This window comes from Rutidosis leptorrhynchoides, chromosome 10 (assembly GCF_046630445.1).
Source record: "Rutidosis leptorrhynchoides isolate AG116_Rl617_1_P2 chromosome 10, CSIRO_AGI_Rlap_v1, whole genome shotgun sequence".
NCBI classification, from domain to species: Eukaryota; Viridiplantae; Streptophyta; class Magnoliopsida; order Asterales; family Asteraceae; genus Rutidosis; species Rutidosis leptorrhynchoides.
In genome coordinates this window covers 118,626,858-118,698,946 of record NC_092342.1, presented here as the reverse complement: position 1 = coordinate 118,698,946, position 72,089 = coordinate 118,626,858, and positions in this window count along the sequence as shown.

The window sequence follows — 72,089 nt, the reverse complement described above, 5'->3', positions numbered from 1 at the left end:
CCTCTAAGTTCTGTCTTGAGCTTATTGACCTCGGTTCTGGGACGGTACTTCTCATTCATCAAGTGCTTGAATGCTGACCACGGTAGTGCGTACGCATCATCTTGTCCCACTTGCTCTAGATAGGTATTCCACCATGTTAACGCAGAACCTGTGAAGGTATGCGTAGCGTACTTCACTTTGTCCTCTTCAGTACACTTACTTATGGCAAACACCGATTCAACCTTCTCGGTCCACCGTTTCAATCCGATCGGTCCTTCGGTTCCATCAAATTCCAAAGGTTTGCAGGCAGTGAATTCTTTGTAGGTGCATCCTACACGATTTCCTGTACTGCCAGATCCAAGGTTATTGTTGGTATATAGCGCAGCCTGTACTGCGGCTATGTTTGAAGCTAGAAAAGTACGGAATTCCTCTTCATTCATATTCACGGTGTGTCGAGTAGTCGGTGCCATTTCCTTCAAAATAGTCAAATGGAACAAGTTAATCATACAGAATATTAAGAGTAGTTAATAGTATTTCGTAGCATAATATGAACTCATTTATAAAAGCTTTTTCTTCATATTAGCATTTTATAAGTTTAAATTCGGGTAGTACCTACCCGTTAAGTTCATACTTAGTAGCTAATATACAATTCAACTACTACAATTCTATATGAAAAACTGATTATAATAATATTTCGCGTTCAAACTTTTATACAATATTTTACAAACTTACAATACCGCTTATTTTACATAAAGCATGAAATATAGCACACAATAACTTTGATACAAGATAGTTGTGAAGATAATTCTAGCTAGTACACAAGTCGTTCAGCAAAGGCAATAAAGACACGTAATTCATACGTCCAGAAACAAGTCATGCATTCTGGTTTTACTAGGACTACTTCCCATCCTTGGTCTTGTGGAACATAACCGTTATGGCCGTTGATAAGACAGCGTGTTGTAACATCGTCAAAGGGACGAGGGTTACGTAATGACCAACAGTCTCGTAATAACCTAAAAACCTCATTTCTTACCCCAATTACCGACTCCGTCACTTGAGGGAACGTTTTGTTTAATAGTTGTAGCCCGATGTTCTTGTTCTCACTTTGGTGAGAAGCGAACATTACTAACCCGTAAGCATAACATGCTTCTTTATGTTGCATGTTAGCCGCTTTTTCTAAATCACGAAGTCCTATATTTGGATATACTGAGTCAAAATAATTTCTTAACCCGTTGCGTAAAATAGCATTTGGGTTCCCCGCAATATATGCGTCAAAGTAAACACATCGTAACTTATGGATTTCCCAATGTGATATCCCCCATCTTCCGAACGAAAGCCTTTTATAAACCAAATCATTCTTGGAACGTTCTTCAAATGTCTTACAAACTGATCTCGCCTTAAATAGTTGTGCCGAGGAATTCTGACCGACTCTAGACAAGATTTCATCAATCATGTCTCCGGGTAGGTCTCTTAAAATATTGGGTTGTCTATCCATTTTGTGTTTTTATACTGTAAAATAGACAAGAGTTAGATTCATAAAAAAAAAAAATACTTATTAATACAAGCAATTTTTACATATATCATAAAGCATAAGCACACTATATTACATATATTACACCACACGAATACAACTATCTTATTCCGACTCGCTTGTTTCTTCTTCTTCGGTTTTGATTCGTTTTGCCAAGTTTCTAGGGATATATGATGTTCCCCTAATACGAGCCGTAATTTTCCACATTGGTTTAGAAAAACCTGGTGGTTTAGAGGTTCCCGGGTCATTGTTACAACTTAAGGACTTCGGGGGTTGACGATACATATAAAGTTCATCGGGGTTGGAATTAGATTTCTCTATTTTTATGCCCTTTCCCTTATTATTTTCTTTTGCCTTTTTAAATTCAGTTGGGGTAATTTCTATAACATCATCGGAATTCTCGTCGGAATCCGATTCATCGGAGAATTGGTAATCCTCCCAATATTTTGCTTCCTTGGCGGAAACACCATTGACCATAATTAACCTTGGTCGGTTGGTTGAGGATTCTCTTTTACTTAACCGTTTTATTATTTCCCCCACCGGTTCCGATTCTTCTTCCGGTTCCGATTCTTCTTCCGGTTCTGATTCTTCTTCCGGTTCCGACTCTTCTTCCGGTTCCTCTTCGAGAACTTGTGAATCAGTCCACGAATCATTCCAATTTACATTTGACTCTTCATTATTATTAGGTGAGTCAATGGGACTTGTTCTAGAGGTAGACATCTATCACATAATATCAAACACGTTAAGAGATTAATATATCACATAATATTCATATGTTAAAAATATATAGTTTCCAACAAAAATGTTAAGCAATCATTTTTAAAGAAAACACGGTCGAAGTCCAGAATCACTAATGCATCCTAACAAACTCGATAAGACACACTAATGCAAATTTTCTGGTTCTCTAAGACCAACGCTCGGATACCAACTGAAATGTCCCGTTCTTATTGATTAAAAACGTTCCATATTAATTGATTTCGTTGCGAGGTTTTGACCTCTATATGAGACGTTTTTCAAAGACTGCATTCATTTTAAAACAAACCATAACCTTTATTTCATCAATAAAGGTTTAAAAAGCTTTACGTAGATTATCAAATAATGATAATCTAAAATATCCTGTTTACACACGACCATTACATAATGGTTTACAATACAAATATGTTACAACAAAATAAGTTTCTTGAATGCAGTTTTTACACAATATCATACAAGCATGGACTCCAAATCTCGTCCTTATTTAAGTATGCGACAGCGGAAGCTCTTAATAATCACCTGAGAATAAACATGCTTAAAATGTCAACAAAAATGTTGGTGAGTTATAGGTTTAACCTATATATACCAAATCATAATAATAGACCACAAGATTTCATATTTCAATACACATCCCATACATAGAGATAAAAATCATTCATATGGTGAACACCTGGTAACCGACAATAACAAGATGCATATATAAGAATATCCCCATCATTCCGGGACACCCTTCGGATATGATATAATTTCGAAGTACTAAAGCATCCGGTACTTTGGATGGGGTTTGTTAGGCCCAATAGATCTATCTTTAGGATTCGCGTCAATTAGGGTGTCTGTTCCCTAATTCTTAGATTACCAGACTTAATAAAAAGGGGCATATTCGATTTCGATAATTCAACCATAGAATGTAGTTTCACGTACTTGTGTCTATTTTGTAAATCATTTATAAAACCTGCATGTATTCTCATCCCAAAAATATTAGATTTTAAAAGTGGGACTATAACTCACTTTCACAGATTTTTACTTCGTCGAAAAGTAAGACTTGGCCACTGTTGATTCACGAACCTATAACAATATATACATATATATTAAAGTATGTTCAAAATATATTTACAACACTTTTAATATATTTTGATGTTTTAAGTTTATTAAGTCAGCTGTCCTCGTTAGTAACCTACAACTAGTTGTCCACAGTTAGATGTACAGAAATAAATCAATAAATATTATCTTGAATCAATCCACGACCCAGTGTATACGTATCTCAGTATTGATCACAACTCAAACTATATATATTTTGGAATCAACCTCAACCCTGTATAGCTAACTCCAACATTCACATATAGAGTGTCTATGGTTGTTCCGAAATATATATAGATGTGTCGACATGATAGGTCGAAACATTGTATACGTGTCTATGGTATCTCAAGATTACATAATATACAATACAAGTTGATTAAGTTATGGTTGGAATAGATTTGTTACCAATTTTCACGTAGCTAAAATGATAAAAATTATCCAATCTTGTTTTACCCATAACTTCTTCATTTTAAATCCGTTTTGAATGAATCAAATTGCTATGGTTTCATATTGAACTTTATTTTATGAATCTACACAGAAAAAGTATAGGTTTATAGTCGGAAAAATAAGTTACAAGTCGTTTTTGTAAAGGTAGTCATTTCAGTCGAAAGAACGACGTCTAGATGACCATTTTAGAAAACATACTTCCACTTTGAGTTTAACCATAATTTTTGGATATAGTTTCATGTTCATAATAAAAATCATTTTCTCATAATAACAACTTTTAAATCAAAGTTTATCATAGTTTTTAATTAACTAACCCAAAACAGCCCGCGGTGTTACTACGACGGCGTAAATCCGGTTTTACGGTGTTTTTCGTGTTTCCAGGTTTTAAATCATTAAGTTAGCATATCATATAGATATAGAACATGTGTTTAGTTAATTTTAAAAGTCAAGTTAGAAGGATTAACTTTTGTTTGCGAACAAGTTTAGAATTAACTAAACTATGTTCTAGTGATTACGAGTTTAAACCTTCGAATAAGATAGTTTTATATATATGAATCGAATGATGTTATGAACATCATTACTACCTCAAGTTTAGTAGGTAAACCTACTGGAAGTGACAAGAAATGATCTAGCTTCAAAGGATCTTGGATGACTTGAAAGTTCTTGAAGTAGGATCATGACACAAAAACAAGTTCAAGTAAGATTTTTGCTCGAATTAAGATAGTTTATAGTTATAGAAATTGAATCAAAGTTTGAATATGAATATTACCTTGAATAAGAAAGATAACCTACTGTATATAACAAAGGTTTCTTGATCTTAGATGATTACTTGGAATGGATTAGAAAGCTTGGAAGTAAATTAGTAAACTTGAAGGGATTTTTGAAGTATTCTTGAAGTGTTCTTCCTATGATGATTATAGCTTGATTCTTGAAGTGATTTTTGATGAAGATGATGATTAACTACTGGAAAAATACGTTCATAATAGTGTGGGTGTGTTGAGAGAGAATTAGAAAGAGATTTGGAAGTGAAATGGAGTGAATGATGAGTGTTAATTGGTGAGTGGTGAGTGGGGTTAAAAGGAGTTCTAGTTAGTTGACTAGCTCATGGTAGAAGTTAAAATTGATTAGTCATACATGACATAATCAAGAGTGGAATCCCATGCTAGTTCCTATTGGTATATACCCATAGTAAGTACGTTTTGAAGCTGTGTATAATACGGGTAAGAATACGACTAGAATTCTTGATGAAAGAAAAGAATGGGAAAGTAACTGTAACCATTTTTGTTAAGTATGAGTGTTTCGATATATGTCTTGAAGTCTTCCAAAAGTATTTTAATACATCTAAATACACTACATGTATATACATTTTAACAGAGTCGTTAAGTCATCGTTAGTCGTTACATGTAAGTGTTGTTTTGAAACCTTTAAGTTAACGATCTCAATTAATGTTGTTAACCCATTGTTTATTATATCTAATGAGATGTTAAATTATTATATTATCATGATATTATGATATATTAATATATCTTAATATGATATATATACATTTAAATGTCGTTACAACGATAATCGTTACATATATGTCTCGTTTAAAAATCATTAAGTTAGTAGTCTTGTTTTTACATATGTAGTTCATTGTTAATATACTTAATGATATGTTTACTTATCATAATATCATGTTAACTATATATATAACCATATATATGTCATCATATAGTTTTTACAAGTTTTAACGTTCGTGAATCACCGGTCAACTTGGGTAGTCAATTGTCTATATGAAACCTATTTCAATTAATCAAGTCTTAACAAGTTTGATTGCTTAACATGTTGGAAACGTTTAATCATGTAAATATCAATCTCAATTAATATATATAAACATGGAAAAGTTCGGGTCACTACACTTTCTAGGTTTTTCGTCAACCTACAGCTGGTCTGGATGACAACTTCATGACCTAAATCAAGAAGCGCGTTTCTTTTTCGGAAGACTTTACTTCCTTTTAATGATGGAATTGATTCATCGTGTAGATCCATCTCTTCTTTTCTTTCATCGGGTAAAATAGTTTAGTTTAGTCCAAAGCAAAAGTATTTTCAGTTATTTGTTACAGAAATATGTGACATATGTTTAAGATAACTTGGTAATTTTTCCCACACTTGGCTTTTATTTTCCTTTTTATTGTCCTCTATTCCATTTTAAATGAATTTTAACATTTTGGTTTGTTTCTCAATTTATGTCCTTTCTGAGGTAACAATAATTTCGGTGTTAACACCTAGTTTTATCGTTCATAAATATGTATAAACATGATTTTGAGTTCATTTAATTGAAAATTTTGAAATTTTTTTTACTAGAATTGGGTAGTCAGTATATAAGACTAGGGCTGTTCTTTATCATCAGAGAGCACTAGATTCTAATACAACTACTACGTTACTAGTATTTTTAATGGTAACCAAGTGTTTAAGATAAAAATTTTTAAAATCCGAAAGAATTTAACCCCTTCCCACACTTAAGATCTTGCAATGCCCTCATTTGCAAGAAATCAGTAACAATCTAAATTATTGAGGGTGATTTGTGTGAAAATGATTAAATTTTACCAAAGTTTTCAAACATATTTGTGTTTGTGTTGAATGATAAATGGTGCACATCATTTGTTCATTCCGTCTTGTTGTTATATCACATTTATTTTGCATCTTGTCGTCAAAATTAGTTGCTTTTGCTGAACTTAATGCCAGTCTTTGAAAATGCGTTGTTTTACCCTGTTGTGTACATAAGATAAACTACAAACATATATACATATTTTTGAAGTTTGGTATATTAACCCACATTCAAAAATTATTAAAATCTAATAATAAAAGTTAGAAAATAATAAAAACTATTACAATATTAACATAAGTATTAAATGTATCAACATTACAAATTACAAAATAAATAAAACTAAGTAGACTAGGGATGATACTGATACCAGTAGGGGTTCCATGCATAACCATAGGTGCTATAAAATGCTTCGGCTGGGTTATACGTAGGATACGGTGGTTGAATCTCTATAGACCAGGGAGGGAATATGGGCGATGGAGTAGGAATATAGTTTCTACCTATATGTTGGCAATAAGCTATGATTTGGTTTTGATGAACTTGCCAATCTTCAAATGCTCTATGTCTAGCATTTTCATACTCTTGGGAAGCTATAAACCTTTGCATTTCTGCCATTTCATTTCTCCCTCCTACATTACCTTGCTGTTGGTTTCTCTCAACCTGTGGATCTCTACCAGGGTATTATACTGCGGCGTTATTTTGCCTCTTCAAAACCTTCACACCATGGTATACATTTAAGCCTATTGTATCGCGGGGTTCTGGTTCTTCGACTAATAATCCCCCCGGACTTATATCCACACCGAGATATTCAGCAATCAAAGTAATAAATATACCACCTCCTATTATGCTATGCGGTCTCATCCCCCTAACCATAGCTGATAAATAATAACCCACACAATAAGGTATACTTACAGCGCTTTGTGGGTCTCGAATACACATATGGTAAAACAAATCCTGTTCATTTACCTTTTCCTTATTCTTACCTCTTTGTGTAATCGAATTAGCTAAAAACCTATGAATTACTCTTAACTCTGCTCTATCTATATCCAAATAAGAGTAATTTCCCCCTTAAATCGGTGATGGCTAGTCATTTGACTCCATACACCATGCGTATCAAAATTTTCGTCTATCTTTCTACCATTTAGTATCAACCCTCTACAATCGGCAGATGCTAACTCCTCAGGCGTATATATACGTAAAGCCTGAGCCATGTCTAGTAAAGACATGTGGCGCATCGAACCTCCTAACAAAAATCTAATAAAAGATCGATTGGTTAAACTAGCTATCCGATCATTTAATTCTATACTACACAACAATTCTTCACACCATACTTTATATACAGGTCTACGCATGTTGAATAACCGTACCCAATCGTTAAAAGTAGAATTACCATACCTCTGTGTAAGTAATTCCCTAATTGGCCCCGCCAATTCTACAGCTTCTAATGATCCCCATTCTATGACCCTAGGTACTTCAACAGCTTTAGAATGAAGAATATGCAAACCCCTTTGGTATTTTAGATAATCTATCCAAAGTCTGTCAAATCTCAGGTTCGGGTGCAAATCTTCCAAGTGCATATCAGAAAATGTCATGACTGAATGAGGTATATCTTGTTTGTAGTAGTTATCCACCTCCTGTTGTTCCGCATTCTCAGTAGGAGCATTGCGAGCTTGGGATGAAGATTCACCCTTTTCAGTCTGCAAAACACATCAAACACAATTTTTGTGCATCCAAATATGCATTAGTGTCAACAAAATCATCAATCAAAATAATTACAATGACATGATCAATTTATATCAAACTTAAGCTCATTTTCATATTTTCATCAAATCTACACTTTTTCAAATAAGCATATACGAAAATGTTCGCCAAGTTCATAAGCATTCAACTCAAATAACATGTCAAAATAATCATTACTAGCAATTAAACAAGTTTCAAATGGCATTATCTCTCAAAAATCAAGTTCATGAATTTTAGACTTGAAAAAGTCCACTTTAATTCTCAAAATAATGTTTAGGCTCAAAGTTTGGATCATTTAACTACCTAAACATGTTACACTACTTAATTTAGCAACAATTCATGACAAAAATCGACCATAACCTGTTTATATCAAAAAGCCCCAAATTTGCTCAAGAACACAAACCCTAGATTACTCAAAATTTGAAGTTTAAGGCTTCTAATCATGTTAAATAGCATCAATCTAGGTTATACAAGCATAATACATAAACAATTTAAGCATAATTACACTAAAAAGCATCAAAATCAAATTGGGTATAAAATTGCTCAAGAACACTAATTTTCGGATTAAATGGTGTTTAGGTGTAGAAATTTACCGTTTTTCTTGAGTAATTCCTTGATAGCATCCTTCTTAACATGATTTTAGTAAAAGATTTGATGATTAACGGTCAAAAATTGTGAATTTGGGAGTGTTTTTTCGGGTTTTTTTGGGGTTATTTTCGCAGTATTTTTGTGTTGTGGTGTGAGGATACTGATCTGATTACGTTTTTATTTTTTTTTATGGGTTTTGGTCCCTCCGCGAGTCGCGGTGTTTGACCCTTCAAACTCCGCGAGTCGCGGAGTTTGTATTTTTTTTTTATATATATATCTTATACTAATTAAAACAATTAAGTAATTAATTTTAAAATTTTGTTTCCCTTATTATTTAGGACGAGGTCGTTTCGGATCGATGTCCTAGTCCGTCCTTCAACAAAATTTTAAAATTTGTCTTTTTGTAGCGATTGTTTTAAAAGCTTGGATTTTTTTAGTTTTTTAATGTTTTTGTCATACTTTAATTCAATAAGATTAAAAATAATGATAATAAAAGTTCTCGTCCCTCCCTCGGGTAAAGCAATTTCGGTTCAAAGACCTAGTCTTCAACTTACGACGAATTTTAAAAATCATATTTTTAACTTAATGAGATAAAGTAAATTTTTGTTTTTAAATTCACACAACTTAAATATAAAATTCAAAATTAATATTAAAAATTCACACCAAACTTAAAATTTAAAATGCATAAAAATAAAATTCATATTTTAAAAATTAAAAATTCACACCAAACTTAATTTAAAAATTCATATTATAAATTCACATCAAACTTATATTAATTTTTCAAATATTTACAATTTTAAATATATTGATTTTACAAAGTTTACAATATTAATTTAAGATTTATATATTAATTTTAAAAACATGGTAAAAATAAAATTAAAAATCTTTTTGGCTTTTTATCCCACTTTAATAAATCAAATATTATCAAAAATATGCGCCCCTCTTTTCGGTAAAGTAATTTCGGTTACAAGACCTAATTTAACTCATGACGAATTTTTGAAATATTTTGAGTTGATTGATTAAAGATATTTATACCTTAAGAATAAACGTTAAATTTCGCAGTGATGTAATAAATTTTTGAATGATATCAATAATTTCGGTCGCCAAACCTAATTTTATTCAATACCAATTTAATACTTTATAGCGAACAAATTAGCGTTTATTATCAAAAGGTTAAAAATAAAAATAAAAACTGTACAGACTTACCTGTGAGATAGTATTCTTAGTTATATGATCTATCCCATTCATAAGATAGTCGGTTTAATTGGTTTTCCATAGCTACATAGGCGTAACCTCGAGCATTCAGTGTCTTTTCTTCTAAACATATGAACGGTCCGTCTCTGCATAAAGTAACAAATTCGGTATTTGAATAGGTTTGATTATTTTAACATTTACCTCCATGTGACCATTTTCCGCATTTGTGACATCTTTCTAGGTGTCGTGCTCTTCTTTTCGCTGCGGATTTTGATTTTCCTTTACCAAATTGTAACTTATTATCTTCGCATCTGGATTCTTTTCTTACTCCGTCCAATCTTTCTCTGATTACTGATACTATTTCACTCGGAAGTGTGTCATTATTACGTTTAGTGATCAAAGCGTGTAGCATTAGACCATGGTTTAGTTCACAGGCAGTCTTCATTTCGTAAAAACCTAAAAAAAATAAAAAATCAGAATGGGGGAGAAGACTAGTTCTTTAGGGTCTGCTAGGGAAAGACCATTCGGGTTCCATTTTCGAGAACTACACGAAAATAGACAATCTAATTCTAACAGAAATACATATTATCCTTTAAAGACTTGATTCTCCCCACACTTAGTTAGCTGTGGTATCGAAATTGTGATTAACTTCATTGTCAACTTCCATTGGACTATCTATGTAGTGTTTAACTCTGTGACCATTAACTTTAAATTCAATCCCATTTGAATTTATTAATTCTATCGTTCCGTATGGGAAAACTCTTTTGACTATGAATGGTCCAGACCATCTTGATTTCAATTTTCCAGGAAATCGCTTGAATCGTGAATTGAAAAGAAGAACTCTGTCTCCTTCTTTAAATTCTTTTGAACTTCCGATTCTTTTATCATGCCATTTCTTCGTTCTTTCTTTATAGATTAACGAATTTTCGTATGCTTCATGTCTTAATTCTTCTAATTCGTTTAGTTGACTTAACCGTAGACGTCCAGCTTCATGTAAATCAAGATTACATGTCTTCAAAGCCCAAAATGCTTTGTGTTCAATTTCTACTGGAAGATGACATGCTTTTCCATAAACAAGTCTAAAAGGTGTGGTTCCAATTGGAGTTTTGTAGGCTGTTCTAAAAGCCCAGAGTGCATCCTCCAATTTAATGGACCATTCCTTCGGATTTGATCCTACGGTTTTTTCTAGAATACGTTTTAAAGCTCGGTTGGTATTTTCAACTTGTCCACTTGTTTGTAGATGATATGCGGTGGAGATTTTATGAGTTACTCCATATCTTTTAAGAATTTTCTCAAGTTGATTATTACAGAAATGAGTACTCCGATCACTTATTAAAGCTTTCGGTGTTCCAAACCTTGCAAAAAGACGTTTTAAAAAGTTGACTACAACTCGTGCATTGTTAGTTGGGAGAGCTTGTGCTTCCGCCCATTTAGATACATAATCAATGGCTACGAGAATATATAGATTATTATGAGATTTTGGAAATGGACCCATAAAGTCAATACCCCAAATGTCAAATACTTCACATACTTGGATGACATTTTGTGGCATTTCATCACGTTGACTTATTTTTCCGGCCCTTTGACAAGCATCACAGGATTTGCAAAGAAGGTGTGCGTCTTTGTAAATTGTAGGCCAATAGAATCCAGCATCGTAAACTTTCCTTACTATTAGTTGAGGCCCATAATGCCCTCCTGTTGGTCCTGTGTGACAATGGTTTAAAATTTTACTAGCTTCATCTCCGAATACACATCGGCGTATTATTCCATCGGGACAACTTTTAAACAGATGTGGATCTTCCCAGAAATAGTGTTTTATATCACTGAAGAATTTCTTTCGTTTTTGGTACGATAATCCTTTTTCAAGGAATCCACATACTAAATAATTTGCATAGTCTGCAAACCATGGAATTTCATTATAATCTATCTTCAATAGATATTCATCAGGAAAGTTGTCTTGTATGGCCGATTTATTTAGAACTTCTAATTCGGGATTTTCAAGACGAGAAAGATGATCAGCGGCGAGATTTTCTGCTCCTCTTTTATCTCGGATTTCAATATCAAACTCTTGTAAGAGTAAGATCCAACGGATTAATCTTGGTTTGACATCTTGTTTCGAAAATAGGTATCTAAGAGCAGAATGGTCGGTATAGACCACCGTTTTTGCTAGAACGAGATATGAACGAAATTTGTCAAAAGCAAAGACAATAGCAAGGAGTTCTTTTTCAGTAGTTGTGTAATTTGTTTGTGCTCCTTGTAACGTCTTACTAGCATAATATATAGGTTGAAATCGTTTTTCAATCCTTTGTCCTAAAACGGCTCCCATTGCAAAATCACTTGCATCGCACATTAGTTCAAATGGTAGATTCCAATTCGGTGTTATCATGATCGGCGCATTAGTGAGTTTCTCTTTAAGAATATTAAAAGATTTGATACATTCATCTGAAAAGATGAATGGAGCATCCTTTTCTAGGAGTTTATTCATAGGAGTAGCAATTTTAGAAAAATCTTTTATGAAACGTCGGTAAAAACCGGCATGCCCTAGAAAACTCCTAACTCCTCTAACATTGGTGGGATGTGGAAGTTTAGCAATTACATCTACTTTAGCTCTATCCACTTCAATTCCTTCTTTTGAGATTTTATGTCCAAGAACGATGCCTTCTTTAACCATGAAATGGCATTTCTCCCAATTAAGTACTAGATTTGATTGTTCGCATCTAATAAGCATTCGTTCCAGATTAACTAGACATGATTCAAATGTATCACCGAAGACTGAAAAGTCATCCATGAAAACTTCCATGCATTCTTCTATCATGTCATGAAAAATCGCCATCATACACCTTTGAAAGGTTGCAGGGGCGTTGCAAAGTCCAAATGGCATGCGTTTGTAAGCAAAAGTACCATAAGGGCACGTGAACGTGGTTTTCTCTTGGTCCTCGGGTGCTATTGGAATTTGAAAATATCCGGAAAATCCATCTAGAAAACAATAGTAACTATTTCCGGCTAATCTTTCCAACATTTGATCAATGAAAGGTAAGGAAAAGTGATCTTTTCTGGTGGCGTCATTTAATTTTCTATAATCAATACATACACGCCATCCTGTTACAGTCCTAGTAGGAATAAGCTCATTTTTTCATTTGTAATGACAGTCATGCCACCCTTCTTAGGCACGCATTGAACTGGGCTTACCCATGGACTATCAGAAATTGGATATATCAAACCTGCATCTAGCAGTTTAATAATTTCTTTTTTAACTACATCTTGCATATTAGGATTTAGTCTTCATTGGCGTTGCACATACGTTTTATGACCTTCTTCCATAAGGATTTTATGTGTGCAATACGAAGGACTTATTCCTTTAATATCATGAATCTTCCATGCAATGGCTGGTTTATGAGCTTTCAACACAGAAATGAGTTGTGATTTCTCATTTTCAGTAAGAGAAGACGATATTATTACAGGTAATTCAGATTCACCATGTAAATAAGCGTATTCCAAATGGTTTGGAAGTGGCTTTAACTCTAATTTCGGAGGTTCTTCTATCGATGATTTGTATCGATATCTGTCTTCTTCTTTTAACATTTGAATTTCTTCTGCTGTTGGTTCATATCCATTAGTTATAAGTGTAGCTAACATTTCAACTTCATCAATTGGTTCAGTTCCTTCTCCTAAAGAACATTCTCCTGTTCCTTGTCATTCTGGAAATTCTTCTAGTAATTCTGCATGTGAATCTATAGTTTGAATATAATAACATGTATCATCTGCAGATTGTGGTTGTTGCATTGCTCTATCAACTGAAAAGGTAACACTCTCGTCCTCTATACTTAGGGTTAGTTTCTTACCAAACACGTCTATCATTGCTTTAGCCGTGTTTAAGAATGGTCTTCCTAATATGAGAGGAACTTGAGAATCTTCTTCCATGTCTAGAACAACAAAATCTACTGGAAATACTAAAGTACCAACTTTAACTAGCATATTCTCCATTATCCCTCTAGGATATTTTATTGATCTATCGGCTAGTTGTATGCTTATTCTTGTTGGTTTCAATTCTCCAAGGTCTAGTTTAGCGTATAGTGAATACGACATTAGATTTATACTAGCACCTAAGTCTGTCAATGCTTCTATTGAACTAAGACTACCTAGAAAACATGGAATTGTGAAACTTCCTGGATCAGATAGTTTTTCTGGTATCTTATTCAACAGCACTGCTGAACAATTAGCATTCATAGTAACAGCCGAGAGTTCTTCCATTTTCTTTCTATTTAAGATTAGATCTTTCAAGAATTTAGCATATCTAGGCATTCCTGAAATCACATCAATGAAAGGAAGATTTACATTTATCTGTTTAAACATATCCAAGAATTTGAATTGCTCGGCTTCAAGTTTCTCTTTCTTCATTTTACTCGGGTAAGGAAGTGGTGGTTGGTATGGTTTAACATAAGGTTTAGCCTTAACTATGTTATCTTCATTAACCTTTTCAACTACCGGTTCTTTTTCCTTATCTTGATCAGGTTGTGGTTCTTGTGGAGTAGGAATAGCTTCATCAGAAGTTATAGGTATTTCAGGTGGTTTAAGTGTTGTACCACTTCTTGTGGTAATGGCTTTAGCTGTTTCATTCCGGGGGTTAGCATTTGTATCACTAGGTAGACTTCCCGGTTTTCTTTCACCTATTAATCTTGCTAGGTTACTTACTTCTTGTTCCAGATTTTGAATAGAAGCTTGTTGATTTCTAAATGCTTGAGCATTTTGTTCATTGGTTTGTTTTTGAGATGTGAAAAACTGCGTTTGAGTTTCAACTAGCTTCGTCATCATATCTTCTAAATTCGGCTTTTTATCATCGGTTTGTTGTGGTGGTTTGTTTTGAAAATTAGGTCTTTGCTGGTTGTAAGTATTATTGGATACTTGTTGATTGCTAGGACCTTGTTGGTTGTTGTATGGAATATTTCGGTTATAGTTTTGGTTTTGATTGTAAATCGGTCTTGGCGGTTGATAATTATTCTGATAATTATTTCCAGGCCTTTGGTTTATGTATGAAATATTCTCTCTTTGTTCCATTGTTAATTCAATACTGAGACAATCTTTTGTCAAATGCGGTCCTCCACACTGCTAACAACTAATTCGTATTGAGTAAATATCCTTAGTCATCTTTTCCATTCGTCTCTCGACAGCATCTATCTTTGCGGAAATGGAATCTAAGTCATGGCTAAAATCGGCTCTAGCTGCTTTAGATGATCTAACTATATCTTTTTGTTGGTGCCACTCATGTGAGTGGGAAGCAGTGTTATCAATAATTTTGTAAGCATCAGCTTCGGTTTTCTTCATAATGGAACCACCAGCTGCTATATCGATGTCTTTTCTTGTAGTGATGTCGCATCCTTGGTAGAATATTTGTACTATTTGACAGGTGTCTAAACCATGTTGCGGACATCCTCTTAATAACTTTTCAAATCTTGTCCACGCCTCATATAGAGTTTCATTCGGCTTCTGTGTGAACGTAACAATTTCTCCTTGAAGTCTTATGGCTTTAGATACAGGAAAGAATTGTTTAAGAAAATTTTCAACTAAAACGTCCCATGTATCAATCGCCCCTTCAGGTAACGATTCCAACCAATCTTTGGCTTCTCCCTTTAAAGTCCAGGGAAATAACATGAGATATATCTGTTCATCCTCAACTTCTCTTATTTTAAATAGTGTGCAGATCCTATTAAAGGTACGTAGATGTTCATTTGGATCTTCCTTCGGCGCACCACTAAATTGGCATTGATTAATCACCATGTGTAGAATTTGTCCTTTGATTTCATAATCTGGCGCATTAATGTCTGGATGAGTAATTGCGTGACCTTGGCCAGTGCGTTTAGCTCTCATTCGGTCTTCCATACTTAAAGGTTCCAGATTCTCCATAATTGAATTTGTTGAATCGGAATCACTAGAGGATTCTGATTTAATGGTTCGTTCCTCAACAATCTCTGTTTGAATGATTGGGGGTTCCGGAGGAAAATTTAATGGTTCAGGATCTATGAATTGTCCCTGAATATTCTCCGTATTCTCAATTGTGAGGTCGGGTTCAAAAAATGGATTATCAGAAATTTGAACTGGAGTACTTGGTCGACTGGATGACGATTCTAAAGAAAAATCAACGGATGTAATATTTGCTAAATGTCTTGATCTAGTTACAGGTGGTGAACGTACAAAAGATGGTGAACGTCTTGCTCGGTGCATTCACTGAATATTCTATTAGTTTTTTAAAAGGAAAGAAAAATTATGTAAGTTATCCAATTAATAGACTTTTCTGATTTTACCCACGTTTCGAATAGCCAAAAGATGCAGCAGAGGGGCAGGATTCGTTTGGTCTCAATATAATTGAGGACTGTTTGGCTCCAATAACCCGGTCCACGTACAAATCCAACTATTACTACGAACCAGAAAATTTTGATGTCTATCAATTTAACCACTTAAAATAAATTTTCGTAATTTTAAAAAATTTAGATAAGAAGTAGAATAAAAATCTATGTCCTAAAAACTAGAATAGCGAGAAATAAGAAAGAAAAAGAGCGTGTCGGAAAAAGATCAAAAAATAAAAATAAGGAAGAAAAAGAGTGACTTATAGAACTTAAAAACACTAGACTAACCCAACCTTATTACTATCACTAACTTAAAATTATAATCGCAAATTGAGATTACTGATTGGAATGATAATTGATACATAGGTAAAAGGTGTCTAAAAATATTAAAGCTTACAAGAAAAACTATATCCCAAATGGCAATAACTTAAAAAGAAACTAAAACTTAAAAAAGCGTCGCAAAATTCTAAAGTACCTAAATCTTAGTCTAAAGAAAAGCACTTAAGGAATTTTACGGCAAAGCCTAAAAATCTAGAAGTAAAAAAATAACTATGGCAAAAACTAAGTTTAAAACTAAAAACTAGCGAAAAATACAAATATTACGCTAAAACAATTAAAAAGGGAAAAATATAAAAATATACTAAAAGTTGTAAAAAGTACAATTTTTATAAAAAGTACAATTTTTATATTATTTATTTTATAAAACTATTACTTTTATATATATAAATAAAACTAATTAAAAATAATTATTACAAATTAATTAAATCTTAAACTAAATAATAAATTAATTAACCCTAAATACTAATTAATTAATAATAATAATTAAAACTCCGTAATAAATGCCAAATTAGGGTTGCTGTGTGCCCGTGTCAGACGGCTCCGCGAGTCGCGGTATTTTCTTCTTCAAACTCCGCGAGTCGCGGGATATGAAAATTCAGATGACAGGCTGGTTTCGACAGGTTTCGTTTTTCTTTTCTTTTTTTTATATTTTCTGTTTAAATATTTAAATAAAATATTTATAAAAACTAAATAAAAACTTATGTTTTAAAAACTAAAATAAAAATAAAAATACTTTATAATAAAAATCTTAAAACTAGATTTATATATTTATTTATTTTTTTTTCGGTTTTTAATTTTATGTTCTAAATAAACATAAAATATTTAAATAAAACTTATGTTTTTATAAAATAAAAATAAAGAAACTTTATAAAACTTAAATATTTAACAAACTCTTAAAAATATTTATATTTTTGTTTTCTTTTTATGTTTTCGAATAATTAACACGTATTTTTACAAAAGTGTATTTTTTTTAATATTTAGCGTTGCGCTTTCGGCGTTTAAGATTCCCCGGCAGCGGCGCCAAAAATACTTGGTGTCAAAGCTAAGGGGTATAAAATACTATTAAATTTTACAAGGAAATACTATTAAATACGATACAATTTTACACAAGATATTTATTTATTTATAGAATGGATATACATAAACCTTGCTACAACACTTATAGGCAGTGTACCTAATCGTACAGTAGTGTAGTTTTTAGTAAGTCCGGTTCGTTCCACAGGGAAAATCTTTAAACAAAGCTTAACGCTATATTAGTTTACTTTTATAAAAATACAAATATATATATAAGTAATATTATTATTATAAAGGGGGATTTTTACCGTTTAATGACCGGTTTGTCGATTTTAAAACTTTAGTCGCAGTTAAAACAAAATGTAAAATATTAAATAAATAAAAGACTTAATTTAAAGCGTAAAGTAAATAACGATAATGAAATTGCGATAAATAAAAGTGCGATAAAATAAACTTGCGATAATTAAAAAGTACGATAATTAAAAGTGCAATTAAATACAATAACAATAAATAAAAGTGTTATAATTAGAAGTGCAATTAAATATAAAATAAAGAGAATTAAATATGAAATAAAAGAATTATGCTTATTTAAACTTCCGTAATCATGATGTTTGACGTGTTGATTTTAGTTTTATGCCCATGGGTTAATTGTCCTTCGTCCTGGATTATTTAATATGTCCGTCTGGTTTTTGTCCATAATAGTCCATCAGTCATAAATATAAAGTACGAGTGTCCTCGTCAAATTATCCTTATACCCGAAGTTAAATATTCCAACTAATTGGGGATTCGAATTGTAACAAGGTTTTAATACTTTGTTTAATGAATACACCAGGTTATCGACTGCGTGTAAACCAAGGTTTTACTACTTTGTTAACAATTACACCAATTACCCTTGAATGTAATTCACCCCTGTTTCAACAAGTCTATTAACTATTAATCCAGTTCCGTGTCCGGTAAAATGAATACTTATTGGTATTTATAGATATCCCGCCCACCGTACCCAGTCAAGCGTATGTGGTTATATATAAATACATCGAATTATAAGTTTGTATATTAAATTAACAAGGTATTGTTTAGTTAATATAAAACCCATTAATAGCCCATAGTCTAATTTCCACAAGTGTCGTTCTTTTATCCAAACCCCAATTATGGTACAAAGCCCAATTACCCAATTTTAGTAATTAGCCCAACATCATGATTACTTCGTTTTAAATAATCATAATAATAACTTAGCTACGAGACATTAAATTAAAAAGGTTGAACATAACTTACAATGATTAAAAATAGCGTAGCGTTACACGGACAGAATTTCGACTTACACCCTTACAACATTCGCAAACATACCCTTATTATTAGGATTAAAATTAAAATTAAAATTAAAATATAAATTATAAATATAAATATTACGTATATAGATAGAGAGATTGATATATCTTATTTTTAAAATGATCAGAATTCGTTTGCTTTTATAGAGAGTTTCAGTTTTTGGGGCTCCGCGACTTGCGGCCCTTTCCTTCTTCAAACTCCGCGAGTCACGGAGTTTGTTTTTACAGCTCACCCACCTTTGGCTCTTTGTTTGCCGACGATTTATTTTATAAATATAATATATATAATTAATATAATTAATTATATATTATATTATATTTATATACATAGTTAACTTGTAATTTTTAGTCCATTGCGTCGAGCGTTGAGAGTTGACTCTGGTCCCAGTTCCGGATTTTTGAACGTCCTTGCGTACTATTTTATATCTTGTACTTTGCGTTTTGAATCTTGTACTCTTGTAATTTCGAGACGTTTCTTATCAATAATTGGAACCTCTTTAATTGTATTTTGTATTTTTGAGCTTTTTGGTCGTTTGCGTCTTCAGTTCGTCGAATCTGTCTTTTGTCTTCACCTTTTATTATTTAAACGAATATCACTTGTAAATAGAACAATTGCAACTAAAAGCTTGTCTTTCTTGAGGAATAATACTATGAAATATATGTTCGTTTTTAGCATTATCAATATTCTTGGAACGTTCTTCGAATGTCTTACAAACTGATTTTGCCGTAAATAGTTGTGCCGAAGAATTCTGACCGACTCTAGACAAGATTTCATCAATCATGTCTCCGGGTAGGTCTCTTAAAATATTGGGTTGTCTATCCATTTTTTGTTTTTATACTTTAAAATAGACAAGAGTTAGATTCATAAAAAAAAATACTTATTAATACAAGCAATTTTTACATATATCATAAAGCATAAGCACACTATATTACATATATTACACCACACGAATACAACTATCTTATTCCGACTCGCTCGTTTCTCCTTCTTCGGTTTTGGTTCGTTTTGCCAAGTTTCTAGGGATATATGATGTTCCCCTAATACGAGCTGTCGTTTTCCACAACGGTTTAGAAAAACCTGGTGGTTTAGAGGTTCCCGGGTCATTGTTACAACTTAAGGGCTTCGGGGGTTGACGATACATATAAAGTTCATCGGGGTTGGAATTAGATTTCTCTATTTTTATGCCCTTTCCCTTATTATTTTCTTTTGCCTTTTTAAATTCAGTTGTGGTAATTTCTATAACATCATCGGAATTCTCGTCGGAATCCGATTCATTGGAGAATTGGTAATCCTCCCAATATTTTGCTTCCTTGGCGGAAACACCATTGACCATAATTAACCTTGGTCGGTTGGTTGAGGATTTTCTTTTACTTAACCGTTTTATTATTTCCCCCACCGGTTCTATTTCCTCCTCCGGTTCCTCCTCTTCCGGTTCTGATTCTTCTTCCGGTTCTGATTCTTCTTCCGGTTCTTCTTCGGGAACTTGTGAATCAGTCCAATATATATTCAACTCTTCATTATTATTAGGTGAGTCAATGGGATTTGTGCTAGAGGTAGACATCTATCACACAATATCAAACATGTTAAGAGATTAATATATCACATAATATATACATGTTAATAATATATAGTTTCCAACAAAAATGTTAAGCAATCATTTTTAAAGAAAACACTGTCGAAGTCCAGACTCACTAATGAATCCTAACAAACTCGATAAGACACACTAATGCAAATTTTCTGGTTCTCTAAGACCAACGTTCGGATACCAACTGAAATGTCCCGTTCTTATTGATTAAAAACGTTCCATATTAATTGATTTCGTTGCGAGGTTTTGATCTCTATATGAGACGTTTTTTCAAAGACTGCATTCATTTTTAAAACAAACCATAACCTTTATTTCATAAATAAAGGTTTAAAAAGCTTTACGTAGATTATCAAATAATGATAATCTAAAATATCCTGTTTACACACGACCATTACATAATGGTTTACAATACAAATATGTTACATCGAAATCAGTTTCTTGAATGCAGTTTTTACACAATATCATACAAACATGGACTCTAAATCTTGTCCTTATTTTAGTATGCAACAGCGGAAGCTCTTAGTATTCACCTGAGAATAAACATGCTTTAAACGTCAACAAAAATGTTGGTGAGTTATAGGTTTAACCTATATATATCAAATCGTAACAATAGACCACAAGATTTCATATTTCAATACACATCCCATACATAGAGATAAAAATCATTCATATGGTGAACACCTGGTAACCGACATTAACAAGATGCATATATAAGAATATCCCCATCATTCCGGGACACCCTTCGGATATGATATAAATTTCGAAGTACTAAAGCATTCGGTACTTTGGATGGGGTTTGTTAGGCCCAATAGATCTATCTTTAGGATTCGCGTCAATTAGGGTGTCTGTTCCCTAATTCTTAGATTACCAGACTTAATAAAAAGGGGCATATTCGATTTCGATAATTCAACCATAGAATGTAGTTTCACGTACTTGTGTCTATTTTGTAAATCATTTATAAAACCTGCATGTATTCTCATTCCAAAAATATTAGATTTTAAAAGTGGGACTATAACTCACTTTCACAGATTTTTACTTCGTCGGGAAGTAAGACTTAGCCACTGGTTGATTCACGAACCTATAACAATATATACATATATATCAAAGTATGTTCAAAATATATTTACAACACTTTTAATATATTTTGATGTTTTAAGTTTATTAAGTCAGCTGTCCTCGTTAGTAACCTACAACTAGTTGTCCACAGTTAGATGTACAGAAATAAATCGATAAATATTATCTTGAATCAATCCACGACCCAGTGTATACGTATCTCAGTATTGATCACAACTCAAACTATATATATTTTGGAATCAACCTCAACCCTGTATAGCTAACTCCAACATTCACATATAGAGTGTCTATGGTTGTTCCGAAATATATATAGATGTGTCGACATGATAGGTCGAAACATTGTATATGTGTCTATGGTATCTCAAGATTACATAATATACAATACAAGTTGATTAAGTTATGGTTGGAATAGATTTGTTACCAATTTTCACGTAGCTAAAATGAGAAAAAATTATCCAATCTTGTTTTACCTATAACTTCTTCATTTTAAATCCGTTTTGAGTGAATCAAATTGCTATGGTTTCATATTGAACTCTATTTTATGAATCTAAACAGAAAAAGTATAGGTTTATAGTCGGAAAAATAAGTTACAAGTCGTTTTTGTAAAGGTAGTCATTTCAGTCGAAAGAACGACGTCTAGATGACCATTTTAGAAAACATACTTCCACTTTGAGTTTAACCATAATTTTTGGATATAGTTTCATGTTCATAATAAAAATTATTTTCCCATAATAACAACTTTTAAATCAAAGTTTATCATAGTTTTTAATTAACTAACCCAAAACAGCCCGCGGTGTTACTACGACGGCGTAAATCCGGTTTTACGGTGTTTTTCGTGTTTCCAGGTTTTAACTCATTAAGTTAGCATATCATATAGATATAGAACATGTGTTTAGTTGATTTTAAAAGTCAAGTTAGAAGGATTAACTTTTATTTGCGAACAAGTTTAGAATTAACTAAACTATGTTCTAGTGATTACAAGTTTAAACCTTCGAATAAGATAGCTTTATATGTATGAATCGAATGATGTTATGAACATCATTACTACCTCAAGTTCCTTGGATAAACCTACTGGAAATGAGAAAAATAGATCTAGCTTCAAAGGATCCTTGGATGGCTTGAAAGTTCTTGAAGCAGAATCATGACACGAAAACAATTTCAAGTAAGAGTTCCACTCGAAATAAGATTGTTATAGTTATAGAAATTGAATTAAAGTTTGAATATGATTATTACCTTGTATTAGAAAGATAACCTACTGTAAGTAACAAAGGTTTCTTGATCTTGGATTATTACTTGGAATGGATTTAGAAAACTTGGAAGTAAACTTGCAATCTTGGAAGTATTCTTGATTTTATGAAACTAGAACTTTTGGAATTTATGAAGAACACTTAGAACTTGAAGATAGAACTTGAGAGAGCCAATTAGATGAAGAAAATTGAAGAATAAAAGTGTTTGTAGGTGTTTTTGGTCGTTGGTGTATGGATTAGATATAAAGGATATGTAATTTTGTTTTCATGTAAATAAGTCATGAATGATTACTCATATTTTTGTAATTTTATGAGATATTTCATGCTAGTTGCCAAATGATGGTTCCTACATGTGTTAGGTGACTCACATGGGCTACTAAGAGCTGATCATTAAAGTGTATATACCAATAGTACATACATCTAAAAGCTGTGTATTGTACGAGTACGAATACGGGTGCATACGAGTAGAATTGTTGATGAAACTGAACGAGGATGTAATTGTAAGCATTTTTGTTAAGTAGAAGTATTTTGATAAGTTTCTTGAAGTCTTTCAAAAGTATATGAATACATATTAAAACACTACATGTATATACATTTTAACTGAGTCGTTAAGTCATCGTTAGTCGTTACATGTAAATGTTGTTTTGAAACCTTTAGGTTAACGATCTTGTTGAATGTTGTTAACTCATTGTTTATTATAACAAATGAGATGTTAAATTGTTATATTATCATGATATTATGATATATAATATATCTTAGTATGATATATATACAGTTAAATGACGTTACAACGATAATCGTTACATATATGTCTCGTTTCGAAATCATTAAGTTAGTAGTCTTATTTTTACATATGTATTTCATTGTTAATACACTTAATAATATATTTACTTATCATTTAACATAATTAACCAAGTGTATCAATATCTTAATATGATTCATATGTACCTAGTAAGACGTTGTTATAACGATAATCGTTATATATATTGTTTTCGAGTTTCTTAAATTAATAGTCTCATTTTTATGTATATAACTCATTGTTAAAATACCTAATGAGATACATACTTATAATAAAATCATGTTAACTATATATATAACCATATATATATCATCGTAGTGTTTTTACAAGTTTTAACGTTCGTGAATCACCGGTTAACTTGGGTGGTCAATTGTCTATATGAAACCTATTTCAATTAATCAAGTCTTAACAAGTTTGATTGCTTAACATGCTGGAAACACTTAATCATGTAAATAACAATTTCATTTAATATATATATAAACATGGAAAAGTTCGGGTCACTACATATATACCAATAGTACATACATCTAAAAGATGTGTATTGTACGAGTACGAATACGGGTGCATACGAGTAGAATTGTTGATGAAACTGAACGAGGATGTAATTGTAAGCATTTTTGTTAAGTAGAAGTATTTTGATAAGTGTCTTGAAGTCTTTCAAAAGTGTATAAATACATATCAAAACACTACATGTATATACATTTTAACTGAGTCGTTAAGTCATCGTTAGTCGTTACATGTAAGTGTTGTTTTGAAACCTTTAGGTTAACGATCATGTTAAATGTTATTAACCCATTGTTTATTATATCTAAAGAGATGTTAAATTATTACATTATCATGATATTATGATGTATTAATATATCTTAATATGATATATATACAATTAAATGTCGTTACAACGATAATCGGTACTTATATGCCTCGTTTCGAAATCATTAAGTTAGTAGTCTTGTTTTACATATGTAGTTCATTGTTAACATACTTAATGATATACTTAATTATCATTTTATCATGTTAAACATAGTGTATCAATATCTTAATATGATTCATATGTAATTAGTAAGACGTTGATATAACGATAATCGTTATATATATCGTTTTCGAGTTTCTTAATTCAATAGGCTCATTTTTATGTATATAACTCATTGTTAAAATACCTAATGAGATACATACTTATCATAATATCACGTTAACTATATATATATATATATATATATATATATATATCCATATATATGTCATCATATAGTTTTTACAAGTGTTAACGTTCGTGAATCACCGGTCAACTTGGGTGGTCAATTGTCTACATGAAACCTATTTCAATTAATCAAGTCTTAACAAGTTTGATTGCTTAACATGTTGGAAACACTTAATCATGTAAACATCAATTTCATTTAATATATATAAACATGGAAAAGTTCGGGTCACTACAGTACCTACCCGTTAAATAAATTTCGTCCCGAAATTTTAAGCAGTTGGAGGTGTTGACGTATCTTCTGGAAATAAGTGCGGGTATTTATTCTTCATCTGATCTTCTCGTTCCCAGGTGAACTCGGGTCCTCTACGGGCATTCCATCGAACCTTAACAATTGGTATCTTGTTTTGCTTAAGTCTTTTAACCTCACGATCCATTATTTCGACGGGTTCCTCGATGAATTGAAGTTTTTCGTTGATTTGGATTTCGTCTAACGGAATAGTGAGATCTTCTATAGCAAAACATTTCTTCAAATTCGAGACGTGGAAAGTGTTATGTACAGCCGCGAGTTGTTGAGGTAACTCAAGTCGGTAAGCTACTGGTCCGACACGATCAATAATCTTGAATGGTCCAATATACCTTGGATTTAATTTCTCTCGTTTACCAAATCGAACAATGTCTTTCCAAGGTGCAACTTTAAGCATGACCATCTCTTCAATTTCAAATTCTATATCTTTTCTTTTAATGTCGGCGTAGCTCTTTTGTCGACTTTGGGCGGTTTTCAACCGTTGTTGAATTTGGATGATCTTCTCGGTAGTTTCTTGTATTATCTCCGGACCCGTAATCTGTCTATCCCCCACTTCACTCCAACAAATCGGAGACCTGCACTTTCTACCATAAAGTGCTTCAAACGGCGCCATCTTAATGCTTGAATGGTAGCTGTTGTTGTAGGAAAATTCTGCTAACGGTAGATGTCGATCCCAACTGTTTTCGAAATCAATAACACAAGCTCGTAGCATGTCTTCAAGCGTTTGTATCGTCCTTTCGCTCTGCTCATCAGTTTGTGGATAATAGGCAGTACTCATGTCTAGACAAGTTCCTAATGCTTGCTGTAATGTCTGCCAGAATCTTGAAGTAAATCTGCCATCCCTATCAGAGATAATAGAGATTGGTATTCCATGTCTGGAGACGACTTCCTTCAAATACAGTCGTGCTAACTTCTCCATCTTATCATCTTCTCTTATTGGCAGGAAGTGTGCTGATTTGGTGAGACTATCAACTATTACCCAAATAGTATCAAAACCACTTGCAGTCCTAAGCAATTTAGTGATGAAATCCATGGTAATGTTTTCCCATTTCCATTCCGTGATTTCAGGTTGTTGAAGTAGACCTGATGGTTTCTGATGCTCCGCTTTGACCTTAGAATACGTCAAACATTCCCCTACGTATTTAGCAATATCGGCTTTCATATCTGGCCACCAAAAATGTTTCTTGAGATCCTTGTACATTTTCTCCATTTCAGGATGTATTGAGTATCTGGTTTTATGAGCTTCTCTAAGTACCATTTCTCTCATATCTCTAAATTTTGGTACCCAAATTCTTTCAGCCCTATACCGGGTTCTGTCTACTCGAATATTAAGATGCTTCTCCGATCCTTTGGGTATTTCATCCTTTAAGTTTCCCTCTTTTAAAACTCCTTGTTGCGCCTCCTTTATTTGAGTAGTAAGGTTAGTGTGAATCATTATATTCATAGATTTTACACGAATGGGTTCTCTGTCCTTTCTGCTCAAGGCGTCGGCTACCACATTTACCTTCCTTGGGTGGTAACGAATCTCAAAGTCGTAATCATTCAACAATTCAATCCATCTGCGCTGCCTCATGTTCAGTTGTTTCTGATTAAATATGTGTTGAAGACTTTTGTGGTCGGTATATATAATACTTTTGACCCCATATAAGTAGTGCCTCCAAGTCTTTAATACAAATTCAACCGCGCCTAATTCTAAATCATGCGTCGTATAATTCTGCTCGTGAATCTTCAATTGTCTAGACGCATAAGCAATTACTTTCGTACGTTGCATTAATACACAACCGAGACCTTGCTTTGAGGCGTCACAATATATCACAAAATCATCATTCCCTTCAGGTAATGACAATATAGGTACTGTAGTTAACTTTTTGTTCAACAATTGAAACGCTTTTTCTTGTTCATCCTTCCATTCAAATTTCCTCCCTTTATGCTTTAATGCAGTCAAGGGTTTTGCTATTTTAGAAAAATCTTGGATGAATCTCCTGTAATAACCAGCTAGCCCTAAAAATTAGCGTATGTGTTTCGGAGTTTTCGGGATTTCCCATTTTTCAACGGTTTCAATCTTTGCTGGATCCACCTGAATACCTTCTTTGTTCACTATATGACCGAGGAATTGAACTCCTTCCAACCAAAATGCACACTTTGAAAACTTAGCGTACAGTTTTTCTTTTCTCAGCAACTCTGGCACTTTTCTCAAATGTTCTTCGTACTCTTGATCATTCTTCGAGTAAATAAGTATGTTATCGATGAAAACAATGAAAAACTTGTCAAGATATGGCCCACACACTCGGTTCATGAGGTCCATGAACACAGCTGGTGCGTTAGTCAATCCAAACGGCATACCAATAAACTCGTAATGACCGTAACACGTCCTAAAAGCAGTCTTTGGAATATCATCCTCCTTCACCCGCATTTGATGATATCCAGAACGTAAATTGATCTTCGAATAAATAGACAAGCCTTGTAGTTGATCAAATAAGTCATCGATTCTCGGTAGTGGGTAGCAGTTCTTGATGGTAAGTTTGTTCAACTCTCGGTAGTCGATACACAACCTGAATGTACCATCTTTCTTCTTGACAAACAAAACAGGAGCTCCCCATGGTGATGTGCTTGGTCGAATGAAACCATGCTCTAAAAGTTCCTGTAACTGACTTTGTAATTCTTTCATTTCGCTGGGTGCGAGTCTGTATGGAGCACGAGCTATTGGTGCAGCTCCTGGTACAAGGTCTATTTGAAATTCAACGGATTGATGTGGGGGTAATCCCGGTAATTCTTTCAGAAATACATCGGGAAATTCTTTTGCGACGGGAACATCACTGATGTTCTTTTCTTCAGGTTTAACTTCCTCGATGTGTACTAGAATGATGTAACAACCTTTTCTTATTAGTTTTTACGCCTTCAAACTACTAATAGGATTTAATTTCGCGTTGCTCTTTTCTCCGTACACCATTAAAGGTTTTTCTTTTTCACACATAATGCGAATAGCATTTTTGTAACAAACGACCTCTGCTCTTACCTTCTTCAACCAGTCCATGCCAATTATTACATCAAAACTCCCTAACTCGACTGGTATTAAATCAATCTTAAACGTTTCATCACCCAGTTTAATTTCTCTATCCCGACATATATTATCTGCTGAAATTAATTTACCATTTGCTAATTCGAGTAAAAATTTATTATCCAAAGGCGTTAATGGGCAACTTAATTTAGCACAAAATTCTCTACTCATATAGCTTCTATCTGCACCCGAATCAAATAAAACATAAGTAGATTTATCGTCAATAAGAAACGTACCCGTAACAAGCTCCGGGTCTTCCTGTGCTTCTGCCGCATTAATATTGAAAACTCTTCCACGGCCTTGCCCATTAGTATTCCCCTGATTCGGGCAATTTCTAATAATGTGGCCCGATTTTCCACATTTATAACAAACAGCGTTGGTATTACTTGCTCCAACACTATTCGTTTCGGCATTACTTGTTCCGACATTATTTGTTCCTTTAGTTCTGTTAAACTTTGGTCCGTAGACCTCACACTTTATCGCGCTATGACCATTTCTTTTACACCTGTTGCAAAATGTCGTGCAAAACCCCTGATGATTTTCTTCACACCTATGACATGGCTGTTTTTGGTTTTTGTTGTCGTTGTTGTTATTAAGATTGTTGTTGGGATTGTTATTGTTGTTGAAACAGTTGTTGTTGTTGTTGCGATGTTTGTTGTAGTTATTGTTAGGATTGCGGTTATTGTTGCGATTGTTGTTGCGGTTGTGGTTGTAATTGTTGTTGTTGTTGTACTGGTGACTCTTGTCACCGTTTTCCTCACTTCCTCTTGAGTTGTTTCGTGTTGGCTTCTTCGGACGCCTGCTCTTTAATTCTTCCCTCAATCTGATTTATGAGTTTATGAGCCATTCGACTTGCCTTCTGTGTAGAAGCGGGCTCGTGTGAACTCACATCTTCTTGAATCCTTACTAGTAACCCTTTTACAAACGCGTCGATCTTCTCTTCTTCATCTTCGAATGCTCTCGGACACAATAGGCACAACTCTGTGAATCATCGTTCATATGTGGTAACGTTGAACCCTTGTGTTCGTAACTCTCTAAGTTCTGCCTTGAGTTTATTGACTTCGTTTCTAGGACGATACTGCTCGTTCATCAATTGCTTGAATGCCGACCACGGTAGTGCGTAAGCAGCATTTTGTCCTTCCTGTTCAAGATAGGTGTTCCACCACGTTAACGCAGTACCTGTGAAGGTATGCGTAGCGTACTTAACTTTGTCCTCTTCAGTACACTTACTTATGGCAAACACCGATTCGACTTTCTCGGTCCACCGTTTCAATCCAATTGGTCCTTCGGTTCCATCAAATTCCAAAGGTTTACAGGCAGTGAATTCTTTGTAGGAGCATCCTACACGATTTCTTGCGCCGTTAGCTGTAATGCTAGATTCAGAGTTATTGTTGGTATGTAGCGCAGCCTGTACTGCGGCTATGTTTGCAGCAAGAAAGGTACGAAATTCCTCTTCGCTCATATTCATGGTGTGTCGAGTAGTCGGTGCCATTTCCTTCAAAATAGCCAACTGAATCGAGTTAATCATACAGAATATTAAGAGTAGTCAATAGTATTTCGTAGCATAATATGAACTCAAAAGATTTTTCTTCATATTAGCGTTTTATAAGTTTAAATTCGGGTACTACCTACCCGTTAAGTTCATACTTAGTAGCTAATATACAATTCAACTACTACTATTCCATATGAAAAACTGATTATAATAATATATCACATACAAATATTCTTCAAACTTACAACTTCGCTATATTACATATAACATGAAATATAGTACACTTTGATACAGGACAGTTTTTGAAGATAAACCTAGTTAATACACAAGTTGTTCAGCAAAGGAAATAAAGACACGTAGTTCATAAGTCCAGAAACAAGTCATGCATTCTGGTTTTATTAAGACGAATTCCCATCCTTAGTCTTGTGGAAAATAACCGTTATGACCATTAGCTAGGCAGCATGTTGTAATGTTGTCAAAAGGACGAGGGTTTCGTAATGTCCAACAGCCCCGTAATAATCTAAAAACCTTGTTTCTCACCCCAACTACTGAATCCGTCACTTGTGGGAAGGTTTTATTTAAAAGTTGCAATCCGATATTCTTTTTCTCACTTTGGTAAGAAGCGAACATCACTAACCCGTAAGCATAACATGCTTCTTTATGTTGCATGTTAGAAGCTCTTTCTAATTCACGAAATCCTATGTTGGGATATGTTGAGTCAAAATAGGTTCTTAACCCGTAGCGTAAAATTGCATTTGGGTTCCCCGCATTTAACGCTTTAAAGAAAACACGGCGTAACTTACGGTCTCCCCAATGTGATATACCCCACCTATCAAAGGAAAGCCTTTTATAAACTAAGGCATTTCTGGAAAGTCTTTCAAATGTTTGACAAGTTAATTTTGCCATAATTAATTGTGCTGATGAATTCTGACCGACTCTAGACAAGATTTCCTCAATCATATCCTCTGGTAGATCTTCTAAAATATTCGGGTGTCTACCCTTAACGTCCATTTTGTTTTTATACTGTAAAATAGACAAGGATTAGTTTCGTAAAAGATAATTAACAAATAATACAAGCAATTTTTACATAGAACATAAAAGTACAAGCACACTACAATACATATAATATACAACATGATTACAACCCTCTAATCTGAAATACTGGTTTCTTCTTCTTCGGACTTAGTTCGTTTTCCTAATTTTCTAGGAATATATGGTGTTCCTCTAATACGAGCCGTCATTTTCCACAATGGTTTAGAAAAACTTGGTGGTTTAGAGGTTCCCGGGTCATTGTTACATTTTAGGAAATACGGATGTTGCCGATACATATAAAGTTCATCGGGGTTGGAATCAGGTTTCTCTATTTTATATATATATATATATATATATATATATATATATATACCTTTTCCCTTATTATTTTATTTCGCTTTATTAAATTGGGTCGAGGTAATTTCTATTACATCATCGGAATCCTCATCGGGATCCGATTGATCGGAAAATTGGTAATCTTTCGAATATTTTGCTTCCTCGGCGGAAACACCATTGGTCATTATTAACTTTGGTCCGTTGGTTGACGATTTTCTTTTATTTAATCGATTTACTATAGGTATCAATATTTCTACCTCCGGAACCTCTTCTTCTTCCGGTTCCTCCTCTTCCGGTTCCTCCTCTTCCGGTTCCTCTTCTTCCGGTTCCTCCTCTTCCGGTTCCTCTTCTTCCGGTTCCTCTTCAGGAATTTGTGAATCTTCCCAAACTATATTCGACTCTTCATTATTATTAGGTGAGTCGATGAAATTTGTACTAGTGGTAGACATCTATCACACAATATCAAACACATTAAGAGGTTAATATATCACATAATATTTACATGTTAATAACATATAGTTTCCAACAAAAGTGTTAAGCAATCATTTTTAAAGAAAACACGGTCGAAGTCCAGACTCACTAATGTATCCTAACAAACTCGATAAGACACACTAATGCAAATTTCTGGTTCTCTAAGGCCAACGCTCGGATACCAACTGAAATGTCCCGTTCATATTGATTATAAACGTTCCATATTAATTGATTTCGTCGCGAGGTTTTGACCTCTATATGAGACGTTTTTCAAAGACTGCATTCATTTTTAAAACAACCATAACCTTTATTTTATCTATAAAGGTTTAAAAAGCATTATGTAGATTATCAAATAATGATAATCTAAAATATACCGTTTACACACGACCATTACATAATGGTTTACAATAAGAATATATTACATCAAAAATAAGTTTCTTGAATGCAGTTTTTACATAATATCATACAAGCATGGACTCCAAATCTTGTCCTTATTTTAGTATGCAACAGCGGAAGCTCTTAATAATCACCTGAGAATAAACATGCTTAAAACGTCAACAAAAATGTTGGTGAGTTATAGGTTTAACCTATATATTATCAAATCATAATAATAGACCACAAGATTTCATATTTCAATATACATCCCATACATAGAGATAAAAATCATTCATATGGTGAACACCTGGTAACCGAAATTAACAAGATGCATATAAGAATATCCCCTATCATTCCAAGAAATCCTTCGGACATGATAAAAATGAATTCGAAATACTAAAGCATCCGGTACTTTGGATGGGGTTCGTTAGGCCCAATAGATCTATCTTTAGGATTCGCGTCAATTAGTAGATCGGTTTACTAATTCTTAGGTTACCAAGCAAAAGGGGCATATTCGGCTTCGATCATTCACCCATATAATGTAGTTTCAATTACTTGTATCTATTTCGTAAAACATTTATAAAACTGCATGTATTCTCATCCCAAAATATTAGATTTTAAAAGTGGGACTATAACTCACTTTCACAGATTTTTACTTCGTCGGGAAGTAAGACTTGGCCACTGGTCGATTCACGAACCTATAACAAATATGTACATATATAACAAAGTATGTTCAAAATATATTTACAACACTTTTAATACATTTTGATGTTTTAAGTTTATTAAGTCAGCTGTCCTCGTTAGTAACCTATAACTAGTTGTCCATAGTTAAATGTACAGAAATAAATTGATATATATTATCTTGAATCAATCCACGACCCAGTGTATACATGTCTCAGGCTAGATCGCAACTCAAAGTATATATATTTTTGGAATCAACCTCAACCCTGTATAGTTAACTCCAACATTACTGCATATAGAGTGTCTATGGTTGTTCCAAATAATATATATATATGGGTTGATATGATATGTCAAAACATTTGCATACGTGTCTATGGTATCCCAAGATTACATAATATATTAGAATACATGTATAATACAATATAAGTTAGCTAGGATATGATTAATATAAATTTGTTACCCATTTTCACGTAACTACAACAAGCAAAAATATCCAATCTTGTTTTACCCATAACTTCTTCGTTTTAAATCCATTTTGAGTGTTTCAAGTTGGTATGGTTTTATATTGAACTTAAGTTTATGAATCTAAACAAAAAAAGTAAAAGTTTATAGTCGGAAATACAGGTTACAAGTCGTTTTTGTAAAGGTAGTCATTTCAGTTGAAAGAACGACGTCTAGATGACCATTTTGGAAAACATACTTCCACTTTGAGTTTAACCATGATTTTTGGATATAGTTTCATGTTCATAAGAAAAATCATTTTTCCAGAAGAACAACTTTTAAATCAAAGTTTATCATAGTTTTTAATTAACTAACCCAAAACAACCCGCGGTGTTACTACGACGGCGTATATCCGGTTTTACGGTGTTTTTCGTGTTTTCCGATTTTAAATCATTAAGTTAGCATATCATATAGATATAGAACATGTGTTTAGTTGATTTTAAAAGTCAAGTTAGAAGGATTAACTTTTGTTTGCGAACAAGTTTAGAATTAACTAAACTATGTTCTTGTGATTACATGTTCAAATCTTCTAATAAGATAGTTTTATATGTATGAATCGAATGATGTTATGAACATCATTACTACCTCAAGTTTAGTAGGTAAACCTACTGGAAGTGAAAAAAAATGATCTAGCTTCAAATAATCTTGGATAGCTTGAAAGTTCTTGAAGTAGAATCATGACACAAAAACAAGTTCAAGTAAGATTATCACTCGAATTAAGATAGTTATAGTTATAGGAATTGAATCAAAGTTTGTATATGACTATTACCTTGATTTAGAATGATATATTACTATAAACAACAAGGATTTCTTGTGGTTAGATGATCACTTTACATGATTGGAAGTGAGCTAGTAAACTTGGAAGTATTCTTGATTTTATGAAACTAGAACTTGTAAAATTTATGAAGAACACTTAGAACTTGAAGATAGAACTTGAGAGAGATCAATTAGATGAAGAAAATTGAAGAATGAAAGTGTTTGTAGGTATTTTTGGTCGTTGGTATATGGATTAGATATAAAGGATATGTAATTTTGTTTACATGTAAATAAGTCATGAATGATTACTAATATTTTTGTAATTTTATGAGATATTTCATGCTAGTTTCCAAATGATGGTTCCCACATGTGTTAGGTGACTCAAATGGGCTGCTAAGAGCTGATCATTGGAGTGTATATACCAATAGTACATACATCTAAAAGCTGTGTATTGTACGAGTACGAATACGGGTGCATACGAGTAGAATTGTTGATGAAACTGAACGAGGATGTAATTGTAAGCATTTTTGTTAAGTAGAAGTATTTTGATAAGTGTCTTGAAGTCTTTAAAAAGTGTATAAATACATATTAAAACACTACATGTATATACATTTTAACTGAGTTGTTAAGTCATCGTTAGTCGTTACATGTAAGTGTTGTTTTTGAAACCTTTAGGTTAACGATCATGTTAAATGTTGTTAACCCATTGTTTATTATATCTAAAGAGATGTTAAATTATTACATTATCATGATATTATGATGTTTTAATATATATTAATATGATATATATACAATTAAATGTCGTTACAACGATAATCGTTACATATATGCCTCGTTTCGAAATCATTAAGTTAGTAGTCTTGTTTTATATATGTAGTTCATTGTTAACATACTTAATGATATACTTAACTATCATTTTATCATGTTAAACATAGTGTTTCAATATCTTAATATGATTCATATATAATTAGTAAGACGTTGATATAACGATAATCGTTATATATATCGTTTTCGAGTTTCTTAATTCAATAGGCTCATTTTTATGTATATAACTCATTGTTAAAATGCCTAATGAGATATGTACTTATCATAATATCATGTTAACTATATATATATATATATATATATATATATATATATATATATATATATATATATATATATATATATATATATATATATATATATATATATATGTATATATATATATATGTCATCATATAGTTTTTACAAGTGTTAACGTCCGTAAATCACCGGTCAACTTGGGTGGTCAATTGTCTAAATAAAACCTATTTCAATTAATCAAGTCTTAATAAGTTTGATTGCTTAACATGTTGGAAACACTTAATCATGTAAACATCAATTTCATTTAATATATATAAACATGGAAAAGTTCGGGTCATTACATAAACATGCTTTAAAGTGTCAACCAAAACGTTGGTGAGTTCATTAGTTTATCATAATCCATCAATTCCATATTTTTAATAGACCACAAGATTTAAATTCCATCTTTCAGAAACATAATCTCATATCAGGCATTTCGCACGGCATAGAGATAAAAATCATTCATATGGTGAACACCTGGTAACCGACATTAACAAGATGCATATAGAATATCCCCAAAATAGAATCCTCTCGTCTGTATAATAATAAGTCGAAGTACTAAAGCATCCGTACCTCGGATGGGGTTTGTTAGGCCCATAGATCTATCTTTAGGATTCGCGTCAATTAGGGGTACTGTTCCCTAATTCTTAGGTTACTAAGCTAAAGGGGTGATATTCTGTAACGACCCGTTAAAATCGCTATTGACACGGTACGTTAATCATTGATTCCACAGTGAGGTTTTGACCTCTATATGATACGTTTAGATAAAATATTGCATTCATTAAAATAAGTGACTTTATTAAACATAGAAAGTTATAAACATGTGGGCGAGTGCTTAAGTATAAGCAAATCCCCAAAATACATAAGTCTTTATTTTACAGGTTGACATCACAGTCAAATTATTTATTACACAACGTAGTTTTGTTTCGAATGCAATAAACTTTATACAAAGCATGAGAGACTCCATGCAGGCAACAAGCACATCACAGCGGAAGCAGTTTAAGAACCTGAGAATAAAAACATCCTAAAAATGTCAACACGAATGTTGGTGAGTTATAGTTTTAATTTCTCGAGTCATAAATATATAAAGATAGACCACAAGATTTCATTAAAAGTTTATCAATAGATTCTACGTAACAGATCACCATGGTAACTAAACTTAACGCTATAATGATAATTACCCTATTCGTTTTAATACACGCAAACCAACGTGTCATAAACTCAAATAACATACGTCCGTTAAAAGGCTAGCGCTCTAGCTCGGACGGGGATGTCAAGCCCTATGGATCCATATACAATTATTCGCGCCCACCAGTCCACATCCTATGTACTGGTAGCTACTAGTTACCAAGGCTAAGGGATTTTCGGTTTAACTCAGTGTAGAATAAGTATGTACTTGTGTCCATTGTTTTTAAAATAAATTGCATGTATTCTCAGCCCAAAAATTTTTAAAGCATTTAAAAAGGGAATCTATAAACTCACTGTTCAATATTGAGGTTCAATATTGTAAGCAAATTACGTAGACGTAAAGGTAGTGGATGACTGTATGGTTGGTCTTGGATTCACGAACAATACCCAATATTTTCCTGTAACATCCTCAATTGGGCCTAGATGTAAGATTACTAGATTGCCCTTAAGTTGTATTGTGTTACTATATGCTTTTATTTTTATTTAATGTTTATTATTAATTAATGATGTGGTTAGGACCAGTTTGTGACAAGGGTCACAGAACAGGTTTGTTTATTTAATTTGGACTTCGTTTAGGTCTCCAAATGATGTACGAAAGATATCAGATAACTGATAAATACCCACGGGTTGCACTGTGTGGGAAATTAACCTAAATTAAGTAACTAGTGCTGTCTCTCTCTTGCATTTTTCCAGATCCTTCCCAAAACACTCCCGTACCTTCACTTCCATTACCAATCAAACCCTAATTCCCCATTGTTGATCTTGAGCTAGAATTGGTCTTAAAATCACGTTCTTTACACTCTACTGATTCTTTTAAGGTATGAATCATGAGCCTTCATGATCAATTTAGTGTTAAAATGGTGTTTTTAAGTGTATTTGTTCAAAAGCTTAATTTTGTGTCAAAATCCATGGATTTGATGTTGTTATGGCCAAAACTTTGTGGGTTTATAGTCTATAACACATAGTATTTGAGTTGTGGTAAGTTTTGGTGTCGAAAACGAGCTCTAGATCGAGTTTTGGTGAATTTAGCTTGAAGTCCGTAGGTTGTGTTCAGAATCTGCAGATGATGAACACAGTCGGCCGACTGTCAGTTGACAGTCGACCGACTGATGTAGTGGATCGATCGATTGACAGACAACCGATCGACTGGTGAGTGAACCGACCGATTGAGTTTGACTTTCAGCCGAATGTGGAAATACCAAATAACTCGACCGACTGGGAAGGTCAGTCGACCGATTGTGTCGACAGTCGACCAACTGTAAGAGTCAGTCGACCGACTGAGTGTCCAGGGCAGAATATTTTACCTAAGTGTTAATTTTTAGCCGTTATGCTGCCCGTTTGTATTTTGGTGTTTAGGATGTAAATTTTGAAAGTGCAGAAAATTTTTAGCGGACAGTTTTCTGACAAAATTTTCTGTATTGTGTTATTTGGTGTTTATGGACATAAACTAACTCTTGTATATGTATTTCTCAGGAGAAAACGAGAAAGAGAAGGTTCAGTGATTAGATAGCTGAACACCTTCTCGTTTGCTGGTATTTGGTGAGTGGGACTAACTGGAGAATATAGTATATAGTAGCATGTTATATTATGACTACCATGCTTGTTAGATATACTTATTGTTGTGGTTAGTTAGTACATTGAGATGACTGCATGTTAGTTGATGCTTGTCTGCTGGAGCCCAGTGCGTCCCTATTGTGTGGTGGCCTCGGTAGGAGAGATCAACCTGCGGGTTGGGTTCCTCATGTGGTGGCCTAGACAATCGTGGTGTATATATATGTGAATGACGCGTTCGTCGTGTGTGGATTATATATATACATACGGTGGTGGAGGAACTTCTGGTAAGCCCCAGTCTGATCAGCTGGTGGTTAATGGTTTGGCCGAGCCGCCAGAGTCTCTGTAGACGGCACTTGGGTGATGTTTGTGTGTTAAACTATTGTGACATGATTAGTATAACACTTCTGTATGCTATGACCTGTAGTTAGTCGTACTCACTTAGCTTCGTACTAATTCCCCTCCATCTCCTCAATGCAGGTTGTTAGCTTTTGTAGATAGTGCTTTTGGGAGAAGACGGGCCTGATGATGTTATGTTTGACAGGAGTCAACTCTGATGTTGTCTTGTTTTATGAAAACAATAATCTTTTGTAAACTTATTGTAAATATGTCTTCTCCGTATAAACAAGTATTTTGTAATGACACGTGACACAGGTTGTATTAACAATAGTTAATGTAGATATCGTATTTAAGTAATATTATGCTTCCGCCACGTATGTATAAAAAAAAATTAGCGGTGTCACAAGTTGGTATCAGAGCTGAGTTTGGCAGCATGTGCATTGTGATCTACATGTCATGTTCCCAAACTTAGAAGAGTCATGTCTAACATAACATGCTGGGGATGGGTTAAGTGAGTATTAGGGCAGGATATGTGTTAGTTGCTAGTACTAACAGAATTTATACTAAGCTTTGGTGTGAGTGTTGTGGTTGTGCAGCAATGACAGATAACGAAGCTAACGCTACTGGCTCTACTGTCCCTGGAAGTGGTACTTTTAGAGCCCCTGACGAAGATGGACATGTGTCTTCAGAAGAAGAAACTTCTCAAGAAGTAATAGAACTTCAAAGTCGGTTACTAGAAGCTCAGGAGAAAATTAAGGAATTGGAACAAGAACGGGCGCAATGGAACCCTAATACTACTGCGTTAAACACAACCTTTCCTCCTAACCTTTATAATCAAGCCGGTGGCAGTTCCCAATCACAGTTTCCACAAAATACCTATCAAAACTATCAAATGCCATTTCCGTTTAACCAGACTTTTCCTAATCAAATGATGTACCCATTTCAAGTCCCTGAGACAAGAAGGAAGTGTACCTATAAACAGTTTATGGACTGCAAACCCCCTGAGTACAGTGGTCACACAAACCCTAAAGCGACGCTCAATTGGTTAAGAGAAGTGGAACGAGCATTAGAAGCATGTTTCTGTGAGCCTGAATCTATAGTACTGTTTGCAAGTAGACTTCTCAAAGGTGAAGCAATGGAATGGTGAGACTCTATCACTGCATATTTACCTAAAGAACAGATCAGTCAAATTACTTGGGAACAATTTATAGCTAAAGTTCGTGAGCAGTATTGTTCTGAGTATGAGATGGAAAGATTGAAAACCGAGTTTCTGAGTATGAAGATGACAGAAAGTATGACGATTGATGAGGTTTTCAGAGATTTCACATCTAAGCTAAGGTTTGTTCAACAGTGGGTACTGACTGAAAAGGATAAGATTCAGCATTTTATGCGGGTGATTAAGCCAGAATATAGAACAGTTGTGAGATTTGCAACCACATTGGCACAGGCTCATGAGATGGCTAAAGTGACAGAAGGTGATATAATGGCAGCGAAAAGAGAAAGTTCAAAAGGTGGACCTTTTGGGGGAAAATCAGAAAGTCAAACTGGTGGTCAGTCTACTCAGCAATCAAGTAAGCAATCAGGATTTCGTGGTAAGAAGTCAGGTGGGTTTAAACAGAAAAGTAAATCTGGTATGAGTGGATCGGGTTCTAGTCAGTCTGGTTGGTGTAATGTTTGTAAGTCGACTCATGCCGGTCCATGTTCTCCAATGACCCTAAGATGCTTAAGATGTGGAGTACTAGGTCATGAAACAACAACTTGTTCCTTTAAGTCCGATGTGTGTTGGACTTGTCATCAGGTAGGTCATAGATTAGCGAATTGTCCATCTGCATCGAGAGCCGGTTCTGGGGCAGGGTCAGGGGCGAGGTCAGCAACTTCTGGGGGATCTTCTACTTCTACCGCTGGGCAGAAGAGAAAGAATCCTTCAACAGCAGAGGCAAGGGCGTTTCAGATGACGGTAGATGCTGCAACCACTACCGATGACGTCATTACCGGTATGTTCTTGGTTAATTCCTTGCCAGCTCGTGTGTTATTTGATTCTGGAGCGAATCGATCTTTTATGTCCTTAGGCTTCTGTGATAAGTTGAAGTTGCCTGTTAGAATGTTAGATGCGCCTTTGAGAATAGAAGTAGCTGATGGTAAAATGGTTCCATGCACATCATCTGTGGCTGGAATTACCATCAAAATTGACGGCCATTCTTTTCCTTTAACCTGTTTGTTGATGCCTATACCTAGCTTTGATGTAGTCATAGGCATGAATTGGTTAAGAGCTAATAGGGCTAATATTAAGTGTGATAAGAAGATGATTTCTTTCCGTCTAGCCGATGGATCCCGAGTGATAGCTAGGGGAGAGCGCAGTGGATTTAACTTCCCTATGGTTTCCCTAATGAAAGCTCAGAAGGCAATAACGAAAGGGTGTGATTCATTCTTAGCCTACGTGATTGATGTTAAGAAAGAGAATAAGCAGGTGACCAATATTCCTGTTGTGTCAGAATTTCCAGAAGTATTTCCAGATGATTTACCAGGGTTACCTCCAGTACGTGAAGTAGAGTATAAAATTGATTTGGTTCCAGGTGCTACGCCAGTCGCAAAAGCTCCTTACAGATTAGCTTCGTCAGAAATCCGAGAGATGATATCTCAGATTCAGGAACTGTTAGATAAGGGGTTTATCCGACCAAGTTCTTCACCGTGGGGTGCTCCTGTTTTGTTTGTGAAAAAGAAAGATGGGTCGCTTCGTATGTGTATAGATTACCGCAACTTAAATAAGAGAACAATCAAGAATAAGTATCCGTTACCAAGAATATATGACTTATTTGATCAGTTACAGGGTGCTTCCTACTTTTCAAAGATTGATTTGCGTTCAGGGTATCATCAGGTACGTGTTGCAGAGAGTGATATACCGAAAACAGCGTTCAGAACTAGATATGGTCATTATGAATTTTTAGTTATGCCTTTCGGGTTAACAAATGCGCCAGCAGTGTTTATGGATTTAATGAATAGGGTGTGTCGTCAGTATCTTGACAAGTTTGTGATTGTCTTCATAGATGATATTTTAATATATTCAAAAACCGAGAAAGATCATGCCACGCATCTAAGGTTGGTGTTAGAACTTCTGAAACAGGAACAATTGTATGCTAAGTTCTCCAAGTGTGAATTTTGGTTGCGAGAAGTACAGTTTCTGGGTCATGCGATTTGTGAACAGGGCATTAAAGTAGATCAGTCTAAGATAGAGGCCGTAATGAATTGGAACTCACCGAAAACGCCGACAGAAATTAAGAGTTTTCTGGGTTTAGCAGGTTATTACCGCCGATTTATCAAAGACTTCTCTAAAATAGCAGGTCCGTTGAATAAGTTAACTAGAAAAGATGTAGCCTTTCGATGGACTGATGAACAAGAAAAGGCTTTTCAGACTCTCAAACAGTTGTTATGTCAAGCGCCGGTTTTAGCTTTACCAGAGGGAACAGAAGATTTTGTGGTCTACTGCGATGCGTCATGTGCAGGTCTGGGTTGCGTTTTGATGCAGAGAAATAAAGTTATAGCATATGCTTCACGACAGTTGAAGAATCATGAACGAAATTACCCTACCCACGATTTAGAATTAACTGTAGTTGTGTTTGCTTTGAAGCTTTGGAGACATTGTTTGTATGGTACACATTGTGAAATCTATACAGATCATAAGAGTCTTCAATATATCTTTTCGCAGAAAGAATTAAATATGCGTCAACGTCGATGTTTAGAATTGATTAAAGACTACGATTGTGAGATTAAGTACCATCCGGGTAAAGCAAATGTGGTCGCAGATGCTCTGAGTCGCAAGAAAACCATCGAAAATGTTAGATTTATGAGAAATGAAATAGTTTCAGACTTGATTGATCGATTGAAAACCATTCAGTTAGTAGCTTTGAATGACGAAAATCTAAAGACTGAGCAAATGACCAAAAGAAAATTTGACCTATGCAATGATTCTAGAGGATTAAAGACCTATAAAGATCGAATTTGGGTGCCTATGCTTGGAGATTTGAGGGATTTAATCCTTACTGAAGCGCATAAATCGAGATTATCAGTGCATCCAGGCAGTACAAAGATGTATAGAGACTTGAAAACATTGTATTGGTGGCCGACAATGAAGACAGATGTTGCGAATTTTGTCGAAAAATGTCATATTTATGCGCAAGTTAAGGCAGAACATCAGAAACCGTATGGGCCTCTACGACAGTTAGAAATTCCTCAGTGGAAATGGGATCATATAACGATGGATTTTGTAACCAAGTTACCCCGAACCCAGAAAGGACACGACATGATCTGGGTGATAGTGGATCGTTTAACAAAGAGTTCTCATTTTTTAGCTACTCGTGAAACAGCTTCGTTGAGTGATTTGGCAGAGTTGTACTTGAAAGAGATCGTTAGTCGACATGGTATACCGTTGTCAATAGTTTCCGATAGAGATACTAGGTTTGTATCGAACTTCTGGAACAGTTTACAACAGAATTTGGGTACACGTGTGAATCTAAGTACAGCATATCATCCACAGACAGACGGTCAGAGTGAACGGACGATTCATACATTAGAAGACATGCTGAGAGCATGTGTCTTAGAATATAGTGGTTTTTGGGATTCGCATCTTCCATTGATAGAGTTTGCTTACAACAATTCGTATCATTCAAGTATCGGAATGCCGCCGTATGAGATGTTGTATGGTCGAAAATGCAGAACTCCTACGTGTTGGTTAGAAGCAGGTGAAAAACAATTTGCAGGTCCCGAAATTGTTCAGATAATCACAGAAAAAGTCAAAATTGCACAATAGAAGTTAAAGGCAGCTAGAGACCGACAAAAGATGTATGCTGATCCGTGCAGACGTCCTGTGACATTTAATGTAGGTGATCGTGTTTATCTGAAAGTTTCGCCGTGGAAAGGGGTGATCAGATTTGGTAAACGTGGTAAACTAGCTCCGAGGTTTATTGGGCCATTTCCGATAAAAGAAATTTTGAATGATCAGACTGTTGTTTTAGATCTTCCTTCAGAATTAGAAGGAATTCACAACACGTTCAATGTATGTTATTTAAGGAAGTGTAAGGTAGACGATGAAAGTTTGATTCTTCCGCTGAAGGATTTGAAAGTTGATTTAACTAAGAAGTTAGTAGAAGAGCCGGTTAGAATAGTGGACAAGAAAGTCACAAAGCTAAGAAAGAAATAGATTCCTATGGTGTTAGTGGAATGGCGGCACAGTTTAGGTTCTAACTTGACGTGGGAAACCGAGGAGTTAATGAGGGCGCGCTATCCCCATTTGTTTGACCTTGACCAGATTCCGAGGACGGAATCTTCTTAAAGGGGGTAGATTTGTAACATCCTCAATTGGGCCTAGATGTAAGATTACTAGATTGCCCTTAAGTTTTATTGTGTTACTATATGCTTTTATTTTTATTTAATGTTTATTATTAATTAATGATGTGGTTAGGACCAGTTTGTGACAAGGGTCACAGAACAGGTTTGTTTATTTAATTTGGACTTCGTTTGGGTCTCCAAATGATGTACGAAAGATATCAGATAACTGATAAATACCCGTGGGTTGCACTGTGTGGGAAATTAACCTAAATTAAGTAACTAGTGCTGTCTCTCTCTTGCATTTTTCCAGATCCTTCCCAAAACACTCCCGTACCTTCACTTCCATTACCAATCAAACCCTAATTCCCCATTGTTGATCTTGAGCTCGAATTGGTCTTGAAATCACGTTCTTTACACTCTACTGATTCTTTTAAGGTATGAATCATGAGCCTTCATGATCAATTTAGTGTTAAAATGGTGTTTTTAAGTGTATTTGTTCAAAAGCTTGATTTTGTGTCAAAATCCATGGATTTGATGTTGTTATGGTCAAAACTTTGTGGGTTTATAGTCTATAACACGTAGTATTTGAGTTGTGGTAAGTTTTGGTGTCGAAAACGAGCTCTAGATCGAGTTTTGGTGAATTTAGCTTGAAGTCCGTAGGTTGTGTTCAGAATCTGCAGATGATGAACACAGTCGGCCGACTGTCGGTTGACAGTCGACCGACTGATGTAGTGGATCGACCGATTGACAGACAACCGATCGACTGGCGAGTGAACTGACCGATTGAGTTTGACTTTCAGCCGATTGTGGAAATACCAAATAACTCGACCGACTGGGAAGGTCAGTCGATCGATTGTGTCGACAGTCGACCGACTGAGTGTCCAGGGCAGAATATTTTACCTAAGCGTTAATTTTTAGCCGTTATGCTGCCCGTTTGTATTTTGGTGTTTAGGATGTAAATTTTGAAAGTGCAGAAAATTTTTAGCGGACAGTTTTCTGACAAAATTTTCTGTATTGTGTTATTTGGTGTTTATGGACATAAACTAACTCGTGTATATGTATTTCTCAGGAGAAAACGAGAAAGAGAAGGTTCAGTGATTAGATAGTTGAACACCTTCTCGTTTGCTGGTATTTGGTGAATGGGACTAACTGGAGAATATAGTATATAGTAGCATGTTATATTATGACTGCCATGCTTGTTAGATATACTTATTGTTGTGGTTAGTTAGTACATTGAGATGACTGCATGTTGGTTGATGCTTGTCTACTGGAGCCCAGTGCGTCCCTATTGTGTGGTGGCCTCGGTAGGAGAGATCAACCTGCGGGTTGGGTTCCTCATGTGGTGGCCTAGACAATCGTGGTGTATATATATGTGAATGACGCGTCCGTCGCGTGTGGATTATATATATACATACGGTGGTGGAGGAACTTCTGGTAAGCCCCAGTCCGATCAGCTGGTGGTTAATGGTTTGGCCGAGCCGCCAGAGTCTCTGTAGACGGCACTTGGGTGATGTTTGTGTGTTAAACTATTGTGACATGATTAGTATAACACTTCTGTATGCTATGACCTGTAGTTAGTCGTACTCACTTAGCTTCGTGCTAATTCCCCTCCATCTCCTCAATGCAGGTTGTTAGCTTTTGTAGATAGTGCTTTTGGGAGAAGACGGGCCTGATGATGTTATGTTTGACAGGAGTCAACTCTGATGTTGTCTTGTTTTATGAAAACAATAATCTTTTGTAAACTTACTGTAAATATGTCTTCTCCGTATAAACAAGTATTTTGTAATGACATGTGACACAGGTTGTATTAACAATAGTTAATGTAGATATCGTATTTAAGTAATATTATGCTTCCGCCACGTATGTATAAAAAAAAAAATTAGCGGTGTCACATTTCTTAGCTATAATCCGTTTAAAAACCCGTTTTATTTGTTTATAGCATAATACTTCTTTCAACTTGAAAAGAAAAATTTATACGGAGTGTAGATAGATATGAGGATATGGTGTCGTGTGAGATGAAAACATAATTGATAAATATATATGAGTAAGATAGATTTTAATATGTGAGTTCGTCGAGACAGATGTGAGAATGAACTGGAATATATACTACTCAATTCCCAATGTGCTGACAAAACATACAGAGAAAAAAATGCCATAGACATAGTCGCCTTTTTTTTTTTGTCTTGCTACATCACATGATCTTAAAATTATATAGTGTTTGTCCTTGGGTAAAGATAAAGTTAAGTGCAGTGCATGCTTTCACTTTCAAATTTAAATTTAGAATATAATATAATTAAAATAAAATAAATAAATAAATAAATAAGTACGTGTAAAAAAATATCATGTTGCCAATTTTTCTAACTACATCTCGTGAAACTTGTTTTGTCATTTTCAAGATTCTTTCTTTTCTTTTTTTAATAAATAACAATATTTTAATAATAATAATAATAATAATAATAATAATAATAATAATAATAATAATAATAATAATGATAATAATATATTAATATATATTAATTAAAAATCAAAATTGAGAACGTGTAGTACTTTGAATCATAGGCGCCACTTTTTGACCATAATCCGTGATATGTGGTCTACTTTATATTTTTGTCCTAGTGTTTTTCACGGGTAGTGTTTTATGCTCCCTTTAAATAATTAATATTAATAATCTATTAGATAATAATAATAAATAAATAAATATAAACGTGTAAATATAAAAGACAAGTTAAAATCACAAGTTTATTAGTCCGTGAGTTGTTGTTTGTCAAGTTGCAGACATAACTTTAATGATATTATAATATCTACTCTAATGAATTGGTATATGATATTTTAATGCTATAGTTTAAAAGGTGTAATTGATGTAGATTTCCATTAACGTATCATGTTTCATATTAATATTTATATAAAAAGAAAAATTAAATTTGGGAAGTGATATATATATATATATCCATTTATAAATTGTTTAAATTTATTAAATAAAAAAAATTAAATCAACTATTAGTGCTCAATCACAGGTAAAATATACGAAGTGTTAAAATTTAACAAATAGATCCTATAATTAATTTGTTAATGCGAATTTTTCTGGGTCATCACAGTACCCCACTGTTAAAGAAAATTTCGTCCCGAAATTTTGAGTAGTACCTGTTTTATGAGCGATATCAGTGAACAAATGTGGATACTTTTGTTTCATTTGATCTTCACGTTCCCAAGTAAACTCGAGTCCTCGTCTAGCGTTCCAACGAACTCTAACTATTGGTATTTTGCTTTGTTTTAATTATTTGACCTCACGGTCCATGATTTCAACAGGTTCTTCGATAAAATGGAGTTTATCATTGATTCGTATTTTGCCAAGAGGAATTACGACATCCTTTTTAGCTAAACGTTTCTTCAAATTTGACACGTGAAATGTGTCATGAACACTACTAAGTTCTTTCGGTAGCTTTAATCGATAAGCAACTGTTCCAATTCTTTCGGTGAGTTCAAAGGGTCCTACGTAACTAGGACTTAGCTTTCCTCGTTTACCGAATCGCACAACGCCTTTCCAGGGTGACACTTTCAACATGAATTTGTCGCCAACTTGAAATTCTAGCGATTTTCTTCTTACATCAGCATAACTCTTTTGGCGACTCATGGCCGTTTTCAATCGTTGTTGTATTTGAATGATCTTTTCGGTGGTTTCATGAATAATTTCTGGTCCTGTAAGTTGTCTTTCTCCTACTTCACTCCAACAGATAGGAGATCTGCACTTTCTACCGTAAAGTGCTTCAAATGGCCATGCGTTGATGCTCGCATGATAGCTGTTATTGTATGAGAATTCTGCCAAAGGTAAGTGTCGATCCCAACTGGTTCCAAAGTCAATCACGCATGCCCGTAACATGTCTTCCAATGTTTGTATTGTTCTTTCACTTTGACCATCTGTCTGTGGGTGATAAGCGGTGCTCATATCTAATCGAGTTCCCAATGCTTTTTGTAATGACTGCCAAAAACGTGATGTGAATCGGATGTCACGATCAGATATGATGGAGATAGGTACACCATGCCTGGAAACTACTTCCTTCAAATATAGGCATGCTAATTTATCCATACTGTCTGTCTCCTTTATTGGTAGAAAGTGAGCTGATTTAGTGAGGCGATCAACTATCACCCAAATAGTATCGTAACTGCTTGCAGTCCTTGGCAAGTTCGTAATGAAATCCATGGTTATTTTTTCCCATTTCCACTGAGGAATTTTCATTTGTTGCAGTAACCCTGACGGCTTTTGGTGCTCAGATTTGACCTTCGCACATGTCAAACATTTGCTAACACAAGTGGCAATTTCTGTCTTCATATTAGGCCACCAATAGAACTTCTTGAGATCGTGGTACATTTTCCCGTTTTCCAGGTGAATTGAGTACCTCGTTTTGTGTGCTTCATTATAACACCCCATCAAAAATCCTTTAACAGAATGTTAACTCTGGTCCCAGTGCTTGACTTGACTTCTACGTAACAGCAATATTCGACAATGGAAACAATTAATACCTGAGAATATAACACGCAAAACGGATCAACAATAATGTTGAGTGAATCTACAGGTTTTAGGTAAACAATACAGTATGTTTAAGAAATAACATTTCAAAAATGTCTATTAGTGGAAGGCCACCAAGGTTTAATGTTATAGTTTGTAGACAACACCGTTTCCCGTTTCAAAAGTTTGTTGACGCTACCATGTCAAATTTCAAATATTCGTAGACAATACCATGTTAAGTTTTATCTCATTTGTTCGTAAATCACAGTTTTAAATAACATTGTATAGTATCTAAAAAACAGTTATCAGAAAAATAGTTCAGTTTCCTTGACCACGAGATTTTACAAGTACAACACCAAGTCGTAAAAACATCTGCATAATATGAGCACCTGAATACTAGCAATAACCCGAGTATAGAAGTCACTATACCTGCCTTTACCTCCTAAAATGTTATACACTTGTTCGAGTGTATTTATTGTTCAAAATAAATGCACCACAATTATTATAGCAGGTGAGGTTGTCAACCTAACGGATCCGTTCATCTAAATTGTGCTTACACCGATGGTATTAAAAGTATTCAAGCTAGAGGCTTTGTGAACAAACTCAGTACGCATATATAGTACTCGTGTCAATACAAAAGCATTTGATAAAGTAAGTATAACAGCGTGTATTCTCATCCCTGAAAACATGTAAAAAGCGGGACTGTAGACTCACCTTTGAATAAGCTTGGATGACAGACAAAACTTGTACGGTTTACAGCTAAATAATGCAACCAAAGTATACGTATTTAGGTTGATCAATATATGTATCTTAAATAAGGGTGGTTTCATAGTATAAGTTGTCTTATTGCTCGACTCGACGCGTTTCAAAGTAAAAGTCAACTATATCATGCAAGTCAAACAAAGTCAACTGAAGTCAAACTTGGTTAATGTGGTCAACTAAAGTCAACATCAGTAGGTTCATGTCAAATATTGGTCAACATATCAATCCTAAGTCAAACAACACATTTTAGGTCATAAATGATCATTTTCACAATTTCAGTTTATCGTTGTGCACAAAGTTCATGAACACGTAGCATACTTAGCACAATATCTCATAGTACAAAATTCACGTAAACATGGAAAACTCCAGATCATAAAAATACTTAAAATAGATTCCAAAAAGTCCAGCCAGGGACTCATACGATAATTAAAAGTCAGGAATCAGAAGGGTTACATTTGGGGTTTGCCCAGTCAGTTTCTGACCGCGCACTGATTTCGTTTTGGCTATAACTGGAGGTAGGAACATGAAATTGATACAAGACCAGTTTCCATAGTTCAAGGACAATCCAAAGTAACACATATCAAAAATCTAGAAAATTTTTTTTAGCTAATTTGTACAGTTTATTCATGCAAGTTGAATGTTTAGTTTTTCAGCTCAAATCAGAATCCACATAAAGTACGGCTCTATTGTGCCCAATGCATAAGGTTTCAGAGATTGACATAAACTAAAAATAAGTCAAATATCATGTTAAAATTCATATTCCAGAAGCTTACATGCTCAATCAATAAACACAATCCACAGAGTATAAAACAGAGAGCAATTACAGATTCGATTCTAGTTTAGTTAGCCACATTCGCACGCGATTATCCGAACATCTAGATACAATTATCCTATGATATCTACATTAAAGGTGAAGTAATTTTTGTATAAATTTCAAATATGCAAAGCTTTAATCACAGAAGTTACCACATTTTATCATACAAGGTCATTTTCATGCAAGTGATGTATAAAACTACTTTTACACTAATTCAAGCATATCTCGGGTTATACATAAGCAAACGACATGATGTCCTAGTCTAAATTGAGTGTTTTTAAATTATATTTCCAGTAGTATAAGTCTCACATGCCAATTCATGGTCAATCAAATCCAGATTTCTGATCAATCACAAAAACACAACGTTAATTTCAATTAAGCATAACTTGATCATCCGGAAACGAAATCAAGCGAATCCAAAACCTAAACTCAATAGTTTTTTGCAAGGAATATGAATATAACATAATAATTAACATTTGAAAAAATTAATTTTTCTAATCATGCAAAAACAAATTCATTTTTAAACCCTAACGCATCAAACAATCAATATAACGATAACAATTAACACGTACGCGTATAGACTTGAGCAATTGACAACATAACTATTAAAATTTATTAAAAATCATATTTTTAAGATTAGGGTTCATGTGAATATACCTTAGATCAAGAAAAGAATTATACCAACGCGTAGCTATCGATGTGAATTGCAACTTTCGTGTTGAAGGTTTATTTGATTGAGAAAAAATTAATGGTGTTGTGTGAGGGTTGTTGGTCGACGCATGAGGGAGCCAGGAGGAGGGAGGGATCGACTTCTTTAGGGTTAAGGAAAATAATGTGCAGTGTTTTATTTTTCTAGCTAATTATAATTAGGCCCTAAGCACACTACAAGTACTAAATAAGCCCAAATTAGCAATTAAAGGGGTGGGGGTTGGGTTTCGGCCGAATGGGGCCCATGGGGAGTACCCGGGCTCGTGTTGTCCAATTCTGTGATGACCCGGAAATTTCTGACCAAATTTAAACTTAATCTTTGTATGATTAACATTTTCGACACGATAAGCAAAGTCTGTAAAACTGAATCTCAAAATTTTTGAACTACTTTTATATATTTAAATACCCTTCGATTGTTTTCGACGATTCGCGAACAATTATATGTAAATAGATACATATATACTATAACTTGAAAAGGTAACAATGTATTAATTGTTTGATATCGTACATTAAACTTATTGGTTTAAATATCTATTTGAATATATATGATAAGTTGAAATATTTATTATTAAAATTTATTTATAAATAAATTCCAATGTATATTTAACAACTGATTTATGTATATTAAAAAGATATATACATATATATAATTTCAAGTTATTTAGTAAATGATGGTAACATTCGTTTATTGATTCGATTGATATTCATATAAGTTAACTAATGCGTTTAAGATGAACCAGTAAAACACTAATTTGCTACAGTATTTTCAAATTGCTACAGTACCCAAAATGCTACAGTGTTTTCGAAAATCACTATTTGCTACAGTGAAATTGACTTTGCTGCAGTAACTTTGCTACAGTAAATACTATTTTAAAATGTATTTTAACAAATAGTGAGACGATGATTTATAGAAGTAAATGACCAAAACACTCAAATGTATAAGTTATATTTTGAGTGATATAATTTGGGGATAATTTAAGGCTATATTTTGACTAAGGTACGTGTCCCAAAATGTAATGTACAAGTTTTCTCAGCGTACGAAGGGACATTCGAAAAACCGGAACCGGGACATAAGTCGAGTGACGACGTACGACTTATCGAAACAAAAATTATAAGTCAACTATGCACGTAAATTTAATATAATATATAATTAATTATATAAATTAAATATATATTATATATATTAATATTTAATTACGTCGACAAGCTAAATTACAAAATCATATGTGAGCTGGAAAAGGGGTCCATGCGATCGCTTGGAGTCCCCTCACAACATCCATGCGATCGCATGGCAGGGATTTTCAGGCCACATCATAAAAGCTCGGTCATTTTGGCAGTTTGAAGAACACACATACACATACACGATACATCTTACATTTATATTATTATTATTATTATTATTATTATTATTATTATTATTATTATTATTATTATCATTATTATTATCATTATCATTATTATTATTATTATTATTATTAAGATTAATTATTATTATTATTAATCTTATTATTAGTAGTATTATTATACATAAAATACTACGATGAAGTCATGAGTGTGTCATTTTAAAAAATGAGTTTTACGAGCGGGATAGAGCTAAGGAAATTATGGGTTATTGCCAAGGAGGTTATGGGTAATGTTCAGGGGTATATTTATGAATCAAACCTAGTGTTTATCATCTCCGTTACGTCTACGTACTTTCCTACAATATTGAATCTCAATATTGATACGTTGAGATCTACGGTTATTTGGTAATCCGAGTTTCGGTCACATTTTGGTGAATGACTTTATATGCTGCTAAGGTGAGTTCATTTGCTCCCTTTTACTCTTTACATTTTTGGGCTGAGAATACATGCAAATGCTTTATTAACTATTTTACAATATTTATATACGTGAGTTTCATTGATCCCTTTTTAATTGCTTTTGCAATTTATATTTTTGGGCTGAGAATACATGCACTTTATTATAAACGCAATGGATACAAGTACATACTAAATTCTACACCGATTTTGAACCAAAAATCCCTTAGCTTTGGTAACTAGTAACTGCCGGTTATAAGAACTGGTGGGCGCGAGTAGTTATATATGGATCCATAGGGCTTGATATCCCCGTCCGAGCTAGAGCACTAGCCTTTTAACGGACGTATGCTATTTGAGAAGCGTACACGTTGGTTTGCGTGTATTATTAAGATGATTATATAAAGGGTATAAATTATATATACGTTAAGTTTAGTTACCAGGGTGCTCAATTTCGTAAAATATTTTGATAAACGTTTCTGGATTGAACAACTGAAATCTTGTGATCCACCTTTATATACAGATTATGCACAACATTAAAACTATGAACTCACCAACTTTTGTGTTGACACTTGTTAGTATGTTTATTCTCAGGTTTCCTAGAAGTCTTTCGCTGTTTGCTTATATGTTAGACAAGCTATGTGCATGGAGTCATACATGGCATATTTTTCAAGGAAACGTTGCATTCACCAAATCATCACCATGTATCTTATTTTGACTGCATTGTCAATGGAAGTATTATTGTAAATTATTATATTAAGGTGATTGTCTATATGTAGAAATCATCAGATGTCGAAAACCTTGGATTTAAATATTCATTTATGATGTGCCTTTTCAAAAGAATGCAATGTTTATAAAACGTATCATATAGAGGTCAAATACCTCGCAATGAAATCGATGAATGACGTGTTTGTCCATATGGATTTGGAGCGATCGTCACAAATTCCTTGTACTCGTGGTCCGTTTCAAGTGTCGTTTAGTCATACCGAAGGCCCGTGAAATGTCCCGTTCATATTGATTATAAACGTTCCATATTAATTGATTTCGTTGCGAGGTTTTGACCTCTATATGAGACGTTTTTCAAAGACTGCATTCATTTTTAAAACAACCATAACCTTTATTTTATCAATAAAGGTTTTAAAAACATTATGTAGATTATCAAATAATGATAATCTAAAATATACTGTTTACACACGACCATTACATAATGGTTTACAATAGAAATATATTACATCGACATATGTTTCTTGAATGCAGTTTTTACACAATATTATACAAACATGGACTCCAAATCTTGTCCTTATTTTAGTATGCAACAGCGGAAGGCCTTAGTATTCACCTGAGAATAAACATACTTTAAACATCAACAAAAATGTTGGTGAGTTATAGGTTTAACCTATATATATCAAATCGTAACAATAGACCACAAGATTTCATATTTCAATACACATCCCATACATAGAGATAAAAATCATTCATATGGTGAACACCTAGTAACCGATATTAACAAGATGCATATATAAGAATATCCCCATCATTCTGGGACACCCTTCGGATATGATATAAATTTCGAAGTACTAAAGCATCCGGTACTTTGGATGGGGTTTGTTAGGCCCAATAGATCTATCTTTAGGATTCTCGTCAATTAGAGTGTCTGTTCCCTAATTCTTAGATTACCAGACTTAATAAAAAGGGCATATTCGATTTTGATAATTCAACCATAGAATGTAGTTTCACGTACTTGTATCTATTTTGTAAATCATTTATAAAACCTGCATGTATTCACATCCCAAAAATATTAGATTTTAAAAGTGGGACTATAACTCACTTTCACAGATATTTCCTTCCTCGGAAATAAGACTTGGTCACGGATCGATTCACGAACCTATACAAATATGTACATATATATCAAAGTATGATCAAAATATAATTACAACCATTTTTATTATGTTTTAAAGATTTGAGTGTATTAAGTCAGTTGTCCTCGTTAATAACCTACAACTAGTTGTCCACAGTTAGATGTACAGAAATAAATCGATATATATTATCTTGAATCAATCCACGACCCAGTGTATACACGTCTCAGGCTAGATCACAACTCAAAGTATATATATTTTTGGAATCAACCTCAACCCTGTATAGCTAACTCCAACATTACTGCATATAGAGTGTCTATGGTTGTTCCAAATAATATATATACATGGGCCGATATGATATGTCAAAACATTTTCATACGTGTCTATGGTATCCCAAGATTACATAATATATTAGAATACATGTATAATACAATATAAGTTAGCTAGAATATGATTTGTATAGATTTGTTAAACATTTCCCGTAGCTAAAAAGATCAAAAATATCCAATCTTGTTTTACCCATAACTTCTTCATTTTAAATCCGTTTTGAGTGAATCAAATTGCTATGGTTTCATATTGAACTCTAATTTAAGAATCCAAACAGAAAAAATATAGGTTTATAGTTAAAAATTTAAGTTACATGTCAATTACTAAAGAGGTAGTCATTTCCGTCGAAAGAACGACATCTTGATGACCATTTTGAAAAACATACTTTCACTTTGAGTTTAACCAAGATTTTTGGATATAGTTTCATGTTCATATAAAAAATCATTTTCCTAGAAGAACAACTTTTAAGTCAAAGTTTATCATAGTTTTTAATTATCCAAACCAAAACAGCCCCCGGTTTCACTACGACGGCGTATATCCGATTTTATGGTGTTCATCGTATTTTCAGGTTTTAAATCATTAAGTTAGCATATCATATAGATAAAGAACATGTGTTTAGTTGATTTTAAAATTCAAGTTAGAAGGATTAACATTTGTTTGCGAACAAGTTTAGAATTAACTAAACTATGTTCTAGTGATTACAAGTTTAAGCCTTCGAATAAGATAGCTTTATATGTATGAATCGAATGATGTTATGAACATCATTACTACCTCAAGTTTTCTGGATAAAACTATTGGAAATGAGAAAAATGGATCTAGCTTCAAAGGATCCTTGGATGGCTTGAAAGTTCTTGAAGCAGAATCATGACACGAAAACAGTTCAAGTAAGATTTTCACTCGAAATAAGATTGTTATAGTTGTAGAAATTGAATCAAAGTTTGAATATGAATATTACCTTGAATTAGAAAGATAACCTACTGTAAATAACAAAGGTTCCTTGATCTTAGATGATTACTTGGAATGGATTAGAAAGCTTGGAAGTAGACTTGCAAACTTGAAAGTATTCTTGATTTTTATGAAACTATACTTATGGAATTTATGACGAACACTTAGAACTTGAAGATGGAACTTGAGAGAGATCAAATAGATGAATAAAATTGAAGAATGAAAGTGTTTTTAGGTGTTTTTGGTCGTTGGTATATGGATTTGATATAAAGGATATGTAATTTTTTTTCATGTAAATAAGTCATGAATGATTACTAATATTTTTGTAATTTTATGAGATATTTCATGCTAGTTGCCAAATGATGGTTCCCACATGTGTTAGGTGACTCACATGGTCTGCTAAGAGCTGATCATTAGAGTGTATATACCAATAGTACATACATCTAAAAGTTGTGTATTGTACGAGTACGAATACTGGTGCATACGAGTAGAATTGTTGATGAAACTGAACAAGGATGTAATTGTAAGCATTTTTGTTAAGTAGAAGTACTTTGATATGTGTCTTGAAGTCTTTCAAAAGTGTAAGAATACATATCAAAACACAACATGTATATACATTCTAATGGAGTCGTTAAGTCTTCGTTAGTCGTTACATGTAAGTGTTGTTTTGAAACCTTTAAGTTAACGATCTCAATTAATGTTGTTAACCCAATGTTTATTATATCAAATGAGATGTTAAATTACTATATTATCATAATATTATGATGTATGAATATCTCTTAATATGATATATACATTAAAATATCGTTACAACGATAATCGTTACATATAAGTCTCGTTTCGTAATTCTTGAGTTAGTAGTCTTGTTTTTACATATGTAGTTCATTGTTAACACACTTAATGATATATTTAAATATCATTTTATTATGTTAAATATAGTGTATCAATATCTTAATATGATACATATATATTTAGTAGACGTTATCATAACGATAATCGTTTTATATATCATTTCGAGTTTCTTAACTTAGTAATATCATTTCTTATGTATATCACACATTGTTAATATACTTAGTGAGATACTTACTCATCATAATCGCATGTCAACCATATATATATGTCTATATATACCACAACATGTAATTTTTACAATTTTGTAACGTTCGTGAATCGCCGGTCAACTTGGGTGATCAATTGTCTATATGAAACTTATTTCATTTAATCAAGTCTTAACAAGTTTGATTGCTTAACATGTTGGAAACATTTAGTCATGTAAATATCAATCACAATTAATATATATAAACATGGAAAAGTTCGGGTCACTACAGTACCTACCCGTTAAATAAATTTCGTCCCGAAATTTTAAGCTGTTGAAGGTGTTGACGAATCTTCTGGAAATAGATGCGGGTATTTCTTCTTCATCTGATCTTCATGCTCCCAGGTGAACTCGGGTCCTCTACGAGCATTCCATCGAACCTTAACAATCGGTATCTTGTTTTGCTTAAGTCTCTTAACCTCACGATCCATTATTTCGACGGGTTCTTCAATGAATTGAAGTTTTTCATTGATTTGGATTTTGTCCAATGGAATAGTGAGATCTTCTTTAGCAAAATATTTCTTCAAATTCGAGACGTGGAAAGTGTTATGTACAGCCGCGAGTTGTTGAGGTAGCTCCAGTTGGTAAGCTACTGGTCCGACACAATTTATAATCTTGAATGGTCCAATGTACCTTGGATTTAGTTTCCCCCGTTTACCAAATCGAACAACGCCTTTCCAAGGTGAAACCTTAAGCATGACCATTTCTCCAATTTCAAACTCTATATCTTTTCTTTTACTGTCCGCGTAGCTCTTTTGTCGACTCTGGGCAGTTTTCAATCGTTGTTGAATTTGGATGATTTTCTCGGTAGTTTCTTGTATTATCTCCGGACCCGTAATCTGTCTATCCCCCACTTCATTCCAACAAATCAGAGACCTGCACTTTCTACCATAAAGTGCCTCAAACGGCGCCATCTCAATACTAGAATGATAACTGTTGTTGTAGGAAAATTCTGCTAACTGTAGGTGTCGATCCCAACTATTTCCAAAATTAATAACACATGCTCTTAGCATGTCTTCAAGCGTTTGTATCATCCTTTCGCGCTGCCCATCAGTTTGTGGATGATAGGCAGTACTCATGTCTAGACGAGTCCCCAATGCTTGTTGCAACGTCTGCCAGAACCTTGAAACAAATCTACCTTCCCTATCAGAGATAATAGAGACAGGTATTCCATGTCTGGAGACAACCTCCTTCAAATACAATCGTGCAAACTTCTCCATTTTGTCATCTTCTCTCATTGGCAGGAAGTGTGCTGACTTGGTGAGACGATCAACTATTACCCAAATAGTATCATAACCAATTGCAGTCCTTGGCAATTTAGTAATGAAATCCATGGTAATGTTTTCCCATTTCCATTCCGGGATTTCAGGTTGTTGTAGTAGACCTGATGGTTTCTGATGTTCAGCTTTGACCTTAGAACACGTCAAACATTCTCCTACATATTTAGCAATATCAGCTTTCATACCCGGCCATCAAAAATATTTCTTGAGATCTTTATACATCTTCCCCGCTCCGGGATGTATTGAATATCTGGTTTTATGTGCTTCTTTAAGTACCATTTCTCTCACATCTCCAAACCTTGGTACCCAAATTCTATCAGCCCTATATCGGGTTCCGTCTTCCCGAATATTGAGATGTTTCTCTGATCCTTTGGGTATCTCATTCTTTAACTTTCCTTCTTTTACAACCCCCTGTTGCGCCTCCTTTATTTGAGTAGTAAGGTTAGTACGAATAATTATATTCATAGCTTTTACCCGTATAGGTTCTCTGTCCTTTCTACTCAAAGCGTCAGCTACCACATTCGCCTTCCCCGGGTGGTATCGAATCTCAAAATCACAGTCATTCAACAGTAATCCACCTGCGTTGTCTCATATTCAGTTGCTTCTGATTAAATATATGTTGGAGACTTTTGTGGTCGGTATATATAATACTTTTGACCCCATATAAATAATGCCTCCAAGTCTTTAATGCAAAAACAACAGCACCCAATTCTAAATCGTGAGTTGTATAATTTTTCTCGTGAATCTTCAATTGTCTAGACGCATAAGCAATCACCTTCGTTCGTTGCATTAATACACAACCGAGACCTTGCTTTGATGCGTCACAATAAATCACAAAATCATCATTCCCTTCAGGCAATGACAATATAGGTGTCGTAGTTAGCTTTTTCTTCAATAACTGAGACGCCTTCTCTTGTTCATCCTTCCATTCAAATTTCTTCCCTTTATGCGTTAATGCAGTCAAGGGTTTTGCTATTTTGGAGAAATCTTGGATAAATCTTCTGTAGTAACCAGCCAATCCTAAAAATTGACGTATATGCTTCGGAGTTTTTGGGGTTTCCCATTTTTCAACGGTTTCGATCTTTGCCAGGTCCACCTGGATACCTTCTTTGTTCACTATGTGACCGAGAAATTGAACTTCTTCCAACCAAAATGCACACTTTGAAAACTTAGCGTACAGTTTTTCTTTCCTCAATACTTCTAGCACTTTTCTCAAATGTTCTTCGTGCTCTTGATCATTCTTTGAGTAAATAAGTATGTCATCGATAAAAACAATGACAAACTTGTCAAGATATGGCCCACACACTCGGTTCATAAGGTCCATGAACACAGCTGGTGCGTTAGTCAATCCAAACGGCATAACCATAAACTCGTAATGACCATAACGCGTCCTAAAAGCAGTTTTTGGAATATCATCCTCCTTTACTCGCATTTGATGATATCCGGAACGTAAATCGATTTTTGAATAAACCGATGAGCCTTGTAGTTGATCAAATAAGTCGTCAATTCTCGGTAGTGGATAACGGTTTTTGATGGTTAGTTTATTCAACTCTCTGTAGTCAATACACAACCTAAATGTACCATCCTTCTTCTTGACAAACAAAACAGGAGCTCCCCATGGTGATGTGCTTGGTCGAATGAAACTACGTTCTAATAGTTCTTGTAGTTGGCTTTGCAGTTCTTTCATCTCGCTGGGTGCGAGTCTGTAAGGAGCAAGAGCTATTGGTGCAGCTCCTGGTACAAGATCTATTTGAAATTCAACAGATTGATGTGGAGGTAGTCCCGGTAATTCTTTTGAAAATACATCGGGAAATTCTTTTGCGACGGGAACATCATTGATGCTCTTTTCTTCAGTTTGTACTTTCTCGACGTGTGCTAGAATAGCATAGCAACCTTTTCTTATTAGTTTTTGTGCCTTCAAATTACTAATAAGATGTAGCTTCGTGTTTCCCTTTTCTCCATACACCATTAAGGGTTCTCCTTCTTCTCGTACAATGCGAATTGCATTTTTGTAACATACGATCTCTGCTTTCATCTCCTTCAGCCAGTCCATGCCAACTGTTACATCAAAACTCCCTAACTCTACTGGTATCAAATCAATCTTAAATATTTCGCTACCCAGTTTAATTTCTCGATTCCGGCATATATAATCTGCTGAAATTAATTTACCGTTTGCTAATTCGAGTAAAAATTTACTATCCAACGGCGTCAATGGACAACTTAATTTAGCACAAAAATCTCTACTCATATAGCTTCTATCAGCACCCGAATCAAATAAAACGTAAGCAAATTTATTGTCAAAAAGAAACGTACCCGTAACAAACTCCAGGTCTTCCTGTGCCTCTGCCGCATTAATATTGAAAACTCTTTCGCGGCCTTGTCCATTCGTGTTCTCCTGGTTTGGGCAATTTCTAATAATGTGGCCCGGTTTTCCATATTTATAACAAACTACATTGGCATAACTTGCTCCGACACTACTTGCTCCGCCATTACTCGTTCCGACACCATTTTATCCTTTCGTTCTGTTAACCCCTGGTCCGTAGACCTCACACTTCGCCGCGCTATGACCATTTCTTTTACACTTGTTGCAAAATTTGGTGCAGAACCCCGAGTGATACTTTTCACACCTTTGGCATAGCTGCTTTTGATTGTTGTTGTTGTTGCGGTTATTATTGTTGTTGGGATGATTGTTGTAGTTGTTGTTGTTGTTGTTGTGCCGTTTGTTGTATTTGCGATTAATGTTGCGATTGTTGGGATAGTTGTTGTTGTTTTGGTGACTCTTATCACCATTTTCCTCCCACTTTCTTTTGACTAACTTCACGTTGGCCTCTTCGGCCGCCTGTTCTTTAATTCTTCCCTCAATCTGGTTCACTAGTTTGTGAGCCATTATACATGCCTTTTGTATGGAGGCAGGCTCGTGTGAACTTATATCTTCTTGGATTCTCTCCGGTAACCCTTTCACAAACGCGTCGATCTTCTCTTCCTCATCTTCGAACGCTCTCGGACACAATAGGCACAATTCTGTGAATCGTCTTTCGTACGAAGTAATATCGAATCCCTGTGTTCGTAACCCTCTAAGTTCTGACTTGAGCTTATTGACCTCGGTTCTGGGATGGTACTTCTCGTTCATTAAGTGCTTGAATGCTGACCACGGTAGCGCGTAAGCAGCATCTTGTCCCACTTGCTCTAGATAGGTATTCCACCATGTTAACGCAATACCTGTGAAGGTATGCGTAGTGTACTTCACTTTGTCTCCTTCAGCACACTTACTTATGGCAAACACCGATTCAACTTTCTCGGTCCACTGTTTCAATCCGATTGGTCCTTCGGTCCCATCAAATTCTGAAGGTTTACAGGCAGTGAATTCCTTGTAGGAGCATGCTACACGATTTCTTGCGCCGTTAGCTGTATTGCTAGATTCAAAGTTATTGTTGGTATGTAGTGCGGCCTGTACTGCGGCTATGTTTGAAGCAAGAAAGGCACGAAATTCCTCTTCGCTCATATCAAGGTGTGTCGAGTAGTCGGTGCCATTTCCTTCAAAATAGTCAAATGAAACAAGTTAATCATACAGAATATTAAGAGTAGTCAATAGTATCTCGTAGCATAATATGAACTCATTTATAAAAGTTTTTTCTTCATATTAGCGTTTTATAAGTTTAAATTCGGGTACTACCTACCCGTTAAGTTCATACTTAGTAGCTAATATACAATTCAACTACTACAATTCCATATGAAAAACTGATTATAATAATATATCACATACAAATATTCTTCAAACTTACAACTTCGCTATATTACATATAACATGAAATATAGTACACTATGATACAGGACAGTTTTGAAGATAAATCTAGTTAATACGCAAGTTGTTCAGCAAAGGAAATAAAGACACGTAATTCATAAGTCCAGAAATAAGTCATGCATTCTGGTTTTACTAAGACGACTTTCCATCCTTGGTCTTGTGAAAAATAACCGTTATGACCATTGGCTAGGCAGCATGTTGTAATGTCGTCAAAAGGACGAGGGTTTCGTAATGTCCAACAGCCCCGTAATAATTTGAAAACCTTATTTCTCACCCCAACTACTAAATCCGTCACTTGTGGGAAAGTTTTATTTAAAAGCTGCAATCCGATGTTCTTTTTCTCACTTTGGTAAGAAGCGAACATCACTAACCCGTAAGCATAACATGCTTCTTTATGTTGCATGTTAGAAGCTCTTTCTAATTCACGAAATCCTATGTTGGGATATGTTGAGTCAAAATAAGTTCTTAACCCGTAGCGTAAAATTGCATTTGGGTTCCCCGCATTTAACGCTTTAAAGAAAATACGGCGTAATTTAAAGTCTCCCCAATGTGATATATCCCACCTATCAAAGGAAAGCCTTTTATAAACTAAGGCATTTCTGGAAAGTCTTTCAAATGTTTGACAAGTTAATTTCGCCATAACTAAATGTGCTGATGAATTCTGACCGACTCTAGACAAGATTTCCTCAATCATATCCTCTGGTAGGTCTTCTAAAATATTTGGTTGTCTACCCTTAACGTCCATTTTGTTTTTATACTATAAAATAGACAAGGATTAGATTCGTAATAACAAACAATACAAGTAATTTTTACATAGAACATAAAAGTACAAGCACACTACAATACATTTATTACACAACATGCTCACACCCCTCTAATCTGAATCACTGATTTCTTCTTCTTCGGACTTGGTTCTTTTTCCTAATCTTCTAGGAATATATGATGTTCCTCTAATACGAGTCGTTTTTTTCCACATTGGTTTAGAAAAACCTGGTGGTTTAGAGGTTCCCGGGTTATTGTCACGATATTGAAAATACGGGTGTTGACGGTACATATAAAGTTCATCGGGGTCGGAATCAGATTTCTCTATTTTGATGCCTTTTCCATTATTATTTTCTTTTGCCTCATTAAATTGGGTCGGGGTAATTTCTATAACATCATCGGAATCCTCATCAGGATCCGATTCATCGGAAAATTGGTAATTTTCCCAATATTTTGCTTCCTTAGCGGAAACACCATTGACCATTATTAACTTTAGTCCATTGGTTGAGGATTTTCTTTTATTTGACCGGTCTTCTGTGGTTCCTACTATTCCCCCCTCCGGAACCTCTTCTTCTTCCGGTTCCTCTTCTTCTGATTCCTCTTCTTTCGGTTCCTCTTCTTCCGGTTCCGTTTCCTCTTCTTCCGGTTCTTCGGGAACTTGTGAATCTTGCCAATATATATTTGAATCTTCGTTATTATTAGGTGAGTCAATGGGATTTGTGCTAGAGGTAGACATCTATCACACAATATCAAACATGTTAAGAGATTAATATATCACATAATATTTACATGTTAATAATATATAGTTTCCAACAAAAATGTTAAGCAATCATTTTTAAAGAAAACATGGTCGAAGTCCAGACTCACTAATGCATCCTAACAAACTCGATAAGACACACTAATGCAAATTTTATGGTTCTCTAAGACCAACGCTCGGATACCAACTGAAATGTCCCGTTCATATTGATTATAAACGTTCCATATTAATTGATTTCGTTGCGAGGTTTTGACCTCTATATGAGACGTTATTCAAAGACTGCATTCATTTTTAAAACAACCATAACCTTTATTTTATCAATAAAGGTTTTAAAAACATTACGTAGATTATTAAATAATGATAATCTAAAATATACTGTTTACACACGACCATTACATAATGGTTTACAATAGAAATATATTACATTGACATATGTTTCTTGAATGCATTTTTTACACAATATCATACAAACATGGACTCCAAATCTTGTCCTTATTTTAGTATGCAACAGCGGAAGCTCTTAGTATTCACCTGAGAATAAACATGCTTTAAACGTCAACAAAAATGTTGGTGAGTTATAGGTTTAACCTATATATATCAAATCGTAACAATAGACCACAAGATTTCATATTTCAATACACATCCCATACATAGAGATAAAAATCATTCATATGGTGAACACCTAGTAACCGACATTAACAAGATGCATATATAAGAATATCCCCATCATTCCGGGACACCCTTCGGATATGATATAAATTTCGAAGTACTAAAGCATCCAGTACTTTGGATGGGGTTTGTTAGGCCCAATAGATCTATCTTTAGGATTCGCGTCAATTAGGGTGTCTGTTCCCTAATTCTTAGATTACCAGACTTAATAAAAAGGGCATATTCGATTTTGATAATTCAACCATAGAATGTAGTTTCACGTACTTGTGTCTATTTTGTAAATCATTTATAAAACCTGCATGTATTCACATCCCAAAAAAATTAGATTTTAAAAGTGGGACTATAACTCTCTTTCACAGATATTTCCTTCCTCGGAAATAAGACTTGGCCACAGATCGATTCACGAACCTATACAAATATGTACATATATATCAAAGTATGATCAAAATATAATTACAACCATTTTTATTATGTTTTAAAGATTTGAGTGTATTAAGTCAGTTGTCCTCGTTAATAACCTACAACTAGTTGTCCACGGTTAGATGTACAGAAATAAATCGATATATATTATCTTGAATCAATCCACGACCCAGTGTATACACGTCTCAGGCTAGATCACAACTCAAAGTATATATATTTTTCGAATCAACCTCAACCCTGTATAGCTAACTCCAACATTACTGCATATAGAGTGTCTATGGTTGTTCCAAATAATATATATACATGGGCCGATATGATATGTCAAAACATTTGCATACGTGTCTATGGTATCCCAAGATTACATAATATATTAGAATACATGTATAATACAATATAAGTTAGCTAGAATATGATTTGTATAGATTTGTTAAACATTTCCCGTAGCTAAAAAGATCAAAAATATACAATCTTGTTTTACCCATAACTTCTTCATTTTAAATCCGTTTTGAGTGAATCAAATTGCTATGGTTTCATATTGAACTCTAATTTAAGAATCCAAAAAGAAAAAGTATAGGTTTATAGTCGAAAATTTAAGTTACATGTCAATTACTAAAGAGGTAGTCATTTCCGTCGAAAGAACGACATCTTGATGACCATTTTGAAAAAAATACTTTCACTTTGAGTTTAACCAAGATTTTTGGATATAGTTTCATGTTCATATGAAAAATCATTTTCCCAGAAGAACAACTTTTAAATCAAAGTTTATCATAGTTTTTAATTATCCAAACCAAAACAGCCCCCGGTTTCACTACGACGGCGCATATCCGATTTTATGGTGTTCATCGTGTTTTCAGGTTTTAAATCATTAAGTTAGCATATCATATATATATATAGAACACGTTTTTATTTGATTTTAAAAGTGAAGTTAGAAGGATTAACTTTTGTTTGCGAACAAGTTTAGAATTAACTAAACTATGTTCTAGTGATTACAAGTTTAAACCTTCGAATAAGATAGCTTTATATGTATGAATCAAATGATGTTATGAACATCATTACTACCTCAAGTTTTCTGGATAAAACTATTGGAAATGAGAAAAATGGATCTAGCTTCAAAGGATCCTTGGATGGCTTGAAAGTTCTTGAAGCAGAATCGTGACACGAAACAGTTCAAGTAAGATTTTCACTCGAAATAAGATTGTTATAGTTGTAGAAATTGAATCAAAGTTTGAATATGAATATTACCTTGAATTAGAAAGATAACCTACTGTAAATAACAAAGGTTCCTTGATCTTAGATGATTACTTGGAATGGATTAGAAAGCTTGGAAGTAGACTTGCAAACTTGGAAGTATTCTTGATTTTTATGAAACTATACTTATGGAATTTATGAAGAACACTTAGAACTTGAAGATGAAACTTGAGAGAGATCAATTAGATAAAGAAAATTGAAGAATGAAAGTGTTTTTAGGTGTTTTTGGTCGTTGGTATATGGATTTGATATAAAGGATATGTAATTTTTTTTTCATGTAAATAAGTCATGAATGATTACTAATATTTTTGTAATTTTATGAGATATTTCATGCTAGTTGCCTAATAATGGTTTCCACATGTATTAGGTGACTCACATGGGCTGCTAAGAGCTAATAATTGGAGTATATATACCAATTGTACATACATCTAAAAGCTGTGTATTGTACGAGTACGAATACGGGTGCATACGAGTAGAATTGTTGATGAAACTGAATGAGGATGTAATTGTAAGCATTTTTGTTAATTAGAAGTACTTTGATATGTGTCTTGAAGTCTTTCAAAAGTGTAAGAATACATATCAAAACACAACATGTATATACATTCTAATGGAGTCGTTAAGTCTTCGTTAGTCGTTACATGTAAGTGTTGTTTTGAAACCTTTAAGTTAACGATCTCAATTAATGTTGTTAACCCAATGTTTATTATATCAAATGAGATGTTAAATTACTATATTATCATAATATTATGATGTATGAATATCTCTTAATATGATATATACATTAAAATATCGTTACAACGATAATCGTTACATATAAGTCTCGTTTCGTAATTCTTGAGTTAGTAGTCTTGTTTTTACATATGTAGTTCATTGTTAACACACTTAATGATATATTTAAATATCATTTTATCATGTTAAATATAGTGTATCAATATCTTAATATGATACATATATATTTAGTAGACGTTATCATAACGATAATCGTTATATATATCATTTTGAGTTTCTTAACTTAGTAATCTCATTTCTTATGTATATCACACATTGTTAATATACTTAGTGAGATACTTACTCATCATAATCTCATGTCAACCATATATATATGTCTATATATACCACAACATGTAGTTTTTACAATTTTGTAACGTTCGTGAATCGCCGGTCAACTTGGGTGATCAATTGTCTATATGAAACTTATTTCATTTAATCAAGTCTTAACAAGTTTGATTGCTTAACACGTTGGAAATATTTAGTCATGTAAATATCAATCTCAATTAATATATATAAACATGGAAAAGTTCGGGTCACTACAGCCCGGAACGCTAAACCGATCGTTAAAACGCAACCAATCGTTTAATTTATTAACAACCCAATAAATTAAATATCTTAAAAAGTTAATAAGTAATAAAATTAATTATTAAAATAAACCCGAGCGTTTCGTTGTTCAAAAAGTTGTTATCAAAACCGTAACGTTTTTATCGTATATCATTATTCGAAATATTTATTTGAATTAATATCAACCCATATTAATTATTGTAACCCACCAAGGATTAAGTATGCATTTATTACATATAAACACATAAACGTCAAGTAATCATCGTTAAATAAACTAATGGAAGGTTAGCGGAAGTAATGAAAAAAGCAGGGTTGTTACATTACCCACATGTTATTAAAAATTTCATCCCGAAATTTTAGTGATCGTCCTCTGAAGTAGTTTTCCTCGGGAAACAGTTGCGGATATTTCAATCTCATCTGGTCTTCACGCTCCCACGTGAACTCTGGTCCTCTTCTCGCGTTCCACCGAACTTTAACGATGGGAATTCTGCTTTGTTTCAATTGTTTGACCTCACGGCCCAAAATTTCGACAGGTTCCTCAATGAAATGAAGTTTGTCGTCGATACGCAGTTCCTCTAAAGGAATAACCAAATTCTCGTCGGCTAGGCACTTCTTTAGGTTGGATACATGAAAAACGTCGTGTATACCGCTGAGAGCTTGTGGCAGTTCTAATCTGTAAGCTACCGGTCCAACTCTTTCAGCTATCTTGAACGGTCCAACATATCTAGGACTCAGTTTACCTCGTTTCCCAAATTGTACAACACCCTTCCAAGGTGATACTTTAAGCATAACTTTGTCACCAACTTGAAATTCTATGTCCTTTCGTCTAACATCGACGTAACTCTTTTGATGACTTCGAGCCATTCTCAATCGTTCCTGAATCTGTAGGATTTTCACAGTTGTCTCCTGGATAATCTCAGGGCCTGTCAACTGACTATCTCCCAATTCACTCCAACAAACGGGAGATCTACACATCCTTCCGTACAATGCTTCGAAAGGTGCAGCCTTAATGCTTGCATGGTAGCTGTATTGTATGAGAACTCAGCTAGTGGTAAATACTTATCCCATCTGTTCCCGAAATCGATGACACATGCCCTCAACATGTCCTCAAAAGTCTGAATAGTTCGTTCGCTCTGGCCATCTGTCTGGGGGTGATATGCTGTACTCATATCTAAATGAGTCCCCATTGCTTTCTGTAATGACTGCCAAAATCTGGAAGTGAATCTGCTGTCGTGTTCGGATATAATGGATGTAGGCACTCCATGCCTAGAGACGACTTCCTTAATGTAGATCTGAGCCAACTTCTCCATTTTATCAGTTTCCCTTATCGGTAGAAAGTGTGCAGACTTAGTGAGACGATCCACGATAACCCAAATAGTATCATGACCTCCCGCTGTTCTCGGCAGTTTCGTGATGAAGTCCATGGTAATACCTTCCCACTTCCACTGGGGAATCTCTGGTTGAGTTAATAATCTTGATGGCTTCTGATGCTCAGCCTTGACTTTAGCGCAAGTCAAGCACTTACCGACATAGGTAGCAATGTCAGCTTTCAAATTTGGCCACCAATAGAATGCCTTCAAATCCTAGTACATTTTATCTGATCCCGGATGAATTGTGTACCTTGACTTGTGTGCTTCCTCCAACACTAGTTCTCTCAATCCACCAAATTTTGGTACCCAGATTCGATTAGCAAAGTACCGTGTTCCGTCCTCTTTGATGTCAAATTTCTTATCCATTCCTCTGAGAAATTCAACATTGACATTTTCTTGTTTCACGGCTTCTTGTTGTGCTTCACGGATTTGTGATGTGAGATTCGTACGGATGACTATGTTAAGAGCTTTAACCCTAAGAGGTCTCTCTTGCTCTTTTCTACTTAAAGCATCCGCCATAACATTCGCCTTGCCCGGATGGTATTGAAGTTCGCAGTTATAATCATTAAGTAGTTCCATCCAACGTAGTTGTCGCATGTTGAGTTGTTTCTGATCGAATATGTGCTGTAAACTCTTATGGTCAGTGAAGATAGTAAATTTGGTTCCATATAGGTAGTGCCTCCACATTTTAAGTGCAAAGACAACAGCTCCCAGTTCAAGGTCGTGCGTAGTGTAGTTCTGCTCGTGAATCTTTAACTGTCGCGATCCATAAGCAATAACTTTATTTCGTTACATAAGCACGCAACCCATTCCTTGATGTGAGGCATCACAATAAACAACAAAATCTTCACTTCCCTCGGGTAGAGACAATACCGGTGCAGTTGTTAACTTCTCTTTCAACAACTGAAATGTGAACTCTTGCAGTTCTGACCACTCATACTTCTTGACCTTATGAGTCAACGCGGTCAATGGTCGGGTGATCTTAGAGAATCCTTCGATGAATCTCCGGTAGTAACCAGCTAGACCCAAAAATTGCCTAATCTGCATTGGCATCTTAGGAGTTTCCCAATTCTTAACCGACTCAATCTTTGCTGGATCGACCTGTATTCCATTGGCCCCTACAACATGGCCAAGAAATTGTACCTCTGGTAACCAGAAGTCACACTTAGAGAACTTTGCATACAACTGCTCATCTCTAAGCATAGTCAAAATCGATCGTAGATGTTGTTCGTGCTCTTCTTTGTTCTTGGAGTACACCAATATGTCATCAATAAACACAATGAAGAATTTATCTAGGTATGGCTTACACACATGGTTTATGAGATCCATGAACACTACTGGTGTGTTCGTCAAACTAAACGGCATCACTGTAAACTCATAATGTCCATAACGTGTTCTAATAGCTGTCTTCGGAACATCAGCTTCTTTGACTCTCAATTGGTGATACCCGGACCTCAAATCAATCTTCGAATAACAACTGAATCCTTGTAGTTGATCAAACAAGTCATCAATCCTCGGTAGTGGATACCGATTCTTGATTGTCAACTTGTTCAATTCTCTGTAATCGATACACAACCTCATCGACCCGTCTTTCTTTTTAACAAACAAGACTGGAGTTCCAACTCGGAAATTCATGGCTATGTGACCCACCTTCTAGTACCTGTCATAAATTAGGGCATTACAACTCTGATGTTCTTCACCACGGGAAGCTCTTGTAGTTCTAAAGGTGTAAGTCCGTATATTGTATGTTTAACGGATGCAGCTGCTAGCACCAAATCAATCCGAAATTTGACTTCACGGTGGGGTGGACGTGTAACCTCAGGGCAATCCCTAATAGTTGGGAAATACTCGGGTCTCTTAAATGTCGGCTCATCTTTACTCACATGTGCCAGAATTGCGAGACATTCTCATCTCATGTACTTTTGGATCTTCGAGTAATTAGTGTAACATGACAGTGTACTGATCTCTTCTCCATACACTATTATCGTCGGTGAAAGAAATTCGAATAGTCTTCTAGTCGTAGCTGCCTCGGTTGTATCGTCAGATAACCAGTTTGTTTCAACCACTAACTTAAAACTTCCCAGTTTAATAGTTTTAGAGAGTACACGTTGTCTAAGGAAGGTACAGGGTTATAAACGTTGTGACCAAATTCTCTAGCGTCAAAGCTTCTCTCATCACCGGTGTTGACAATATATATAAACATTATGGTTGATGAGCGAGAACATGATGAATTTCATGGAAAACAAAAATGAACAAGGTGTAATGGCAACTCAAACAAAATCTGATATTTAATCGAAAAGGGTTGGTGCAAACTTCCAGATGTATGTACCTCACGAAAAATAGATGAAGTGTAGTTCGCGTCGATGTGTTCAAATTTGGTTGGTAATGTTCGTGGGTATAATGAAAATGATTGCCGCTTAAGAAAAGTACATTGGAAAAGAATGAGAAGGGATACGGTAAAAAGTAGTATTACTAGTAGAAATGAGTGATGACGTTAGCGATAAGTAGTGATGGGTTGTGATAAGCAGTGATGATAGTAGTGACGTATAAGTTGTTAGATCGCATGCTCGCATCATAAGTATATATACACATGTATACCAATTGTACCCAATAAGGCATAATAGTTATCAGTCGGTAGACTCGTGTTGGGAAACAGAATCATGAACGGCGGGTGGCTGAATGATTGGTAAGTTGGAAGTCGGGTAGACAATATCTACTACGTATTGTGCGGGCAGTTATCAGGAATTCCTCCTCTAAAGACATATCAGAAATGAGTTGTGATGCACATTAGCGAGTAGTAAAATGCGGAGGTGTTTGTAGTGTCGAGTATTACTTAGTAGTGGTAAGCAGTAATGAGTAGTATTGAGTAGTAGCAAGTAGCAAGGGGTAGTAGTAAGTAGTATTTAGTAATGAAAAGCAGTGAGAAGTAGTGTTCAGTCGTGACTAGCAGTGAGAGGCGGTGTTGAGTAGTAGTTAACAGCGATAAACAGTACTGAATTGTGGTATGAAATGACGAGTGTGTTCAGGTAGTGTCCTTGTAGTGACAAGTAGTGATAGGTGGTGGCAGGCAGTGTCGAGCAGTGATGAGTTGTGTTAAGATTACAAATTATAATACAATTAATTTGCACAGTGTAAGTTTCTACTCATATTTAAGATTACACGGTTTGTTTTCTAAACGTTGTTTACCCAAGTAACCTACTAGACTCGGCCCCAATTCCTTATTTTGAAATGTCAGAACTTCTATATGAGTTACCGTAATGTAATCCTGATCATTACATTACGCTATCTCACATTTTCATTCGACATCACTCCATAAGTTCAAGATGGCGTAGTCAACTTAAATTAGTTAAATCTGGCTTCGTGTGTACGCATGTGTTTCGTGATATAGTATATTTAGTACAAGTCCATGTTGTATGGTATAAGGCGTATATGTATGTGGTGTAATGTGTAGCCCTAAATGTAGCATTGTGAAGCAAATAGTGCAGGTATGGTGTATAAAAGTCGTCCAAGACACACGGCTATAGTCTAGACTTCACTAATGCGCCCTACGGTTAAACACACTAATGTATCCTAGTTCCCTATAGCCACAGCTCCGATACCATCTATAACACCCCATCAAAAATCCTTTAACGGAATGTTAACTCTGGTCCCAGTGCTTGGCTTGACTTCTACGTAACAACAATATTCTACAACTGAAGCAATTAATACCTGAGAATATAACACGCAAAACGGATCAACAATAATGTTGAGTGAATCTACAGGTTTTAGGTAAACAATACACTATGTTTAAGAAATAACATTTCTAAAACGTCTATTAGTGGAAGGCCACCAAGGTTTAATGTTATAGTTTGTAGACAACATCGTTTCCCGTTTCAAAAGTTTGTTGACGCTACCATGTCAAATTTCAAATATTCGTAGACAATACCATGTTAAGTTTTATCTCATTTGTTCATAAACCACAGTTTTAAATAACATTGTATAGTATCTAAAAAATAGTTATCATAAAAATAGTTCAGTTTCCTTGACCACGAGATTTTACAAGTACAACACCAAGTCGTAAAAACGTTTGCATTATATGAGCACCTGAATACTAGCAATGACCCGAGTATAGAAGCTACTATACCCGCCTTTACCTCCTAAAATGTTATACACTTGTTCGAGTGTATCTATTGTTCAAAATAAATGCACCACAGTTATTATAGTGGGTGAGGTTGTCAACCTAACGGATCCGTCCATCTAAATTGTGCTTACACCGATGGTATTAAAAGTATTCAAGCTAGAGGCTTTGTGAACAAACTCAGTATGTATATAT